This window comes from Parasteatoda tepidariorum, chromosome 6 (assembly GCF_982258835.1).
Source record: "Parasteatoda tepidariorum strain Cologne lab strain chromosome 6, Ptep-v5.0, whole genome shotgun sequence".
In the NCBI taxonomy this organism is placed as follows: Eukaryota; Metazoa; Arthropoda; class Arachnida; order Araneae; family Theridiidae; genus Parasteatoda; species Parasteatoda tepidariorum.
Genome location: NC_141760.1, coordinates 33,587,731 through 33,654,963, shown reverse-complemented (window position 1 = coordinate 33,654,963; position 67,233 = coordinate 33,587,731). Strand labels below are relative to the sequence as shown.

At 27.5% G+C, this 67,233-nt stretch overlaps 2 protein-coding genes across 4 annotated transcripts; one reads left to right on the top strand and one right to left on the bottom strand.

Moving 5' to 3' along the window:
- Positions 1–6,850: 6,850 nt before the first annotated feature.
- Positions 6,851–46,290, bottom strand: Nrx-IV (neurexin-4). 3 transcript variants are annotated; one of them, XM_087165625.1, is made up of 23 exons: positions 46,068–46,290; positions 44,346–44,438; positions 41,837–42,033; positions 37,691–37,832; positions 36,274–36,474; positions 36,010–36,179; positions 34,590–34,757; positions 32,581–32,739; positions 30,009–30,087; positions 29,794–29,931; positions 28,925–29,066; positions 26,747–26,853; positions 25,366–25,491; positions 23,824–24,027; positions 21,934–22,245; positions 19,996–20,166; positions 19,153–19,371; positions 16,726–16,962; positions 14,792–14,965; positions 12,600–12,733; positions 12,381–12,477; positions 11,052–11,315; positions 6,851–10,086 (listed from the first exon to the last, which is right to left on the bottom strand). In XM_087165625.1, the coding sequence occupies exons 1-23, from the start codon at positions 46,126–46,128 to the stop codon at positions 9,896–9,898; spliced, it is 3,786 nt and encodes a 1,261-aa protein (XP_087021751.1). In that variant the 5' UTR covers positions 46,129–46,290; the 3' UTR covers positions 6,851–9,895. The 3 variants fall into 3 exon arrangements, with proteins under 3 accessions (XP_087021751.1, XP_042898016.2, XP_042898017.1); XM_043042082.3 differs by lacking the exon at positions 41,837–42,033 and adding an exon at positions 40,982–41,178; XM_043042083.3 differs by lacking the exons at positions 41,837–42,033; positions 46,068–46,290.
- A 214-nt stretch (positions 46,291–46,504) lies between these two features.
- On the top strand, positions 46,505–58,844 carry LOC107445967 (thiamine pyrophosphokinase 1). The gene is made up of 8 exons (XM_087165624.1): positions 46,505–46,602; positions 46,961–47,066; positions 52,331–52,411; positions 52,859–53,007; positions 54,151–54,246; positions 55,487–55,633; positions 56,813–56,924; positions 57,740–58,844. Exons 2-8 carry the CDS (start codon positions 47,006–47,008, stop codon positions 57,856–57,858), a joined length of 765 nt encoding a protein of 254 aa, XP_087021750.1. The 5' UTR covers positions 46,505–46,602; positions 46,961–47,005; the 3' UTR covers positions 57,859–58,844.
- The last annotated feature ends 8,389 nt before the right edge of the window (positions 58,845–67,233 follow it).

The window sequence follows — 67,233 nt, the reverse complement described above, 5'->3', positions numbered from 1 at the left end:
CTGGTAAAAAGTTGCTAGTTACTGTCACACAATAAAATTTCTAACTCATCGCTCATAGTATAAATTGGTACTATCGGCTCATTTTTTAAGAAAATCACCGAGTTATATAAAATTCAGTTTAAAGGAAAAACACGAATTTTTACTCAAACATCATGAAACAAGGCAACACGCATTGCATTATACTTCACCCATTGGGCAACAAAACTTTTAATTCAGAAACATGTCTTTTTTTAAAATAAAAAAAACGTGAAGACTGCCAACTATATTATTTAATTTTAAAAAATTATTACGGAATAAGAAATTTATGTCCGCAGCAATATGTTACAACTTTATTTCAGTCTGAAATGCTGCCCGATAGTCCTGCAAAAACTTTGACCATCTCTTGTATTGGTCTTCGCGATTTTTAATCATCCTGTATCTATGCTAAGTCCGTGGCGTAAAATCATTAAAAAAATTTAAAAAAACAGAAGTATATTTATAAAGAAAAATAAATCTCTCTTACAAAATACCTTTCCTTAGAAATGATATGCAACTGTCCTATCATTCAAACAACTTTTCAAGACAATTGTCTTGAAGCTTTTCGAGAAGCTTTTTTGGAGAACTTCAGACAACCCTGCACTAGTAAAATAAATTCAGAGTCCGTATTACATTTTCTGCCAAGAAGCTTGTCCATCAATTTCTGACGTTGGAAGCAGTCAGAAATTGCATAGTGCAAAATCTGGACTGTAAGGGAAATGCGGTATGATTTTAACATTGTTCTTACTTTGATATTGCTGAACAGAAGTAGCGATATGCTTGCTAGCCATATGGTGATGTAATGTCCAATTCTCTACCAGTATATGACGCTTTCGTGATATGTGTTGTCACAAAATTTTCAAAACTGAGACATAATATTCCCCATTCATAGTAGCGTTTGAAAGCATAGCATGCCGATAGATTACACCTGTATAATCAACATTACCTTTTGCAGCAAATTTGGTTTCTCGAATTCTTTATTCGAAGACGAAGCATCAGTGTGTTTCCATACACTTGTGGCGGACTTGTTATGTGGATCAAAGCGATGCACTTAAATTTCATTATCTGTCATAATAGTCTATCAGAAAGTCAGATAATTTTTTAGCATCTGTTCCCTCTCACAACGTTGTTGAATTCTTGTTTGCATTTATTCTTTAAGGGGATCAGGGGGCGATCAAAAACAAACGTTGCGAAGCTCTAAATTGTCGCAGAAAATGCAAAATATCGGCGTTTAAGGAATGTTAGATGCTGTTGCTATGTCTTCACATGAGGTTCATCGATTTTTTTTGCAAGATTTCACACACAGTGTTAATATTTCAATCATTCACAACACTGTCTGAGCGGCACAGGCATGTGCCAATTCTGCTGATAAATGTCCTTTTTTTATAAATAGTAGACTCACTAAAACTTTTTGTCTTTATAAGTTTCTTCCTTTAACTTAACTCTTTATAGAACTGTTTTGCCCTTAACGATAGTAAAATTTTATGAAACGCGTTTCATTTTTTAACTCTGAATCACTCACCTCTATTTCTGAGAGGGGGGAAAAAAGAAGAAAAAAGAACGAAACAAAAACAGTTTTCTTAACAAGTACAAAACTAGGAAAATAAAACAGTCTGCTTCTTTAAGAATGTTTATAAACGTTCAGTTAATATTTTCTTAAAAATTGCCTGGATTATTTTTTTAAAGTTTCGTGGTGTTGCCATTATTTTAAAAAACAACTCTTAGTTTTCATGAAATGCCCTATGAATATGTACTGTCTTGTTATTTAACTATGAACAACGTCTCTTATTGATCTTTTCTTTTTTAGAAAATCAAAGCATGCAAAAAAAAACATGATTTCTAAACATAAAAGAAATATGAACAAGTCATTAGTATATAATTTTTCTAATAGAATTAGAACTTAATTTTAAAAAAATATTCCAAAAATAAAACACCCAAACAAGCTTCATTAGACTACATCCCTGTATTTTTATTTTTTAATCATGCCGATCATTAATTTTTGTCAAAAACAAGATTCGCTCGGTCTTTAATTTTCCCTTATCAGCTTCAAAAGCAAATAGTAGGTGCTGCCTTTTTTTTAGCATTAACGTTTCCTTTTTTAAAAAACAAAAAGTTCTTAAGATGGGCTTCATTACACTCGCACTTCTTTAAGCTATTTTGCCACTTTTCTTTTCCTCTTTCCTATTAATGTGTACAATTAGCTAATAAATTCAAAACAAGAAGTTCAATAAATAAAATAGGGTAAGCGTCATTTTAATAAAATAATCCTGAAGTTTAAAGTTTTCCAGTGTTGTAATTTTAATATGCTTATAATTATGCATAGTAATTTAAAATATACGAATTAAATTATTTCTCAATTTAAAAAATATTGTTCCATGCTGTAAATTCTAAAATTTTCTATGATTATATTAATTTCTTGTGCAACTACTTCTCGTTTAAAATATATTATAATTATTGCTTACAACTGTAACAAAATTTACAGTGATGAGGAAATAATTCTAACTTAATGATTACCCTCAGTGTTAAAGAAAAAGTAAAGAAATGTAAGAACGAAATTCTCCGTTAATTGTTAAATTTGGTTTGAACATGGAATAGGCACATTTTTTGCTATGTCCATTTTCTTAATCACGCATTTCGAGCTGTGCCTATTTTTTTAAACACGCGTTTTGAGCTATGTCCTTTTTCTTAAACACGTACTTCGAACTGCGTCAATTTTCTTATAGACGCATTTCGAGTTGTGTCCATTTTCATTCACTCGCACTTTGAGCTGTGTACATTTTCTTAACCATGCATTTCGGTGTCCAAAATATAAAGCACACAGACCAGATTTTTTACACAAAATATTGTGAAATAAATTTTTTATTTCAAATTTAAGTCTGTTCTGCTTGCTGTAAAAATATAAGCACAGATTAGATACTATTACTCAGTATCAGCCCTGAGGCTCTCGCTAATTCAGCCAGTACTGACTGAATATTCAGCTTGGCTTAGGCTTAGCTAACAGTGGTGAAAGGAAAGGGAAAAATCTACAAAAACTCGAAAACATAATTATTTTTTTTAACAAACTCTTTGCCAAATTTTTTTTAATTTTATTTCACATAAAGTAAGCAAATATTTTTTACAACTAGCTAGTTAAGATTTACTATTAGCAAACAAGCAAGTAAATAGCTTTTACAGTTACCATGCTAGTTAACACAGTCGTATAGTTTCAAAACCAAATAAAGATTTTTTTTATTTTTTTTTTATGATGCGAACTTGATAAATTGTCTCACTTTTAACGGCAGATTTATCCCTCATATTTCGAGCTTGAAATCAAATTTGTGATTTAGATGAGATTTAGTTTGAAATGATTTTTCTCTTCAACTTATGGAAAAACCAAATGCGTACACAAAAGACCTGATAATGCATCAATACGTTTTCAAATGCTGCAAAAATTAAAATATGCCACCTACCTTACGAATAGTTTTTATTCCACAACCAATTAAAATATTGCAAAGGAGCTAAAATATTGAAATCACCAACATGCTGCATGATTAATTATACATGCAGCATAGATACATCTTATTACCAACAAACCTCAAACGGAAACTATGATTGATCTATAAATGTATAAGAATTTCCCATGTGGATAGAATTTCCGGTAGACCTAAAAAAAAATAAATAATGTTTATTATTTAAATTGCATTTTTTATGTGGTTTTACCAAAATTTTTTAAGCTGTAATTTTTCATGATCAAAGAACCATGTTCTAAGGTAAGAAAAAAAAAATTCCTAATCCAGTTTGATTTTTGCTGAAAAACAACCTCCTATTTTCAAGCTAATATATTTCAGTGTAGGGGAGGAATCAGTATGGACAATTTTTACAAATTCGCAGCAAAAATCTTACTAATCATTATTTTGAAATTATCTAGTATATTTTTCATTAAAATTTGAAAGTTTATCTACAGTTTGAATGACACAAAAGCTAAGTGGGATATATACTTTAATAATAATCACAAAAATAAATGTTTTTGTTTAGACAAGCCTAATGTCATAAGGCTAGTCATTTTAAAACAAATTATTTAATCCATTTTTACTTATAAGAAAGGGAAGTAAAATAAAAATGTTTATTTCAGGAACTTGAGCAAATTATCTTAATCTTTATTATGATTAATGTTCAAAGCATATTAAAAACGTATATTCTAACTTCACTCATTTTATCAAGAGATTGTTCTAGAATATTTAAAGGGGTAGCGCGTAATCAATATTTCTGGGGGTACTGAATCGGAGATCAATCGTTCTCTGATACAGGTCAAAAATTACGATATGTGGATGAATGAATGGATGTATGAATGGGTCCGCCCTATAAACGGGTATGTGACTGAAGACGATTTCTTGGCAATAGATGGCGCCATTGAAAAACAAGAAACGCACACTCTGCATTAAATTTAGTCGGTTTCACCAAGCAGGCTTGCTATTGTGGCAAGTGACTTTAGAAACAACAACAACGCTTTACTTTTTCAATATCGATAATGTTAATGAAATATCGATTTAAAATGACTTGGTCAAAAAGACATAAGCAATATAAACAAATATATAACACCAAATAATAGCGGGGCAAAGCTTTTAAATGTAAGTAAAATTAAACAAAATTCGCCTACCTTAATTGTTATTACACTGGCACTTTAAATATTGCAAGAATATTAAATAAATAATCCCAAGAAACTGAAGCGGTAAGATATTACTAAATTAAAAACTTCATTCGCTTCAAAAATATACAAATCGGAAATAATATCTACTCATTCACATCTAGCAAATCTTGAAAATGTGTACCTCTTTTCGAGCGCTTGAAACATGTCGACTGTTATTTCCTATTTAGCGAATAAAGTTTACCGAAGCGAATCAAGTAGTATTTCCTTACTACTTTCGCGTCTGTAACTATGTATCAGGATACCTACAGTTTTTTGAAAAATTTAATAATTGTAACGAAAATGAGAAAAATTTCGATCAATAGAAAAGGAAACGGCGATTTATAAAGAAATTCTCGCGCACGCGCTATGATTCTCTAAAAGCATCAACGTCAGAGTTGTGGGTAACCATAACCCAATGATCTCTAGATTATATCCACCACTCTACGTTATTTAGTAAAATAAATCTAAGTGTACGAGAAATGGGCAGACCTCTAAACGTTAAAGTGGTTTCTCAAAAAAAAAAAAGGTAAGGTTAACTTAACACCACTAAAATACTCAAAGAAACCCTAATTATAGTCCCACACCTATGTGTCCAAACCAGTGATTCCCAAAGTGGTCTATATCGACCTCCAGGGATCAACGACAACCTGCAAGGGGTTCATGTCAAGCGAAAAGAAAATTGGGGGTCCATGAAATGAAAATGGGGGTCAACAATAGTGGATCTCATATAAGCAGGTCGTAACTTTAGTTTTGGCATTTCATGAATGGAATAATCAACAGACACTGATTGTACCTATTTACTTACATTATACTACCTTATAATATAAAGACATAACTCTATCTACATTCTACATAATTTATAAAAGTAGCTATGAAGTAAAAATTGTACTAAAATACAAGTTATTAGGATTATTTTCTGATTTGTGAAACTGAATTATTATAAACTAGCAGTTGCCTGCAGCTCCGCCCGAGTACGTTTTTATTTTCTCCTAGTGTAAGGCTTTATTTCGTAACAAAAAGTATTTTTCCGCTGTAAATTTGCTTCCACGGTAAATTAATTTGAATTAAATTAATGAACGCATAAAATTAACATGCGTTTTTTTCTTAAGTTTTTCACACTACACTTCACTACAGTTAGAAATTTAAATCTTTCACAGTGAGTAGCACTACACCAGGTGTCTAATAAGTTGATGAATTTATAAAAAATCAATATCAGGTAAGTATGGGGTCTACCCAAAACCGAAAAACATAGCAAGGGGTCTACGAGACAAAAAAGTTTAAGAATCATTGGTCTAAACTAACCCTGTGAAGTCATTTATTGGATTAAAATCATTAGTAGTTAGTAAAAAAAAGGGGGGAAATCAAAAGTGACTAAAAAAATCTGTAAAAAGCAGATCCATTCGCATTTTAACCAAAATGTAAGAAATAACGCTAATTTTTTTCTTAAACAATTTATAGTTTTCCACTGATACTGTAATTAAATTGTTATTTCGAATATAATCTGGACAATTTAATTAATTTCATTTCATTTTTTTTAAAATAAAGTAATTAAAATCAATTGTCAGAACCTATTGCTTTGAATAAATATTCAATATAAAAACCCCATTTGCAGCAACTATTTCATAAATATAGAACATGGAAAAAGTGAGTTGAAAACTAATATTACTATTGCAATAATAGTTAATTCTTAGAAATAGTATAAATTTTTGTCTCAATGGTATTTCAAACCAAGAGATATTTTTAAAAATTTGTCTCGATATGCCTTATTTAATTTAAGTTTTGCACGATTATTGGTACTCAACAATTTATTAACTATTGTTGTCAAATAACATGGTACTCTAGGAGTTTTATTTTTTACAATGAAACACAATTTTTAAGACGGCAGTTTTACAAACTTGAAGATATTCTCATTTCTTAAATCTTTCTCTTTTAAATTTCTTTAATGATTTTATTATTGAGCGAGATAAAATATATCCAACACAATAAAGACATAATCATACATCCTTCTCACTAAACAGTTTAAAATTGTTCAATATTTGAACATTAATTCCCAGAAATGTATAAAATGTAATTTCAACACATTTCTCAGAGGTCAACAGCCTTAATTGGGGAAAAACAAAAATGCTTTTAAAAGTAAGAAAGTAATATTTAAATTTAAAAAAAAAAACATTTTTATTGAATGATAATTTTATTTTGTATAAAACATATAAAATCTGTAAAGTAAAGGACATAGCAGGAACAATAAATAAGCCCTGATATTTATCATACAATGCATAAATCATTAAAATGCCAAAACATGTTAAAACTAATTATGTTTATTTAAAAAAATATTAAAATGGAATGCATTTTATTGTACATAATTTTGTAGATGATATAAAACCAAAAACATTATTTATCCATTTATAAAATTAAACAAAGGACTAGTAAACATTGTCATGGTGATATACATATATATGAATGAACACAAAATTTAATATTCCCATTATTGATTTCAAACATATTAATGATACAAGTAAGTATCACAATGGATTAAAAGAATTAAACAATGTAAACCTCAATGTAAATTCTTTTTGTATAAATGGTAAGGCTAACAAGGGCAGAAATTAAATCATTAGTTGCTAATTAACATAATAAATACAAACAATAAAATTGACTAAGATTATAGTCTCAGCACAAGAAGGAAAAAAAGCATACAAGATAAATTAATAAACACATATTTTGATTTAATGAATACACACAAACTTTAAAGAAATTGTTTAAGGTCCTTCAGCCAATGCATTTTGAATTCTCAATTAAAATTTTGTTTTCTATTTCTAGTGCAAAAATAATTTTTTAAGAAAAAAATATGATTTTTAAAATTGCTTGAAATTATCTTTTGTAAAAACATAGCTGAAAAGAAATTTATACAAAAGGGGGGGGGGGAGGGAAACTAATGGCATAATTTTGTATAGCTGCAAATTTTTTTCTCTTTGTTTTCAGCTGCAAATTTTTTTCCCCTTGTTTCCAGCAAAATATTAAAGTAAAAGTTGAGACTTAGTTTATATTACATTATACAAAAAAAAATTCATAATAATGTAGTGCGAAATAAACGTTAAGCTTTAAAAAAAATATCTAATTACATAGTTGTTGTATATTTTTCATAAGAAAAATCTTGAAAAAAATTCCTACTGGATTAAGCAGCAATTTCATGTTTCAATTCATTCTAAAGATATTACAAAATTAAATTTTTAAAAAAGAATTGAAGTTTAAATCAAATTTGAAACTATTTTTTGCATTTGTGTTTCATAATGCAGTGTGAGGGGCCTTCTTTGAAAAAAAAGGGTTTTAGGCAAAACATTTTTACAGAAAGCTGTTAATTACATAATAACAATAACAAATTAGAATATACAAAAGCACCAGATCTAGAAAGAATAAATGCATTTTTTTAAATGATGAAAAATCAATAAAAAACATATATCATAATTTAGAAAAAAATAAATATTAGCTTATAATAAAAAATTAGAAATAAAGTATTTCAAGGAAAAAACTCACCAAAATATCACAATAAATTAACCCAAATAATCCTTCCAAAAAAAAAAAAAGTAAAGGCAAAAATTTAAAAAACTAAACATATAGAAAAATGGACGTTGAATATGAAAATCAAAACTTCACAATTTAAATAAAACATTAATCTGTATATGATACTGAACCAACTACACCCAATTTAGTGTATAATACAAAACATAAATAAAAAAACTCAACATAAAATACATGCATAAAAATAACATGATCTTCAATTACATGTGCAAAAAAAATCAGATCAATCAATTAGGAGTATATACGACATTTTAATATTAAATTTAATGAAAAAACATAGAATGAATAAACTGAAAATCACATTTGTAGTTATCTGATAAAAGTTCAAAACTTTAAATGGAATAATTATAAGGAACATATAAATAATTGCATTAAAAATTATCTAGCATTCAAAAGTAATTGTAATATGAAAATTTGCTAAGAGTTAGAAAAAGTAATTACAAACAGTGTATTAACATGTGTAAACAGTGGCAAGATTGGAAGTAATGAAGATTTATTATTCCCAGTCATCTAAACTCTAGCCTCAAATGCTTTTTTAAATTCATACATAGAATGATATGTTTAAATATGATTGACAATCAAATGTTTCATATAAATGCAAAAATAAAAAAATATATTGCTCTAGGAAAACATAAAATCACCGGAAAATTTTAGAATTAAATTTTCATTCAAATTCATGATTGTTGATAATTATTAAAAATCTTTTTCTATTCTCATCTCCAGAATACTTTTTTCTCAATATTTAAATTTTCATCAAGTACTTTAGTTGACTAAATCACAATTTTCAATAAAATAAATTTTTAAAAAAAAATAATAAATTGGAAAAAACTTAGACTTCAAATGAAATCAAAAAGTATTTAACAAAATTTACTTTTAACTCCAACAGTTTCAATAATCATTTGAGTCAAAACACTCTAGTCATATCAATACTTTTCTTATTACTCAGCTATTCTTTTGTATAATTCAGATCTATATCCTTTGTGTCATTTATCTATACTTTATTTACACCATATAATCAAATATTTTATGGCAAAAACCAAATTTTAGATGGCACATATCACTGTTCTACATTTCTGCTTAGTAAAAATATGGACATTTTCAAATCACAAATTATTCCTGTATTTGATTTAAATGATGTAAATGAAAGAAAAAAACTTATACATTAAAGGTTAGAAACACAAATTTAGTTCAAAAATAAGAAAAATATTGCAATGAATTATTTATATTAAAATATTGCATTAAAAAAAAAGTAAATTACTAATGCAATTTAAAGTCACAGTAACTTTATATACTTTATAGTGAAGTGGAAATAAAACTTACAAAAAAGCTCAGATCATTTCAATAAAATGTATAACCTATACTCGATATGATTTGAACACAATATTCTATCATATTTAACAATGAAGCCTTGAAATGTTGTCCAAAAAGCGTTAGCCCGGAAGCATTGGCCAGAGACACATTTTTCAATTCAAGATATGAAGCAATAGTCTATAGTAAATGTTCTCTTTCAAATGAAATAGTCAAAATAAAATTTGTTGAGCAAGGCAACAATGCACCCCCCACAAAGGGCACGAAAACAACAGTTTTTAACGACAGTTTGTACTGCATTCTTTAACATCATAAATATTTTTATATTCATCATATAAACCATTCTTCTTTTTTGGGTACTCCGTGACCTGTTTTTCCCAGTCTTACTGCTGTATCAGCATCAGGAGCATCTTTAGCCCCTGTGTCTTCATGCGTCTTGTATTCACCTTTGTGACGAGACATGTAGCGTCCAATTAAGACTGCCATCAATATCAGAGCAATGAAAATTAATGCCAATACACCTGCAAGTAATTCAAAATATTTCACTATAATCAATGTTTTGCAAATGTTTATTTGCACTTTGATTGGGGAGAAAAATCAGAAAGAAAAATGAAAAATTACTAAATGTGTCAAATATAACTGACAAAACTCAAATAAAGAGCAAAAAAAAAACTTTTTAAATACTTTAGTTTTGACAACATAAAAACACTTTACAGAATAAATAATTTTCTATAGGATTAAAAAATTCGAACAATTAAAAAACTGCAGTTCTGAAAGAAAAATTAAAGATCTTAATAAAGTTTCTATGAATTTGAAAGTCTGTAATTAAAACCTTAAATCTGTAAATAGAAAAAAATCCAAACTTTATAAATAAAAATAAGTACCTTTAAAGAATTTTTTGAAAGGATCTTAAAACCAGTTTTAAAAATTAAAAACATTTTAGTCGGGTGTAATAACTGTCTTCTAAGTTTGAAAAAATGAGTGCAAACATTATAGAAACAACTTCTATATCAGATCAACAAAAATAAAGTGAAATCATAGAGAAAAACACAAGTCATTTTTAATTTTAAAAAAAATGTCTCAGCATACAATGTGTTACCCATGTTTCTATAATAATTATTTTATTTTGAAGTTAATTTTTACATAAAAAAAGTGCTTAAACTAATTGTATCATTAATAGATGATGCTAATTTGCATGTTTAAAGAATCTTTCATTTTTGATTGTTACTTGTCACAGTGTCAACTGCTGTCATTATTGCACAATTACTTATCTCAACAGGGTATCAAATATTTACTGAAAAATATTCTTCTTAAAAGAGCAATTAAATTATTTGAAGTTTAATTCATTGTTACATTTTTTTTTAAAAATCTAATTTCATGGATTTGCAAATAAAATAAGTAAGAAAAGAGAAAGCCAGTAAGCAAATGTTAGGTAAAAGAACAATAAAATAAATAAATAATAAAACTAAATTATCAAAGATATTACCTCCAAGTATAGCAGAATCATCTTCACCAGATCTATGAGCTTCGATGCGAACTCCCGGTGGCAAAGTGGGTGGTGGTCGAGTGGCTCTATATTCAGGTGGATGAGTAACAGGTTCAATGCCACAGTCATCCTCTCTAATATCAACAGGAACTGACCAAACATTTGCTCTGCGACTCTCTTGGAAAAGTCTCCTTAAAGGAAAATGATCATCAAACTGAACTCTTGAGATACAACCCACAAATCCTTCACCAGTACCCATGGACTCTGAAAAAAAAAAAAAAAGGTAAATAAAACAGCTGCGTTTATTAAAAAATTCCTTAAAGCAAAATACTTATTTTACTATCTAAAATGAAATTCAAACTACTCAAACTCAATGGCGTGACAGTCCACACAAGGCCAGGGCTCATCTCAGTTTTCTTGACCTTGGGCTTTGAGGTACAAGAGCAGATGTTAAGGTTGGGTGGTCAGATGAACGCGGAACCTCCAGTGTTTAGTCCTCAAGCATGCTTGGTACTTATTTTATCGACCCACTAAAAGGCTGATTCAACCTTGCCTGGCTTTCAATCAGCTTTTAAAAATAACTTAGATAATTTCAAATCAGGGTGCGTAGCTAAATTATTCAACAAAAAATAAGCACCTTTTAAGCACTTTTCAAGCAGTCAAAAGATATTTTTAAGCACTTTAAAAAAATATCATAATTGGGCAGGGTTGGAAAGTTTTTGACAATTGACGGTTTAATCTTGTTTCAATCATCATGTCAAAAAAAAATAACTTTTGCCATTGTTTTTGACAGTTGTTAAAAATCATGAAGTTTTGAACCATATAAAACGAATAGCGTTTTCATATGCTACAGACTGACAATACGCTGAAATAGATTGGGGTTGAATGAATTATGAAAACGTTGAATAGAAAAATGTGAACTGCGTCTTTTTGCAAAAATCACAGCTAAAATCAACATGGTAAAGGTAAAATCTCATTTTGAAAAAGGGAAAATTAAGCACTTTTTAAAAACACCCAATGAAAAAGCACCTTTAAGTGCTTTTAAAAATCGAAAATAAGCACCTTTTAAAAATGCTACGCACCCTGTAAATAGCAAAATAAGTTAAATAATTAGATCAAAAAAGTATTAAACTATTTAAACAATAACAATAATCTAACCGTATGGTAAAAAATACAACATCTAAACACTAAAAAAAGCTATTATTTTGGTTTTTGCAATTATTCAAATTTTTGGAATGAACTTAAAATAAAACAATTTAACATAACATGACAAGGAAAAGCTGTAATTTAATAATAAATTAGAATAAAGATTAAAAAAAAATTAATTACCATTCCGCCCTACATAAATACTTTTTAGACTATTGAACTGAGCATCAGCCTTTTCATCAATTTTAAAAGTGTGAACAATCGGTTCATAATTATCCACCTAAAAGAAAAATTATGAATGAATTACAATCAATACACATATAAGTACATTTTTAATGCACAACTTTTAAAAAAGTACACACTTTAACGAAAAATGTACACTTTCAATAGATGTATACTTACATAGATTGTTATTTTAGCTCCTTTATCTCCTCTTAGAAGTCTTATGTCATGATGCTGTCCTAAAGCAAAGTTCTCATTTTTTATAATGATTTCCTGCCTTTCAAATCCAAAATCGAATACTAATCGCAAATGGCCTAAAAGAACATTTAAAATCATTAAACTGAAAATTGTTTTAAACTTAAATATGTCTCATAACTATGAATGAGATTACTAAACTAATTAGATATTTAAAAAAAAAATAATAAATAAGACTTTGTTTATAAACATAGCTTTTGGGCATAACTTTTATTTTACTTTAAAATTTATATTGAATTCCTTTGAACAACTTATATATTTTATACAAACATAGAAGTTTATATAATTTGATAGTTATAACTTTAATATTATAACTTAATATTATTAACCTAATATTATTTGATATTTAAGGAACAATTTTTATTCTTTTTTTCTGTGTTGCAAGAGACGGATTTTTTGATATTTTAACATTGCTGATTTCAAATCTACAACCAATTCCTCTCTCCAAGATAGAGGTCTCCCCAAGATTTAATGAGATTTTTAGTCTATATTTTGCTGAAATGTACAACTTAAAAAACATCATATAACAGGGGGTTGCATAAATGTTGAGATAAATTGCTATGGGAGTTAGGGCACCTCATCAGGATTAAAACAGTATAGGAGCCCATGCCCAGAAATGTTGGCATACGCCACCAGGAGCGCTTCCCTATTATGAACTGTTTCTTCTTGTGTTTCTGAACAGGTCAAAATTGAGAAGCACTTCCAGCCACATATGACATTACTGGGCATGGGTTCCTATGTGCAGTTTTAATCCTAACTATCCTAGAAATTTATCACAACATTTACGTGATCTTGGGTATAATATAAGATTTTTAAACCTTTACATTTCAACAATAGATTAGACTAAAAATTTCATTTTTAAAAAAATTTGTTGCTTTAAGAGCAAAACTAATATCAGATTTGATATCCGCAAATCCGAACTAGGCAAGATCAAGCATTTGCATAAATACAACAAAAAACTTGTTCCCCAGTGTAATTCATAAAAAAGTTCAACATAAAAAAAATTTATTTAATACAGTTCAATGACCAATCAAAGCCAAGATGCCAATTATAAAGTAAAATAATGCATATTTAATTCCATTGTTTTCTGTTTAGTCATTCCTTCTTTTTGTTCAATAATGATTCAATAACGTTTACGATATTCCAGGGCTCAAAAAAAAACCCGTCCTCGGAGGTCAAAAATTCCCCGCAGACAACAAATTTTTCGAATCCCACGTCCGCGCGGACGGCCCTTTTCCCGTTAATGCTCGTGATACATTTTCAGTTTTTGCTATCTTACAAGAGTCTAGCTCCTCTCTTCTAAAATGACCCTCTAATCCAGAAAAACAGCAACATACTGCGTATGGTGGAATTGATGTTTTCTCTGTCTGGGAGTACTGCAGTGGTTGAAAGGGACTTTTCAGCAACGATCTTGCAAAAAGACACATTACGACAAAGACACATTACACTTGAACAAGAAGCGTTAAACGCAATTATGAACATATATACCTAAATGGAAAATTCCTTTCTGATTTCTGTGCAGAAACCTCTGTAAATCATTTGCTTGATTGTGGAACTGGCAAACGTCATATTTGATTAATTTAAAAAACACAGTACCCTCGGATAATATGACATTCCAGATAACTTGATCTTTGTCATTTAAATTATTTCATAAAAGAAATAATAGGTTACTATTAGTAACCTAGTATTTCTTTTACATAATCGTAGTATTTGTAATTCTAGTAACTACTAATTCATTGTGCAATTTATATAAATGTTTGTTATAAATAAGAGAAATTATATTTTATTTATTTAGAAGCTACGGGTTAGTTTCAAAGGAGGACGGGTACATTATTGGACAAGCCGTCCTCAGGGACGGGTAAAATTTCTGAGTTTTTCGAGCCCTGCGATATTCTATAAAACTATATTATTAGTCACACAAAATCGATCCAAAGATTAAATTATCATAAAACGTAGGGTGCCTGTGCATTAGGTCCCAGACACTGCTAGCCTAAGCAATATTCAGACCCTGGAATTCAAATTATGTATCTGCTTTTCTAGTATTCATTTTATAAGAAAGCAAAGAAATATACAATTTAATTTTCTACTTGGATTGTATAAAAAATATATATATTTACCACTTGTTGACATCATCAAATTAAGATATTCTCCACTAAACGAGGAAACACCAACAATCATTCCTGTTTTATCAGTTGTGGTGAAACCAACACGTATATATTCTTCCAAGGTGGAAATCCTATTGTCAAAATTGTATCGGATATAGTAATCTGAGCGTAAATTGACACCAATTTCTGAAATATAAAGAGTAAAGGTATAATATAATGAGAAAAAAGCTTCCAGGGAGTTATAAATTAGTTAATGAGAAAAAGATTACGAATTTAAATCAACAAAAATGTTCACAGCTATAATAAGTAAAGTGCAACAAATATATCATAGAACTTAAAATTATACAGATCATGTATCAGGTCAACATATCTCCTGTCCTGTATTAAGATTTTAAAAAATAAACTAGCGTACTAAGTTGCTATCAAAATTATCGATTCTCAATTAATAAAATTTATTGAACTTAATAAAACAAGATAAAAGTTAATATGTAGAAGGAAAAAAAAGAAAAGTAGAACAGATAAAATAATATATATTTCTTTATTTATTAAATATTTTAGTAAAAATTCAAACACAAATGTTTTAGGTTTAAAGAAAACTCCATACTAACTCAGTTAATAAAATAATTAGATTGCATTGTGATCTTTAGGTATCAAAGTCAGCTTCTGTTATATGTAAACACACAAAATAAAAGATGGTTGGAAACCTACATGCTGCTAAAAAGCTACTTAGACACACTTAAATTTGATTATTCACACATATAAGGTATTGGGGAAAAATATTAAGACATTACAGTGAAAATATGCAAATTTTATGACTAAATTTAAAACTAAATAGTTTTTTTTTAAAAAAGTTCAATTTACAAATTATGAAAAGAAATCAAAATATTAATGCAAAAATAAAAAAATTAAATAAGATTAAAAAGGTTAAAACATTCAAATGGAAAAATGCGCTTAGCAGCAAAGAAACCAAGAGGAATTAAACAAATGAGACATTGAAGAAAAATTAGTAAAAAATTGGAAAAATTCAATTTACAAAGCCATACAATTTTTATGGTTTCATAAAGATTATTAAGCTTGTTGCGTAAAACAAAAATTTCCGGCTATTTCTTAAAATTTGTTTTACAAGATCTAAGAGTAATGTCTGCGATATTTGTCTATCCAAACAATAAATAATAATTTTTGGCAAAAATAATAATAATGATAATCACATGATGGAATCAAGAAAAACATGATGGAACAAACGAAGAACAGACAGAACAAAGTATTTGTTAGCGGTTGTTTGTGTTCAAAGAAAGTTTGAACATTTTAGCTTGGTGTTTCATGTAAAAAGCAAACCAATCATTATACAGCACAAAATAAATCACTGTACCACTTCTTTGAGAAAAACACAAATCAAAGTGTTACATTTCTGTATGTGCTTTAATTTCAAACTCAAAATGTGAAAAGAATATCACATCTTCTAGAAAGCAACTTAATTTCGATTTAAAGTAAAATTTCATTCAGTAATAACAGATAAATAATTTCATTATATTTTCTCAAATAAAACTAACACAAGTTTTATAATTTATTAATAAAATCTTTTGTTTCAAATCTTTAAATCCATGAGTATGAATGACTCATTCTTTATATTTAAAATATTATTTGATTGAACTAGTGTCTCTCTATTATTTTATCATGAAAAAGTTTCTGTAATTATTTCAGTTTTGCAATTGATTATAATAACAAATTATAATTTTTAAACAAAACATTCTTTATTTTAATTTTAAAAAAAAACAGTTACTTTAATTTTAACTCAGTACATTTAGACAAATGATCACAAATATTTAGAAACACTTCTTATTTCCAATAATAGAATTCTGAGAAATAAATAAAATATAAAATTAAATTAAACCATTCTTATCCAAAATAATATTTATGCTCATGATTAAAATGAAATAAATATTTACCATCAGCACAGATAGGTCCTTTGAATCCAGTCCACTGGCAATCACAAATATAGCTTGAATAGCCTTCAATGCATGTTCCGTTGTTCAGACAAGGGCTACTTTGGCATTTACCAAAACATCCATTACCAATGCCATAACTATAATCGGATGCCATGCGCTGCAGATCAACAATAATGCCATTCAACATTAAGGCTCGTAAGCAACCAACGAAACCCTCCCTGTAGTCTACAGTGGCACCTTTATAAAAGATTTGCATCATTACAAACATTTATTTAAGAGTTACTAAAAACATAATTAAAAGTTACTAGAAACATTCAACTAATTTAACAGTATGATACTCATAAAATAGGAACTTAAAAATAATGTTAAATCATTAGAATGGAACAAACAGATACATTATTATTCTAATTACTATTATTATTATTTTTTTCAAAAACAAATTTTAAAACCAAATTCAATGTTTTTATTTTGTTTCATTAATTTTATACGGTAAGAATTGGTAGCACAACTAAGATCTACATGTTTAATCAATCGATAAGACTGGCAATTGATTAAGAGATTGATGACCATCAAGAGTGAGATGACCAATAAATTGGTGATTAATGATAAACTGCATTGTTAATGTTGCCTATCCCGGTGTTAAGTGCATCTGATAAGCCAATTCATATCTAGCTCTGCTATTCTGAATCAATCTGCTTTAACAAAAAATATCATTAGGAGCTATAGTACATCCAACAATTTTATGATTTAAAAACTTGAAACTGCTTTTAATCATATTTTTAGAAATAAATATTTAAAAAAAATTTTTTTAAGAATAATGAAAACAAAAGATTAATTTTTGTATGCAATTAACACTTTTTTTAAATCAAACTTTTCATAAAATAATATGTAATATTATCGCAATTAAATAATAAAATAATTTGAAATTTCTATCTTATAAGAGACAGCACTTAAACTAAATTATATAATGGACAGTTATGATACAAACATTGTTCCGAAAAAAATACAACTATAAATTCACATAAGTTAGGTAAAGAATTCAAAAATTTAAAAGCAATTAAAATTAATAATACTTCCAATGGAAAAACACGCTAAGCAGCAGTGAATCCGAATGGAATTAAAACAAAAGAGAGAAAGAAAACATGAAAAAAAAATGGATAAAACATGACAACCAAAGCTGATGTCTTCAGGGGGTACCAGCTCCGGAAGTCATAAAAGCAAAAACTTTTCTATCGAGAGAGCACAACAAAAGTCTAAAATTGCTCTCTCTGTACCCCAAAAGTTTTGCCATAGTCCAGGAAAAGAATATAATACAATATAAAATACATAAAGTAAATACAGAAGAATAAAAACAAGACAAATACATAAGAATATTATGAACAAAAGCTTGCTTAAAATAAAAATCCAATAACTAGATAACACAACTAAAATAAAATAAACATAAAAACAACACCCCCTAACCAGCACAGTAAGTATAAGGAGAAAAAGGGCAGAAGTTAAGAAAGTAGTGACATCATTAATAGAAAAGCTTCACTGGGGAAACATGACTTGGATTTTGCTTAAGGGGTCACAGTACCTTTGCAATAATTTTTTAAAATAAAGGTATAATCATTCATTTTGAGGATGCTTTACATGCTCATTTAAGTTATAATCAATAATTTATCTTCAAAAAATGATTAAACTGTTTAATTTTTTGTAAATTTTAAAAAAAGTTGAAAAAAGTCCAAATTTTTAAATCCCTAAGGCTTTTTTATTTTAACATATTTTCAAAAAAAGTTTTTTTCATAGTGCTTGCAATATTTATCTTAACAATTTTGTGCATTCATTTGTTGATATATCAATTAGAATATTTTTTATTGATTATTTGGTAAAAAAGTAGAAAAAAAAGAGTAAAAATTCCTAAAAGGTATATATAACATGCCGTAAAAATTGTAATACCTCATAAAATGCTTAATCCATGCACAGTTTAAATAAGTGTATTATACTCAAGTTAAAAAAGTTTACTTCAAAGCTTTATCTTAAATCGAAAAAAATCCTTAGGGATTTAATTAAGATTAAGACACAAAATTATCATCTATGCGAAAAAGCACTTTAAAGTCAGACTGCTGGGCAAGTTTCTGTATTAGAACAATTTAAAATCCTTCATAACTTTTTTAAAAATGTAGATAGAGAGATGAATTTTTTTCTGCACATTTGAAATACTTTGAAGTTTTATTATAAGCAATAAAAAAAAATTGGTATTTTTGTCATTTTTTGGGTACTGTGACCCCTTAATAAAATGAAAAAGGTAATAATTCTCAACCATTTTCTTAATTGCAAAATCAATATTACAAAAATTAAAAGGAAAACCATTATTTTTTTCATATTTTCTTTGTCTCTTTTGCTTCACGTAAGTTAGTTAACAAAATCCGAAGAGTTAGTACGTACCAATAACAAGCTTGCTAGTGAGATACAAAGCACGAACTGGTCCTGATCTTTCTTTTACTTCAGCACTCAAACTGCCATCTATAACAACACGCGCCTCTTTTCTATTACGCTCAACCAAGACCGAATGCCAATTATTGTCATTCAATTTATATGAAGTTTCAGCACTCACACCAAGTGGGCCATTGCCGCCTTGATACTGAAACTGTATTTGGTCTCCCTCTGTAAATAAATAAAATAATCATGAAATACAATAACTTATAAGAATAATGATATGAATAAATAATAATTTATCATGAAATATTATATGATATGAATAACATTATGAGAAATAATAACTTAATAATTAAACTAATTGCAAAACAATAAAAAGGCAATTTTAAAATTACAATTGATTTAGCAAAGTACAAGAACATATTAATTTGATTTAGATTAAGCATAGGCATTTATGATTTTTAAACAAAATTTCTAATGTTTTACAAAGAATATATATATATATATATATATATATATATATATATATATATATATATATATATATATATATATATATATATATATTTTAATTTTTAAAAAGCCATTTTGAATTGAAAATCAAAAACATTTATCAGAACAATATAATTGGAAAAATATTTGCATTTTAAAGAAATAAAAATTCTCTCGCTATATTCAAGTTAAGCTTAATCTTGAAATTGCAACAATTACACTAGGCCCAATTTAAATATTTATGTTTACATTTCTTGCTTGACTGCTTAATTCTAAAAATAAATAAATAAATAAAAATCAAGGCACATTCATCAAAATAACCACACAAAAAAGATAATATTTGATAAATACAATACACACCTATTAGCATTATTTTTATATAATCCGTTGGTCCTCTACTACTAACTAACACACCATTCTGAGCAGTTGTTTTGAATTGAAAATATATATCTCCGGAGTGCCCCATATCAAAAGTGGGAAGATCTATTGTGGCATCTTCATAATAAAATGTGACAGTGTTGTCAAATAGATCTAAAATATAAAATATGTGAGTTTTTGGTATGTTATAATGCAAAAAAAGAAAAGAGCTTTCATGAGTAGAAGAATATAAAAGTAAGTATTCAATTAGTATAAGAGTAAGCTAATGAATAATTTACAAAGATTCTTAAATGATCAAATCAAAATATATTAGAGAAAAAATCAAGGTCAATTCAATTTTATTTTAAAGGAAAGGCTACCACTTCATTAGATTTAGTCACAAGTTAGGCTAGCTAAAAACTAGTTTGTAAAGCTTTTTAAAGAAGCTCCATTTATTCGACAGTTCAAATAGTACAGTCTTAGTTTTTTCAATAATTGGTAAATTATAATGGTAAAATATTCCCTAAATAATACTGCAATAATCAATGAAAATTATGATTTTTATTTAATTTTTCCTACTTTTCAGTAACAAAAATCACACAAACAGGTGTTTTGTTCACTATTTTGAAAAAATTAATTCAATAAGTTATTAATTATCCACAAGTTATATGACTTCTAGCTTATTTGTTAATATTGTCAAAACTAAACTACATCACACCTTATCAAATCATTCAGAAAATAGTAACAAATTTACCGATTACCAGATATTTTAAAGATATAATAAATTTTAAAAAAAGTTTTTTTAAAGTATTCCTCTCCTACATGAAAATAAAGCAACAAAATAATTTACTAGTAAGTGTGATTTCAAAATACAGCATAAGTAATTAAAAAACGACCTAACTTGACTTAAGTTTGTTAACTGAAACAAAAATTAGTTCTGTGGAGAAATCGGGAGTTTTTTTCAGGGATAAGTTTGGTAAATAACTAAAAAAGCAGAAAATGAATATCTAAAAAAAGTTTATACAAATCACATTTTAAATAATTGAAATAATACCCGAAATTTAAGAAAGAAAAAAGTGTGCATGAAGTCAATATCCATGTAATATAATCCACGTTTTAAAAATAAAATATTGATGCAAGATTTTTTATAATTGTGTGAATAAGAATCTCAATTCTGGAATTGCTTGAATATGAATCCAGATGTAAGATTAAAGCATGTGATTATGAATAGTGATTCTTAATTTTACATCACGTGAATATGAATTGCAATGTGCAGTTTGAAATAGAGATTTGTGATTTAAATCGAGTGAATACCAATCATAAGTGTGATCTAAATTATATAAATATGAATCATGATGTGTGGTTTTAAAACATGAGAATACAAACTGTAGCGTATGCTTCTAAATCCAAATTACATAGGTAAGAGAAAAAGTTAAAAAAACAAATATTTCATTGAGGAATTCCAAAAAGTGGGATTTTCTATGAAAATGCAGAATTTATCTTTTTATTGATTTGAAGAAACAAAAGGAATTTCGCCAAAAAGGAGAAAAAACTCATCCCTGTATTTTGAACAAAGATGCACAACTTGGACTAAAAGTATAACAACAAAAAACTAGGCTTTAAAGTACAATTTAAAGAAAAACTAAAGTACAATGTTTAATAGCAGAGCAGAAAACAGGTATTAAGCCAAACTAGCACAATACCAGCCTTGGACCAAATTAGCACCACTAGGTAATGCTAAGGAGCAATTTTTAGCAATGCACACATCACTCCTGTCTTTTTAAAAGAAATATAAAATTTTAAATATGAGAAAAAAATAATTTATAAACTATTTTTTTAAAAATATAACAGCAGTTTTAATGTCATTATTAAATTTCCAAGTATGATTAGTCAGTTTTATTAAACAAATATGCATATTAATTAAAAGAAAAAATAACTTACTGTCGCCTTCACATTTTAGAGGCCCCAAAGAATATCGCCCTTTCTTGTCATCCATAGTAGTTCCTGTGTCACCAAATCGTAATTGCCTAACAGGCAAAAATTCTTTTTGAGTCAAATCACCTTCATCAACCAACCATTTATCTCTTTCAAGATTATCAGAATCACAGTTACACCACTTAGTTGGATCCTTGCACGTACCATATAAGCCGCAGTTACATTTTCTTGATCCTGGTAAAGAGCCACCCCAATAATCCATTTGACGGTTATTGCGACTAACCCACCAAGAAAAAGGTTCAAAAGGAGCTGGTTCAGCTAAAAACAAAACACAGGAAATGAGAAAAAAAACTTAAAAAAGAAGTGAGTTAATTCACAGCTTACAAAAAAAAATATCTTGCAGGAAGATATTAGTGCTAGAGAGTTTTGTCAAAGAAAGCCTAAAAAAATTCTGCCACAGGAATAAAATTTAAAGCTTTTTATGCAAGTAACCAGAAATCTTCTAACGATTCTCAGGCAGCATTAAACAGGGTTTTCACTTAATAAAAATAATAAAATTCCCTGTTTTTTCTAGGTATTTTAGGTGAATTTCAAAATTATACCAGACAATATTTTATCTATACAATGCAAATTTCATCAGAAAAAACATGATTTTTTTTTTTTACTATTGAACATAATATTTTGAAAGTAAAAAAAAAGACTTTAGCAGAGGATATCATAAAATTACTGAAATGTGGAATTTTTTCAACGAATAATTGAAATGTTAGAACTTTTTAACTAGAATTTCAATAGCTAATTAACTGTTACTGACAATTCTAATAATGGTTATTTTACAGGTATGCTGTAGGAATAATCCAAGTTTTTGTGAAAAAATGCAACTTTCCTTTGCAATTCCAGATTTTCCCTGACAGAGACAGCCTACGCCCGTAAAATTTTACATTCAGACCCACCCAAGCAAGGATTATTTAGAGCCTGAGATCAAGATATACATCCGATAAAAGTCGAATTTTGCAGTATAATCACTTGGGCCTTTGATGTTTAAAAAAAGGAAATTAGTCTTTAAAACTTTTTATTAAAATTAATGAATACATTTTACATTTCTTAAACTTAATAACTGTATCGAACATTTGATGGAAAGTAGTAAAAAGATTTATGAAAATTTTATGAGTCTAAACTCGAAACCTTTTTACAGTAAACGAGCCCAGCGTCCCATCTCTTGTAAACAAAGGCTGTTCTGAAGCTTTACAAAGTAGAACACAGTTTAAGAGTTAGAAATTGCTCCTTACAGTATTCTATAGAAAAAAGGGAGGAAAAATTTAACGAGAAAAGAAGAAAATCGGATGACAAACAAATATCTTGATAAATTTTTATCAATCCAAACACTTTAAAATAATATAGTCTTTCATAACTATAAATTTAAAATAATTTTTAATTAAAGCTGAATAATTTGTAAAAAATCAAACACAGTAATTTATATTTCAGTAGGTCATTCAAAACAAGATCAGAATAACATAATTGAGCTAATCTGATTATGCTTATAAATGCTTTAAAAATACTAGATTCATAAACTCAATGATTAAAAGTATTAAATGTTATTAATGCTTGACTTGTGGAACTGATTTAAAATTAGCATATATATAGGCTGAATAGACCATATGATATTTTAAATATTTAGAAATATAACATTCAGCAATGTTTCATAATTTATATTATAATGCTTATTACCTCATTACAAAAGCTTATTTATACATGTCATATTCACAGTATTGAATAAATTCTCCAAACATTTTAAAAATGTACATTAAAGTGAAAAACTAAAATATAAATTTGAGTGCAACAATTTCAAAATTAAACTAGCATAACAAATTAAACATTTTAAAAAGAAAAGGAAATTACCTGGCGAGCTAAAAAGACGAGTTTTGTAACATTCATAACGTAACTTTTGGTGACAGTTGTAAGATCGATTAACAAGTTGAACAATCTGTTCCATTTCAGCATTATAAATTATATTCTGAATATAGCTGCCAGGTTTATTAAATCCCTTTACATCGGTTGGTCTTTCATTCTTATGATGCAATATTGTGACAGCTGGACCTTCAACTATAAAATTAAAGTTTTGTTATGCTTTGCAAAAAATTTAGCTTTTATAAGAAACTGGGCATTCAAAGAAATAAAAACAAATAATCAATTCTTAAAGAAATTGTTAAAATATAAAATGTTAATTATTTGACAGTTTCGTGTAATTGGATATGAAGCTGTTAAATTCTTTGATTGTTTATAATTTAAAAGAACAGTTAAAACATATACAATCTTATTTTAATAGAACAGTTAAAATAACAATGTAGTATTACTCGAAACATTAATAGAGTAATGAAGTCTATGAACCTTAGAGTAAATCAACTATACTCATAAACTACATCACTAAAAAAGCAACCACTGAAAATAGTCAACACTATCTGCGTTAACAGTTTTTTATAAAATAAATAATAGCCTAAAATAAAAATTAGTGTCAAGCGATTATTTAGCATTCTAATTTATAAGTGAACAGTTGTTAACACAGATTGCAAAAAGAGTATTTTCCTCCATCAACAGTCTATCAAAAGTATGAACATGAAATTTTCTAAAGAATGACAGAAACAACGGAAAAAAAATATCAAAATAATATTAAAAGAGGACAAATGATTACAATGAAAACTTAAAGTTAATAAAATAGCAGAATGCATAGTTTAAAAAAAAAAAAAACTATATATATGACAGATGTGACTGCCACAAAATAATATTGAAAAAAATAATAAACTACTTATTGTGTCTATCCCCCCCCCCCGCCCCTATTAGTCAACAAATGTTATCGCTGAACTACTTACAGTAGACGATCTATATAACACCTAATCTGTAAACTTCAATCTTCCATATACCACATTAACTTCACTATCTCTAAAACAAACTAATTTTGATCTGTTTTTGCATCTGATTTTGATATATTCTAATGCCCTCACATTTTCATTTTTTCCCAGTAAATAATAAATACCTTAATGCATATTTTTGTGTTCTAAAATATTTTTATTTAAAAACTATTTCAAAACATTAATATAGATCTGCTCCTGATATATGTTGCCATACTTAATAGTTAAATTTAATGATATGTGAAATGAACTATACTATGCAATGCATAGTGCTTCAAGTTTTGCATTTTTAAAAACTTCTATAGTATTCACTTAAAAGTCATTTAGCCACGAATGCAGTATGTGCAAACTGTTTCAGGGAGATTTGTGATATACTTCAGATTAGCCTGGGCATTGATCTAAAATTTTTATCCGAAAACTTATCTAAGGTGTTCCTAAAACCCATTCTGACAAGGTTTTAAATACTAGCTCAATAATCATATTTTAGCATTAATAAATAAATGAATAATTTAATAGGTGAGGTTTAAATACTTACAAGGGAATTCACATGTTACAGGGAACGAACCCAAGGGTCCACTACCATCAATATCAATGTTTATACTCAGGTCCCTGGTCTTTGGATGTGTAAGTTTATAAGCTTCGCATGAAAGTGAATGAATAGCTAAAAGAGATAAACATTGTATAATTGAATTGAATGCATCGTTTAGTATCACAAAGTTGTACAAAAGTAAGTATAAGTAAATAAAATATCAGCATACAGTGAAACCTCCTGTTATGGACACCCCTGCAAAACAGACACCTCTCAATACAGATATATTTTTAAAACCCAAGTGATCTCCTATGAATAAACAATTATGTACATTCTCCGCAAGGCGGACACTCCCGTAACCGGACACGGACAGTCATTTTGGACCTGAAACGTTATATTTTCTATTTCTTCAAACCGGACTCTATTTTTTCAAAATTTGAAGAAAAAAAATTATTTCTGCTTTAAATTGCAAGGGGAAAAAATGCAACTTTTCGCTATTTTCAAAACACGTAAATTTTTTGCCTTGTCCATGACTAAAAATATTGTTAAGCTATTTCACTACTGAAGAATCAATCTTTCATCTGTCACCTTGCCTTATCGTTGTAAAGAAAGGAGAGAAAATGATACTGCTTTCCAGAAAAAATTCGGACAGCAGCATCCCTTGATCTTTTCATCTGGACCGCACAGGTTATGAGACCCCTCAAGTTGAAATTACTTAAATGCTCTCAATGCTTCTTTCCCATTGAAAATTTCTTTATTTTTCTTATCAATTTGAAGACTGTATTTAACACAGCTGGGATAAAAAAGAGAACAGAAATATAATCTTTGATGTGTTCATGTAAATAAAACACTTATTCAGACACTTGATAGCTGATCAATAGTGAATAATCAACTCCATAGGTCCTCATGACGTAAATGTGGAATCATGAGAGGTTTGCTTACTTTCAAGAAGGTATTAACCATGTTCCCTCTCAAATGATAGGTAGCTATAAGGGGATGTAAATCTAATAATTGAAACCGATTGAGGACTGAAAGCTCCTATTCAGTATCATATGTCTGACTTAACTATTGATGATAATAAGTAAATTATATTCATTTATCTGTAGCTACATCTAGAATTATGTATTTATATCAAACTTCTTTATATAATCTTTTTTATCTTTCTAAAGTTTAAATAAACATCCTGGTAGATAGTTATAGTAAACTATTTAATTATTTCTACATCTTTGTAAATATTCTAAAAACAATTAACAGTGTTAAACTTCATTATTAGGGAACCCTTCTCGTAAACGGACAACTCTCATAAACTGGCAATTTTTCGGTCCCATGAATGTCCGGTTTTACTATAAAAGTATATGCAAATAAAATATCGATGCATAATACTCACGAATGTGACAGACAGCTCCAGAATATCCTGTATTTTCACAAGCACACTTGAACTCTTCAGAATTTTGATGGCAGATGCCGCCATGCTCACATGGATTCGGATTACAACTGCATAAAAAAAAAATAGATAAAGAAAGATAGATAATGCAGAGAATGTTGAGCATGAATAAGTAAAGTTGACATTATAGAGATACACCAAAAAGACCAAAATGAAGGATACACTCTCATTAAATTTAAGTTTCAATCAAAATTTCTTTTTCTACATTTTATGTCACCCAAAATAATGATTCACTTTCTCAAATTATAAGAATTTTAATTCAAATTCCTTTAATGTCAATCACGAACTCGGTTTAGAGTGAATTTAGCTTACCCACACAGCAAATAAGTTTTTTTCAGTTATTCCATGAGGAAACATTGTACAACAGAAAAATTCAGTACAGATGAAGGGTTTGGAACAATGTGATGATAGGCCAGTTTTAAATTGGTCCGGAGTGCATTTTTCAGCAAAAAGAACGTTTTCCATGTTCTGCCCTGCATTATTTCCTTCAGTTATCAAACTACCATGCTGATAGTTACGGTGGGTTTGAATATAAGTTACTTTGGATAGTGCTGTGGAACTAGTAGATTCACTTAGTAAGGGTTGGGCAAGTTATGCTACTTCTTTAATTTTTCCCCATTAGAAATTATTTTACTTGTTTCCACAGCAGCACACAACCAAAGACTATCAATTGGGAGGAATTCTCATGTTAGATGGAAAGTAGGCAATAAGACGTTTGTGTGTATTGTGCAATTATCGAGTCAAAATTCTTAAAGCTTCTACAGTATCTATATGAAAGCAATGCTCAGGAACAATTTTATACAAAAATACCACTTTTGAAAGGAAAAAGAAAACGTGGCTTGTCATTATTTACCACAAGCAAAACCTGACAAATAATGACAGTTAAAGGATCTTGAGGTTAAAATCCAGTGCTTAACAAATTTTTTTATCGCTGTTCAAATAATATTAATATTTTTCTTTCTTATTGTGATAATAAACAGACACTAGCACACTGAAACAGAATTTTCTTAAAGAATATTTAAGAATTTTTCATTGTATATATTATACAAACAATAATAATAATATAATTATAAACTTTTGCATAATTCTATCAAATATTCTATTACTTTGTACAAATAATTTTATTTTTTAAACACTAAATACATTAACGAACTGAACATACCTAAGTAAAAATAACACAATTAAAAAAAAAAAACTGTGCTCTCATATTTAGCTTCCATTTAATTTTTAAATGCTATGTCCGTAAAATGCAAATGCTTTAAAGCCAATTTCTCTTACTAACTGTACAAAGGTATAAGGAAATTTATTTCTTCAGAAATTTTGATGAAAAGACACTCCAATCCTGTATATACATTTGAGGAGAAAATGAACAAACAAAAAAAAATTAGAAAAAAAAAAGAAAAAAAATTTTTGTTTTTGTTTTCCTTTTTAATTTTTTTTTATAAAAAAAAGGCTTAGGTTTTAAAAAGATTTATAATCTAATAAGTCAAAATAAAGTGTAAAAAAATTTATGACCAAAATACATGAAATAAATACACATGGGGCTGCAATAATTCTAAGTTGATCTAAAAGTTAAAAACCTAAAAATAATCTGAAAACTAATATGTCTAAAGATATAAAATAAAAAATAATAATAAAGCCTAAAAAGTCTTTTGATCAAAATTTTTGTGATGTCAGCCGACGTCACTCTACGTCATTATTAACAATTGAATGACGACACTCTTTAGTTAAGAAACAGCGGCGCTGCCTCACCGATTCAGAGATTATATAAAGACTTTATTAATTGATGTTTGTAGCTAATCTTCTGTTACCTAATTGCTAGCATGTTATTTTGTTACACATATGTGTTTTTGTTGGTTTATTAAATATACTTTTAAGTCATAATGCTTCTTTATTGGGATACCTTGTCAAAGATGCACACAGTTTAACAAAAATAAATTAAATTAAAACACTTGGGGCTGCAATAATTCTCACTTAAACTAAAAGTTAAAAATTTAATGATTATGAAATTATTCATTACCATTATAAAATTAATTATAAATATATATGTATACATAAATCAAACATTATTTCAATAAATAGAAAAAATCTAATGAAGTTTCGAATATAAAGAAGTATTACCGATCAGTCATTTGACAAGCATCAAAAACAACTCCTTCAGCTGAATAACGGTGACTAGGTAAAGACGTAACTCGTATATAATGACCTTCAATATGGATGTATCTCATACAACCGATAAAGCCACGATTCCCATAAACACCACCTGAAACAAATTTTCACATTTATAAATAATGAATTTTTATCTCAATAAAAACCTCATACATGATAATCTTTAAAACATATAAGGTTTTTAATATTAAAATTGGAAATTACTAAAAAAAAGCTCTATTAGAATTATAATAACAAATTTTAAAGCTTAAGCTAGTACTTTTATTTAAATAAACAAATATTTTATTTTTAAGAGGGAAATTTAAATGTTAAATTTAATTTAATTATAAAATCAGATTTTATAATATAATTTAAAACAAATTCCTTTTCCTACAACCTCCTTAAATTAAAAATTAATAATAAATAAAGTGTTTTCAGTCACTAAATTAACATTAAAATCATGTATAAAATGTTAAACCTGTATAAATGTATGACAATTAATTTAATTAAAAAATCAGATTTTATAATATAATTTAAAACAGTTTCCTTTTCCTACAAACTCTTTAAATTAAAAATTAATAATAAATAAAGTGTTTTCAGTCACTAAATTAACATTAAAATCATGTATAAAATGTTAAACCTGTATAAATGTATGACAATTAATTTAATTAAAAAATCAGATTTTATAATATAATTTAAAACAGTTTTAATTAGTGGGATTTTAATTAGTTTCACATGACAGGGAACACTTCGTTGTTTAAATGAATAAAATCATAAAAATTTATCATAAAGTTTGTTTTATAACAACAATAAGTAAAAAAAAATAGATTAAACAATAATACCTCCTATAAAATATTCATCGCCAGTGAGCATTGAAAACTGCCTAGTTGTTACACTTGGTTTATCATCTACATGTAATTCTATTCTGTTGGTTTGTAGAATAAGCATAACTCTATGCCACAATCCATCACTTAAAAATCCTATATTAAACATACAAATCAAAGGAATTAGAAAAAGAAAATGAGAAAAAATAAACCTCATTTGTATTTTTACTTACTCTCAGAGGCTTCTGTTACAACTTTAGGTGTATTTTCGCTCTGTAATTCTATCTTAATTTTACCTTTGTCAAGGAAAACCTAAGCAAAAAGTGAAAAATTAAATGAGAAGCAATTGCAATAAAGTTAAGCAATTGCTATTTAAGAATACAATGAAAATGACAACTTGATATCATTAGTAAGTTCCAAGTATACTAATAATGAGAATGAAATTGCACTTTAAATTGTACATCTAAATATAATTTGAATAACTTTGCACTATAAATTTAATATGAATAAGTTATTTCTAAACTAATTTTCTTTTTACCTATGCTAATTACAAATAACAACTGCTACAGATATTATTTACAAATCGCATTTTATTTATCATGAACATAAGACAGGAATATTAATTAGAGAAATAGCACTATAGTTTAATTTATATCACTATCATAACTTTTATTTATTAAACCGATATTAACGATAACCTCAATTTTTATAAACTTGATTACTTTTATACCATGAATTTGATATAAATCTTTAAACTTATATTCTGTTTACCTTCTGTTCTGATAATGATAAATAAAATATATTTTATAAGGGCAAAATATTTTCTAAAGAAGCTCTAAAAAGATCTAGAAAAAGTTTTGAAAACAATCAAACAGTTTTAAATTAAATTAGTATTTTAACATAAGCAGGGCTTAATTGATCAGGGGTTTTGATTAGTGTTAGTCCATGGTCAGGATATAAATTTCGCATTACCTTTATTTAAAAATACAAATCTATACTTTTAAGAATGGCTATTTTCTGTATTTTTTATTAGCACTATTAAATATTAAGGTTTTTCTTGTGCTAATGTTTTAAGAAATGTTTTGAAATAGGTGGCTTTCTCTTAATACAATTACACACTGAAGCAGTTATAACAAAATTTAGAGTCCATTAAAAAAAGCCTTGGGTTTCACTTTATCAGGTTTATTATTGTAACAAAAGACATATTCATTCAAAGCCATATTCATGTTTTATTACTTTATTTCAATATGTACTTATTAATATTATTTTACCTATTAGGTAATTTTCTACCAAGTTCTGAAAAAGCAGCAAGTAAGTGGTACTAAATTAGTTGCAGTGGAAAATTCAACACAATTTAGAAATGATTTAATTTCTACTACAGCAATTTCCGGTAGATAGGCCACGGCCTATATGTGTTTAAAAGTTTTTGTCTCGATGTGCAGCCTATACAAAAAATTCATTTGTCCCAAGCCATACATGATAATTTTTCAATCACGTTGGATTTATTCAAAAAGAGATGTTTTGTGCTAATGATAACAGGGGGTTAAAGGGAGAAAGAACAAAACATTTTATATCTCCCTTCCAAATTTCACATTCCGAAGAGGAGAGAGAAGTGTTTCACACTAAATTTATGTTGGGCTGTCGATGTCATAAATATTTTGGACATCATTGAATCCTTCCGCAAGTTCCGCCCCTCCTATGACTGCTGTGATCATTAACTTTCTTTTTAACACTTCATTTTCTTTTTAACTATTCATTTTCTTTTTAACTATTCATTTTCTTTACTGAAGGTTGAAGGTCACTGAAGAATCTACATTTCAAAGGCTGCGGTTACATTTGACCGTTACTATTGTAACTAGTGAATGTAATAGTTATTCTGCCTGGTTGCACCTGGAATAAGGTGACCTAGCGTGGGAAGGGGGGCCGTATGTATTTTAACATATTACACTGCTCTCTTTAAACTCTTTAGTTCGTTCCCCCTACTTGTTCTACAGAATTCCATTCATACATTTCCTTCTCTTTCTTTAATCTTACCGCTAGGCACTTTAGCATGAAAGATGTTCTTTCCTTGATGTCAGATGATGAAGATGACATAGAAAATGAGCTAGATAATGATTTACAATGTTTGTTTTGTTCTGACAGTGAAGAATACAATTGTGATGGTTTTGAATAAATATATGATCAGAAATATTTGAAAAGTAAATTTAAAAAATGGTGATTTATTTTGATTTTGTGATCAGTTTATTTTTTATCGAGCACACTTTCTCAACTTACGATTTTGATTGGTTATACATGATTCTTCTGTAAGTAAGTATCATTCTCAATTTTTTCTTTCTATAATAAAAGTATATATAAAAAAAGATTTATCAATAACTGTTTTCTAAGTATAGAGTTTATGTTTTAAAGATTATTATTTTTTAAGTGTATTTTCATGTATGTGATATTTTATAAAAATCGATGATCGATCGAGGAAAAAAAACGAAAGTGGGGCCTTTAAGATGAAAATTGAAATTTTTAGCGATATTTTCCGTGGGTGTGGCCTGTACGGCGACGCGGCGTGTCCACCGGAAATTATTGTACATTTTATTCATAAAAAAATAATTACACCAAACCAAAAAAAAAATAAATAAACACTTTATTTTAATGGAAATTAGGACAAAAGAAGTTGATGACAACAAAGAAGCAGTTTTCTCCAAATACCTAAAAATAATTCAACTAAAAAAAAAAAGAATTGAAAAAACAGCATACTCTTTCTTTTCCTTTCTTTTTTCTTAACCTTAAAATTTAAAAAATAAGGAGTTTTACCTTAACAAATCCTTCTTGAGAAAATTTATTATACAGCAGCAATCCATCATCCGTAAATGTGCGAAAGTCAAATGAGCAATTCATTATGGACTGCTTATACCCAGACAGCTTTAAGTGGGCCTCAGATGTTAGGAATGTAACAGGAATTACTTGCTCATACTAAAAAGTACATAAAAATCAAAATAAGAAATCTCAAAAAAATAAATATGATTTATATTGCAGACAGATTCCTTCTTGATGAAAAATTTATTTTCAAAAAAACTAATTCTTAACCAAATACATAAACCTACACAATGTTAAGTGTACCTCAGAAATATGAAAGTAACATTCTAGTTTATTTTAAGAAAAAAGTTTTCAAAAGTCACTCATTTGCAAAACATATAAAACTTTGAAAAATATACAGTGTAAGATCAAAATATCAGATTTCTAAAATCTGGAAGCTTAAGAAAACTGGACAACTTTTTCAACTTGCAACTAAAATAAAATAAGCTAAATTTTAACTAGAGGTGTGATTAATCATACAAATTTGAGGGAGGAAACAGAAATTCGCATCTTATTGATTTTAAAAACAAGACAGAAATATGTAGCAATGGCTGTTAAGAAAGGTATGGTCAAAGTCACATGGATACACGACGAAATCCCTAAAAACAGAGTGAGTCAAAAAGTGATTACTGAAATGCATAGTCAAATTACTATTATTATTATTACAAATTAAAATTCTTGTGATGCATTACTATCACACGAATAGTATCAGGATTTTAAAAACCATGTAAAAGTACATAGCATTAACTGCCAAAAAAAATTTATTGACAAAACCAGCCAAATTTATACTTGATTCATTACGAATCTAACCTTCCAAAGGGAGATGAATAAAAAATAAGGGGTCGTAATACAACTGAAAATATTGAAGTTTTAAAAACATAAATAACACCACACGAATTTACTCTGGAATTGGCACCTTAAAAAAAATTATTAAATGCTCAGATACAGAATTTTAACTTTATGTTGCAATATTAACATTAATACCAGGTTTTTATGAAACCATGTAGAAATCTTTTATAATAACCCTCGAAAAAGCGAGTGACAAAACTGTGTGAATTTACAACTGAATTGTCATGAATTGAGCCCATTAAAAAAGAGATTAATGAATGGCACAATCCCTCATCGTAATCTCCCATTAAAATATTGAGATTTCAAAATTATGTGATAATCCATAAATGACTGCTGAAAAAAAATTACTAAAAAAACTATGAGGATTTACAATGGCATCAAACATCTTTCATTTATTTTTTTATTTATACCTGTATTTCCAATATCTGTATAGATACAAATTATTGAGAACATAGTGTAGTAATGTAAAAAAAAATTTACTTCTACCTCTAACCTTATAGTATTAAGGATACTTAAGATTCTAGAAGTGAATTGTAAAAAAAACTTTGCTATACAATAAAAAATTATTTAACCATGTCCACCAGTGTAGCATAAAAGTAGTACTCTCCCCCCCCCTTTTTTTATAATACAGTATTTAAAGAGCAATATCAATATAAAGATACATTAACATTAAGCTATAAGAAATTGTAACAGTTTAATATAATAAACAAGAACATAAGTAAAACTTTTAAGTCAGTTGGACATTTAAAGTGTAATATCTATAAAGCAATGTGCTTTATGAATAGAAATTTTTATGGTCAGCAGTGAATATACCTAGTTATTCATAAAAGATAAATATTTAATCAACTAAAAGGTTTGATCTTTTACACCATATTACAAGAATAAATACTAAATTTTAACATGTTAAATGCTTTTTTTTAAAAAATAATAACAATAAATGTGTATGTAACTTTTTTTACAGGTTGTTATCATGATGCCTATATAGTAACAAATATTTGATCTTTAGATGCTACTGTATCAATGATATAAAATTAAATATAAATTAGAAACGTGATTACAAAGAATAAAAATAATGCTAAAATCAAATATGATTACAGTTAAACAAAGTAAAATCTTACCAGACATGTATAAGTTAAGTCTCCATACTGCTGATAGTCTCTTTTTTTCTCTTTTAATTCAGATATAAAATTGGTATTGTTAAAAAATAAGTTCTCTATACATCCAGTAAAATTATCATGAACCATTATTCCATCATTATTGAAGTTAGAAATACCTCCAACATTAATCTATAAACAAATAATATGCAGAATAAAATATTAAATTTTTATTAATTCGGAATAAAATCATTAAAAACAAGATAAATATAAAACAACAGACATTCTTTAGACAAAAGAATCCGTAAATTGAAGCTGGATATTTTGGATAAATAATTCACCTTTTATTTCTCACATTTCATTTTTTTATATTAATTTGAAGTTGACACAAAATCAGTCAGAAAAATGCTGAAATTTGAAATTTCTAAAATTAAATTACTTCTTTAAAAAAAAAGTAAGTTAGGTCAATAAAGAATCATAATGGAAAGAATGGAAACCCATGAAAAAATTAGGAACTTTGAAGAGGAATAATTTGATTCTAAATATGAAAAAATTTGACTTATATTTGATAAAAGTTTGGTTTCAAAAATTTATGTCCTCAAAATGGATAAGTATCATTCTAAATCAGAAAAAAATATTTCTTTCTTTTCATGCATAAAATATTTTTTTCATTCAGTGCATAATATTATACATATTTCTTTTTACAAAACTAAGAATTAGAAAAAATATGAGGAATTATAGCATAAATTAAATACAAAATTTGATGATTTGAATCAAAATTATTCAAATTAAGACATCAAATTAAATAGTTAATACATTTTCCTAAAATATTCTTACCATTACTGTTTTTTTTATTTTTTTTATGGAATTTTAAGTCAAAGTATAATGTTTTTAGATATACAATTCTGTTAAGAACATCAAGAAAATAAGACCATGAGTATTACCTTAAAAACAAAATTGAAACTATAAAAAAATGACTAAGGTCAATTTTTGTGCTATAAGGTTTTGTTAGTGATTAAATAACATTCAGTAAGATTTTTATTAAAATTGATGTAAATGATTAAAAAAAGATTTCTCCTCTTCTATAAATTTTCTCCCTTTTTTTTTTAATGATGAAGATAAGCATTTTTCTTGCTCCATTTAATGTTAGGAAAAAAAAAATGTCAAATCATTCATATAAAATTACAAGATAGTAATATAAATAAGTAAGAATTCATTTCAGATGCACATTTTTTTTCCTTTAAAAAATGACAAGATTCTTCCAGAGAATTAACAATCGAAAAAAGGACTTTATATTGCATACAGAAATATAATAATAGAAAATAAAGATTATTTTAAGAAAACGATAAAAATAATTCAAATGCATATTATATTTCTAAAAAATTATATCTAGAGCGAACATCCTGCACAGTTTTTATTTTTAAACTATTTGTTTGCAACTTACTTCTCTTTTTATGTTCAACTGTAAGAAATCGCCTCTAATTTTGGCTGGAACTACAACTCTGTCGACAGTAAATGTAATATCACGATTTGAACGCATGATGGAAACATCATGCCACATGTTATCATCTAATAAGCTGCCAACTGAGACACTAGTGATTAAGCCTTCTCCTCCTAGAGAAACCACATAATTTTTAACATTGTGCAACAAATTTTATTAGTTGAGACCGTGTTATTTTACATAAATAAATTTTATCCAACTTCATACCTAAATCAATATTCAAAAGAAGCTTATTGTGAAGTAGTTGAAGCGCAACGAAATCACCTTGGCTTCCTCTACTGTACAAGATAAGTCCATCTGCATGATTTGTACGAAATCGGAAGCGCATCATTTCTGATTCACTGGCAATAGGATAATAAAGCTCTTTGGTGAAATAACTTTTTCCATCAAAGTTTACTGATTCACTAACTAGAATAAATATATAACATAAATTATAATTATCCTTTAACAGCAACTATTAACTATCTAAATTAATTCATTGTTCTTAAATAAATTACACACAGAATTCAAAAATGTCTATCTCTCAATCTAATGCAGAAGGAGGAAAAACTATTATATATATATACACATACACATACAAACACACACACACACATATATATATATATACATATATATATATATATATATATATACATATATATATATTAAAGTTATGGAATTTGTATGCTCAAATTGAAATGAAACTCGAGTAAAACATTCTATTTTCAGTGATTTTTTAATTTCATTTTTGTTCAATATCACACTAAACTAGAACTACAACAATATATTTTTTTCAAATCACAACATAACAGGAACAAATATTTTAATACAAATAAAACATATTAGATTTTTTTTACATAAGGCATGAAAAATTTAATACATTTTTAAAGAATGGATTTTTAAAAAATATATATAGAATTTAAATACTTATTCAAGATGAACAAAATAAAGATTTTATAATCCAATCGTAATTTCAATATTTTGTTTAGGTAACTAATTAGAAAATATAACTCTCATTTGGAAAGAAAACTATTAATATTTTAAAAATTTAAGCATTTTAAAACATGTTAAAGTTTTAAAAGCTAGCAGAATCAATATAGATAATATATAAAAATTAAAAAAAGAGAGAAACTATACAAACTGATATTTTTTTCTCAATCAATGAGAAATCCTAAATTAATTATAAATATAATAAGATTTAGTAAAGCTGGAGGTAGCAAAATAATGAAGAAAACAAGATCACTTGCATTTCCAACATCAAAATTGTGACAGGTGAATATCATTTTTATTTTCTTTAATAGAACAGAACAAGACTAGCTTTTGCTTGAGAAGATTGAAATTTATTTTGAATACATTTTAAATAAGGCTTAATAAATATGTTTTTTTAATTAGCTATTATGCTTTACAAATGCATTAAATCATATTTTTTATCTCAGACCGCTTTATCAGAGAGCTTAGACTCAGACTGCTTGGTTGTTAACTGACATATACTATTAAATTTTACCAAAATAGAGAGCATATTTTAGCTAATTTTCAACTATAACCATGAAATACCATAAAATACGATCCATAAAATAAAATATGAAAACAATAAAATATAAAAAAACAGAAACATAATTTTAATCGACTTTTATTATCTTACCATAGTCGCAGCCATAAAGTTCAACTCGCATAGAAATTCTGTCTCTCCATCTTGTAGGATTAATTCTTATCCACTGGGCAATTATTGGCATGTCAAACTTATTCAATTTAATTGTATCGCCATCTACATTCCCAGTAAACAGCTAACAAAAAATAAATAAATAATCAGCATATAGATCAGGGGTTTCCAACTTACATGTGGCCGGTGGCCGCAATTAAAAACACCAGTCAAATGGCGGGCCGCAACTTTATCTAAATTTTATATAGGACTCTTTTATGTTTGAAGGAACATTAAATATTACTGTCAGATTTTTATCAAATTTTTTTTTAACTTTAAAAAAGCAAAATAACAAGCATTACAAATAATGCTTGTTACATATCATTTTGAATCTTCTCTTAATCAGAAACTTAGTGACAAGATATTGTTTCTTTTAAATTTAATTCAGTGATGAATTAACATTTTGTTCGACTTATTAGGAATTATAGCAACAATAAAAAAAAAAATTTAGAGCATCTGAGACAAAAAAAATATTTCTTTTCCGCTCATGTGATATTCAATTCAAAGAATTTAAATTAAACATGATATTCATTCCCTCTCTTATGCGTTTTAAAATTTACAAATGTTAATAATTTTATCCAAAATGAGCAGTTTCAAAAAGTCAAATGAGAATTTCTTCGAGAAAATTTCTGATATGCCCATGCTGAATTATGTTCACGACATAAAAAAGAGCAACATACACGATTATTTTTGTATTTGAATAAATATTTTCTTGGGTGCAAAACCCGAGAAATAAATTTTTTCGCATCGTTGGTTTGTTAAATTTCACAGAAACAAAGAAATTAGGTTTTCTTAAACGAAAGAAAAGTATTTTAAACCCATATAGATTTTTTACGGAAATCGTCCGAAAAAAACCGACAACTAATATATTTTAGTTCGCGGGGCACAAAAAAAGGCTTTGCGGGCCAGAGTTGGTTACCATTGATATAGATATTGAAAAATAAAATACTATTGATTGCACGATATACAACTATTAGAAACTTCAAGCTAAAATAAACAGACATATTGGGTACAATGCAACTTGTCATGAAATTTAGTTTAAGACTGATAAAATAAATATCTAAGTTTTGAAATCTAAGTTTTTAATAAAAATCAAAGTTTTGAAGATAATTCAAGCAAGTAAATATTTGATTAACATTCAAAGAATTTAAGTCAATTGTATGTTTCAAAAATAAATGAATATGTATCTTACAATAAAAATATTATAAATGAGCAATTATGAAGCAAATTGTAACATTAAAGTTTTAACTGGTTAAAAGCTTTGATATTATTTAGATTTTAAAAACTACTTAAACAGATACTTCAACCAATCATTTGAATAGCAATTCAGTACATTAAGAAGATTTAAACTCTTAAATTTGAAGGATTTTAACAATTACTTGACCTTAATAACTGTAATTTTTAAAAAATTTCTAAAATAATGTAAAGCAATAATACACAATAAAGAAAATTGCAACATAATGCATAGCTAATCAAAATGCTTTTTTTATTACTGTTTTTTATGCCACTTATAACATTTAGTTCAAATAGCACTAAAAATTAAATTAAATTTGTTGAACTTAAAACTTGAATTTAATAGAAAATTACACGAGTAAAAAGTGTTAACCCATATTTTATTTTACTTTGAAATAAACAAATTAATATTTTTTTTAAATATATTTTCTTTTACATACTTCAAACTAGAAAATTTATTGCAAAATTTTTGTTGTTTAGCAATTGCAAAATATTACTCGAAAAGAATGAAAATTCTCATTCATTTTAATTATTTAGAGAAGGAAGGAAAAGAAGAAGTTTTATAAGACATGGGTTATTCCTTTTACCCTTAACGTTTTTATAATTATACAAACACATATTGATTAATATTCCTTCACAAATGAAGGGAAGGAATTAAATACAAAAAAGTGTAATAACTACTATAAAAAAAAAGGTTTGGAAAAGAACAAAAGCATATAAGAACTTTAACACAATGAAAATATTTCACTAAGTGAATATAAGAAGTTATTGGTCCATGCCATATTAGATATTATAAAATGAAAACTACATCAGGAAGTGCAAAAATGTATAGAAATGGATATTTTTAAACCAACAAAAAGAAATTGGCAATGCAAAACAATAAAAATAAAAACAGAAAAGAAACAACACTAAAATGCAACAACAATAAAGAAAATAAAGACCATAAACTAGTACTAACAACTAAAATTAATCTATAATACGCATACTTAATTATTAAGACTTCCATTAAAAAAACAATAACTTTCATAAATTAAAAATTATTGAGAAGCAACTATGATTCTATCCTCTATTACTTTTATGCATTTAGTAAAGTAGAAGGTCAGCAAATTCCAGAAAAATATAACAGTGAAACAAGAAAATAAGCTGTGGAGAAGCATGATAACAGCAGTATAATTTATGATTGGGATCAAAAAATCAATATACAATCGATAAAAAACTTTCATATTAGTCTAATGAAACTGATATCTGTAAAAATTGAATGAAGCTGAAAAAGTTTTTTTTTCCTTTTGCTTTTTCCTTTATTGTTGATATTCAATATTTATCTGTTTTGAAGTTTTTTATTTATACATTTATTTGAATTTTTTAGAATATATTTAAATTTGTATCGATCCTCTTAAAACAAAAACATTAGAAACTATAGTTGTGTAATACATCACAAAATAGGAATATTATTTGCGACAATGATATTTTGATACATATTATCACATTATATCATATATACTATGTTTTGTAATGTATATTGAGATAATTATCAAGATTGAAAATTCTGCAATAACAATTGACAATAATAATTAATAACAACAATAAATGAAAAAATAATAATGTGATCTAGCAAAATTTAAATAATTGTGATTCACTATGATATATCAATATTTCCGGCAATGCATTGCAATATTTTGATTTCAGTATTGCTGTCACTAACAGAAACATACTTTACTGTTTAAATCTGACCAGTTATGTTAGCAATAGACTGGATATATGAATTAGTTACTTTTTGTAGAACTTCCAATGCTGCTTCATATTACAAAATAACATTTGAATTAACTTTCATATCCTCCACAAAAAAAGCATAAATTTCATGCAAATATTGAATACTAAATCAAGTGCAGAAAATTATGAAATAAAAATCAGAAAAGCAGGATAGGAAAAAAACTCAAAAGAAACAAAGGAACAAAACAGAAAATGTAAGAATCATTAAAGACTTCAAAAGAATATTCAGACCTGAATTTCTCCATCAGAAGAAATATAAGTTCTCCATGAATCTCCATCATTACTAAACTGTACACAATATTCTGACACAAATTCATTAGAAAAAGCATGTCCTTGTGTAGAAATTCGGTGAATAATTTTTCTACTTCGAAATTTAAAAGTTAAGTATTGAAAATAATCATTATAACCTGCAGTCCATGAGTACAGACCTAAGAAAAAGTTAATTTTCAAAATTTAAAAATTCATAAAAAAGTCAAATTTAGGGAACATTTTATTAATAATCAGTAGTTCCATCAAGATTAGCCTTAAATGAATTAAAAAAAGAAATTGCATCAGTCTCAGATGTTATTCTCACACTGAAAAAGCAGTACCAATATACTTATCAAAACATTTTTCATAAAAAAGTTTAAAAAATGAAAACTCTGAGGTCACCTTAATAAAAGCTTAAATAAACAACCTGTAAAATAAATAATATTAATTTATTAGACATATCATTTATACATCACAAAGAAAAAAATTTATTTTAAAAAATGAAAGCAATTTCAGAAAAAAAAGAAAGAAACCCATAGAAAAAGATTGATTTTCTGCATGACATCTTTAGGCGGAATAATTACAAGAAACTTACAATTTACAAGCATCTAGAAGAAGTAAGAAATGTTAAAACGAATTAAACCTCTTAAGTCAGAAGTAAGAAAATTTAAAAGTATTTAAAATAAATACCAGTGGTTACTAGAGGGAAGAGAAACCCAGAGGAGGAGAAACGAAAAATAGCGATTTTAGAAACTAGAGGACAAGCATTGCTTAGAAAAGTATAATGTCAATAAGACATATTTTAAAAGGACTATTTTGCTTGTTTCTTTTCTTTACCCTAGTATGGCCCTCCCGATCTTTATATTCTGAGTAATCCAGATACTTATTGCCATATTCAATTCTGTATTCTTGCACAAACTCTGAGGTATAAGGTCGGCCCTGAGTAGCAATCGCTGTAATGTTGCGTTTATCACGCAAGTCAATTATAAGATACTGGCTAAAATCAGCAGACTTAGCAGTCCATGCACCGTTTCCTAAAAAGATTAATTCAATTTATCATAAAAATATTTTCGTAAATAATATTTTACTGAATGCTTTAAATTATTATTTTTTAACAGAGTCAGGCATAAAATTTTCTTGTAATGTACTTAATTACACATTAAAATGAAACGAAAATAATAAGATAATGATTTAAATTGGCAGATTTAGCAGCCTATGTATCACTTTTTATAGTAATTAATTCACTAACTATAAAGCAAATTTATAAATACTTACTTCACATACTATTTCATACATATATATATATAGACACAAACAACTATACATAGAGTTCTTCCAAGGAATAAAAAAGGGCAGGGCATTTCCCCTCAGAAAACAGCACTTGGAGTTTTGAAAGAGTAATCTTTAAACACCTCAAAAATTCATTAAAATGCAATATTAAAATTTATTTAAATGTAATATTATGTAATAACTGCATTTTATCTTCAACAATTTTTAAACTACCCTTGTATACAAATTTATGTGCATAGATTAAAAAGTAAATCTTTCTCATTATCAAACAAAATAAGAGAAAAATTTGTAGTTTATAAAAATAATTAAAGGCATGCCAAAAAATAATCTCTGTGCATAATCTTTTTTATAAAAAGTAACCTAAGAAAAAATGATTAATTAATAAACAATTTGAAAGCTTTTTTCTATAATTCAAACTAAAACTTATGAGAAAGTGAACATTTAAAGGTGCTTTAAAAAAAAAGTATTTATTTAAAAAATAGCTTTAAAATTTAAAATCATTCTTAAAAAAAATTACTAATACCACCCCCCCCCCCAAAAAAAAAAATGCTTATAAAAATTCAACTAGTTGAGAATAATCCTAACAAAGTATGTAATAGTAATCAGAATTACACCTATAAACACTTATAATTTTATCAGTACATAATTATTATTTAAACAGTGAATTTCATTTTTATTGTGTTGAAATTTTATTTAAAATGGAATATAAATTAAAATTTAGTATTTTTAAGTACACATATAACAATCTACAAATATAAACTCATATTTCAGTTTGTAGTGAGATGTAGTGTAGAGCAGTATCATTTAATTTAGAATTTAAAAAAACAAAACAAAGAATGCAAACTAAAACTGAAACTACTGACTGGAGAAAAAAAAATTTTTTTTTGCACATTAGAATATGTTAAATAACAATATTTACAAAATTTCAAATCAGAACCACGTAAAATTAACCTCTTAACTTAAAAGCCACAGCCAATATAATTGATAATTAAGTCACAGTAATACAATAGCAACGAAACTACATTAATAGAAAACACAAAAAATACCATAACATGTTTAAATGTGGGTTTTTTAATTTAAATATTTATTTATTAATCAAAGTAACAGTAGGTATGCTAAAGCTAGGAGAAAAAAATAATAACATGAATAAAGAACAAATGAAAATACAGAAATAGACATATTGTAGTTTCAGTTCTATAAACAAGAATTCTCCTCAGTGTCTAAACTCCAAATGTTTTCCACCTCTCTATAATATTTCATAGTTTTTTTTTTTTGCTTGATGTAGTCTATATAGCTCAAAGTATACCCTATTCATTTGTCGATAACAGTAGGTATTCTTTTAAAAACTGAATCAAATGGAACTTTCTGAATAACCTTAACATTTGAGCTCAATACACTTAAAAAACAATAAGTTTAAACACATATTTTTTTCGGCAGTAAGTTTTCACAGCAATTTTCTCCGCTCAAAGCTTAAGTCCTGTTCATAAATTTATATCAAGTTAATTTACGAATAATTTATTTATTTACATACATAAAAAAGAACAGGATAGGAATCTTCTTTAAAGCTAGATTTAAATAAAAAAGAGAAGAGTTTTTTCAAATATTCCAAGAGAAGAAAAATGACAATCTGTGTTGAAATAAGTAGAAAAGTTTTAAACGATTTAGAAAATACTCCACAGAAATGGTTTTTAGAAAACCCTCTTTAACAAATATTTAGATTTAGTTTAAAGAAATCACAATCAATAATCAACAATATTTATAAAATTGCTATTTCATTCGTCTAACAAAGCTAAACCAGTCAGTCAAAAATATGCATGTGCTTGAAAATGCCTCATTCGAAGTAGCATAATTAACACTAATTTAATACTGTAAATACTGACATGTTTTTAAAAATAAACAATCATATAGACCTTTAAGAAATGCTTTACAATAAATAGAAATTCCATTATTAGAACATAATAAAAATAATTAACTTGAAATTCAAACATAAATAATAAGCATTTGCATTGATAAATAAACAAACCAGTATACATTCATCAAAAAATCAAATACTAACCATTTAATCTTCCTTTATCTGGTCCACGATCACTTGACATAGAAGTTGATGAATAAATTTTGGACTTTTCTAAGAGTGGTTCATTGCAATCATCTGAAATTAATTTATGCCATTATATTTTAATTGATTTGCAAGACTATAAATAAATAAAAATAATTACTGAGTACATCTTACTTGAAGTAATATAAGTTAAAAGTAACACAAAATACATAGATTCCATGAATCAAGATTTTCTCAATAACATCCATTATTTATTGTACTCTGTATTACATAAGTAGAGTTAATTCCAACTTTATAAAAATGGATTGGATTTAAATAGCATCTATGAGTTTTTAGAGGATAGTGTTAACAGCCATACTGTAAGGGTTCACAACTTTTTCACAGAAGGAATACATGAAAATGTCTGGCTTTAGAGGAGCTGCAACTTAAAATGAATTAATTTGGTATTTTCTAGCTCAATTTAATTATATAATATAATTATTATATTACATAATTTAATTATATTATATAATTTAAATGTCTTAAAAATCAAGAGAAAAAATATAGCAAATTTAATGCATAACATTTTTTTAAAAAACATTTAAAGTTTTGTGCCCTTTTCCTCTAAGAAAACTAAATTTTATTTTTTCTTTGAAAATATTAATGTTGCCACTTTCTTAAATAATTTTTAAATAAATCCTTGAACAACATTTTTTTTAACATAGTTTGGTAAAAGAAATTTAATTTTTAAAAAAATTGTACTTAAACGTTTTATATCTTTTGTCATCTACATTTTTGGATTCCAATCATATAAAGCAATATATTTTTATTATTTTCTAAGTTTTATTTATTTAGAATGATCTAACGTAGGGTTTTTAATTTAATTTTTAGTCACAAGGCCAGGGGCTACATTTAGACTAGGATTATGTAATGCAGTTTTTGCAAATAACATTTTTTTAGCAAATGTTTTGGAGGCATATGCATTTCGGTACCTGCCCGACTTAAGTACAACCACCAGGGGGCAAAAGGGATTTTAAATTTTTACAGCTTAAGAAAAATATGTTGAGATTAGTCTGGGGGTTACTACGAGTTACACTCCTCGACTTGTATATGTCTTTTTCTGTTACTTTTTTTAAGTGCTGCTACGCAAGCAAATCTACACAATGCTGTTTCATTAAAGCTTTTTTCACTATAATGTCTTTAAATTACCTTCACAGTTAAAACACACAGTTTGATAATGGTTTGTCATTCAAATAAATTATTTTATAGATCCCTTCAAAGAAAAATAACTGTCATCACTAATATCAAAAACAAGGAATTAATTTAAAACTAAGGTCACTCGTTTAATCACGAGGATTCGAGCTAAAGAAATGTTACTACTATAACAACTATACATATCTATAATAACTCAATTTAAAATTTGGTACTGAGTCTAGTTATTTTATGAGTAATAAAAATCAAACAAAACTTCTTTTCTGTTAATAATAACAACAATTTATTAGCTCATTAACCGAAATGACAGAAAGAGATAAATAACTTTGAGATCATAGTTAAGGGAGAAATAGTAAAACATTATTTCTACTATCTTCGTAAACTATTTTACAAGAATAATATGAAAGATAAATATATATAATTCAAAACTATATATAAAATATAATTTATCATATTTTATAAGAAAAGAAACAATTATTATTACAATAAAAGAGGCATCTTAATGCAATTAAAATTTTTACGTCTACCTACCGTATGCTTTTATTTGAAGAATATGAAACAGAATAAAACTAAATAATACTAATTTCTCCATTTTCAATAAATATCTACGTTATCAAACATAATTAATAATTTTATACATCTTAATTCTAATTAATTATAACTGAATTAGCGATTTCAAATAATTGATCGCGTAAATCACAAAACTCAAAACATGTTTACATCCAATGGAACACACCCAAAACAGGATGACGATAAACGGTTAAAAATTCCGTCAAGGCTATGAGGCTAAATATTTTTGAATATAAAATTTATTTATTCATAAATAGGAGGAAGCTTTCAAAAAAGGTTAAATATAAATACGGATGTTTTTTCCCTCACAAACAGAAGGTATAATTGATATTAAAAATAAGATTTTTTATAAAAATAAAAATGAGAAAAATGTTAGCTGTAACCAACTTGAGCAGACGGCTTGCGGCCTATGGGGGAAGAAACAGAAAGAAAACATAGCAGATTAAGTTTGAATAATTGACTCGTGTTTTTGCCGGTTTATTTATCATCTCAACAGGTACTTCTAAATTAAATTGAAAATGTACCCTTAAGTTTGAGCAGTAAAACTCTAAAATTTTAAATTTACTGAAATAAACCTTAAGTATTTATAATAATATACTATAAAGGATCTGTGAAATATTTGTTAACAATGAGCAAATATTTGTTTCGCATTTTATTTTGTGAAATTTTCACACAATACTTCTATTATGCTCATAATCACTTTATTTTTAAGTACAATTTAGATTATTAAAGTTAAAATTTTCATTCGTATAATGATATTTTAGTTGTAGTTCAAAATGTTGTTTTTCAAGCTGTAGCAATTATAGGCTTTATTCTGTGTTGTATGTAATGTATGTATGTTTCATTTTATGCAGTTGCAAAAATCTATGATTTGAAATTGTGAATAAAACTAATCTAGCATGGAAAGTAAATCTGAATCCAGTATTAAAGAATGGTTTCCTCACCACATAATATCTAAAGGTTTATTTTTTTCCTTATTCATTCCGCAATTAATTTCTTTTAAAGAAACTATTGTTTTTTATTATTATATTGAAGAACTTTGTCTCTATTATATTTGCTTTGATAAACAAATATATGATATTTCTGTTATATAAAGCAGTTTTCATTGTAACTTTTTTGTGGTCGTAAATAAATATCTTGTCATAAATAAAATGGAGAGATTTCCGTATTGTGATCTGTGGCAGAGTAATCGCCAAGTCTGGGCAACTTCCGGACAGTAGTCCGCGAGAAACTAAAAATAGAATCACAAAAAGGAACCAACTCGAAAGGTATAAATAGCAATATCTAGGAAAGGTATAACCCAAGCAAATATCTGCAGGTTTTTTTTTTAAAAAAATTTGCAAGTTAAAAATTTATTTGGCACCTTGCCGATTGTAATTAGCCTGACAGATCAGGATACAGAAATATGCCCGATAGAATAATTAATATTTTTTAATCTATTCTGTGAAGTTTCTCACGGGCCATTGCCAAGTCATAGCAATTATTCTGCCACAGATCACGATACGGAAATCACCCCCTTTGTTGCATTAAAACTCTAATTTATTAAAAAAATATATCGTATATAATTTTTTTTCTCTTACATAAATGTGATTATAATACGCAAAAAAAATTATTATTCAACTAATTTAATCTAATCAATAATTTAATATCTTATTGGGATCAAAATTCTCAGAGCAGAATTCTCTGCAACATTTCACATGCTTTCAATATTAGTCTGTGGAGAGTCATAGGAAAATTAAGTACATTAGTATGTGTCTTGATTTTCAAATAGATTAAAAACTTTTAAGTTGAGAAACTATATGGAACTGAAAACTACATTGAAGAACATAGTTGTAAAAGAAAGTGTGGGGGAAATTTAAAAAAAAAATGAAGAATTTTAAGAAAGGGGAAAATATAATACAGTAGAGAACCAATTATCCGGGATGCTCGGGACCATCGCTATCCCGGATATCTGAATTTCCCGGTTTTCCGGATCGACCAAAAAGTGTCGTTAATCGATGTTTTATCGAACCCGAAGTACAAGGAAAAAGTGTAATGCATAAAGTAAGAGAAAAAAGAAAGATAATCCTAACTTTAAAAAGAAGAAAAAAAGGTAGAAATATAACATTTAAAAGAACAAAAAAATTTGCAAGTTCAGACAAGAAAATCAAGTTTAAAAAATACAAAATTCTCATATTTATTTTTTAAAAATAATTACAATTCCTAAATTAAATAATATAAACAAAACCAATGATTAAATAACGCAATATATTTCATACCTAATTATACGGGGGAAACGATAAAATAAAAGGAAAACTTATTAATTTAAATAAAAACACTTGAAAATTATCGAACCGAAACGATAGTTAAAAAAGGCACTAGCATAAATATTAAAACCCGAAACAAGGCAAAATCAACGGAATTCAAAAAAATTAAAAAAAAAAAACCTAATGATTAAATTTATGAATAAAAAGAATTAATTTATTGAGTGCGAAATTTATCGCGAAAAGAAGAAAAATCAAGCGTAGTGGAATCAGAAAAACAAAACTGCAATCTGCTTCATAAAATAATCCTATGTTTAAAATAATAAACAATTCTCCTTTTATTTTATTTTTTTGTTGATAAAAACAAGATTTTTAATTACAGTAAATGTGATTCCACACCAAGAAAAACTTGTAATTGATACCGCACTTCCAAAGAATAAGAATTTATTCAAAAGAAAAAGATTTTATTTTTATTAGTCGATGTCAAATAAATATATTTTTCTCTTTTCTTTTTCTGTTCACTGATATGCATGCAGTGCATTTCCCCCACCCCCCTCGTAAATCAAGCAGAAAACGAAATCAGCATGCCACACCCTTGAGTTTGATTGACGGTCTAAAGGAAAAAATAAAACATTCCTCCGTTCCCTGCCTTCAAGGTCACGGAGGAAATGACGTTTCTCTGGGTAAACGGGGGAAAAAATCTTCCCCTTCCTTACATTTTCCTCTACTCAACTTCAAGGATGAGTCCAATTTCCGCTTTTTTCGTTCTAGTTTAAAATCGTTCTAGTTTAAAATGGCGGGAAATTCGAGCAAAATTTTTCCCGGTTTTCTGGTTTCCTGGTTATCTGGATACCGGATAAATGGTTCTCTACTGTAGTACATTCCTATACACCTAAAAAAAAAGGGAAGGAGGGGGGGTCAACGCTTGAGAGCATATCCCATCATTGCGATAACAAATATAGAAATCACCAAAAAAATATCTTTCTCGTATAAATTAACTGGCATGATTACTGTTTCTAGTTTAAAGATAAGAGAAATATATATTTTCTGATAGTTGTTACTCCTGTTTAAGAACAATTTAAATTATTTTGTTCTTTCTTTGAATCCCTAATAATATTTTACAAAAATTTAATGCAAAATTTATGAAAATAGTAATATGTTGTATTGTTTTGTTTATAGGAATTAAATGATTTATTGGTGTTGTGTTGTAGAAAAAGTTAACTGTAAACTTCCCTTAGAGTTAAGACTTAAATATTTATCTGCATCTCATTCAATAATCAAACAAAACTAGTCTCCATACATAGATAAGAACTAGGATTTTCTTCATATACAAGCAATTAGTACTTATTAAGTCTTACATAACTGGATAAACCTTTTCCCATCTACAAAGATTGAAGCAAATGTGTACACTAAATTTAAAGTAATTAAGAATCTCTAATTCAACATCTGTCAGGTATTGCGGCCAATCACCAATTTTTTGTTCCTTGTGATCTGTTTGGTGTTGAATTACCGTTTGGCAAGATTGTATTGCGCCAGCCATCTTTCATCATAATGTAAAGTGACCACATTTTTATTGAGACAAAGTGGGACAAATGGGATGAAATGGGAATTACAATTTAGTCAAACTTTCAACACGCACAATATATATATATATATATATAAATACGAATAAATGTTTGCAATAATATTTTCAACATCAACTGGAAGTAAGTCAGATGCTGTTTGAATAGTTAGGTATAGAATGTGCGCTGCACAACCTACTCCAATATTTTTTTGCTTCAAATGTTCGTTAAGTTTCGTAAAAACGTTATTGATGCCTCTTCTAGTTTTTCCACCAAAATTTATGTTAGTGTTATCCGCACAAAGGGCAATAATTTTATTGTTCAAATTATTCTTTTTTAAAATAGTACTTATTAAATCAAAAGTTATTTGTGAAGTTTCATCAGGCAATGAAACAAAATCTAATATTCTAATTTTAATTCCTCTTTCTAGATCAAAAAATCTAACACCTGTGGGAAATAATTTTAATTCTTTGTGGTTGGAAGCATCAGTATATATGGATATAAATGCGCATTTTTCTAGTTCTTTCTGCAATTGTGAAAACGAATATGGTGAAAAAACATTACAAATAATTGCTTCGGGTTTTGTCCTTGCACATGCATATTTTTTGTCGTATAATGTTTTGATCACTTGCGACGTACAATCCATTGATCTGAAACTTTAATTGTGGTGTATGGTGCGGAAAGCAAATAGCCCCTCCGCTAATGCTAGCTGTTTTTCCGTGTTGCTAAAGCTAGCACTGCGAAAAACTGTTCCATTTTAGATGAGGATGCGGCATTATTAAAAAATCTTTTGTGCCTCTTTGTCGCTAGATGTTTAGTAATATAGTTTTTTCCACCATGTGAGACCGAAAATTCAGCATTGCGTTTATCACACCGTACCATATAGTCTATTTTGGTACTTTTAATAAATGGAAATTCTCTGCTTAGCTCTTCATTAAATTTGCATCCTCTTTTTTTTACCCATCTTTTATGTTGTGGGTAAATACTAGAAATAAATAAAAAAATTACTACGAAGGCTGAAGAAGAGTATTAAATTTTACCTTATTGACCGTTACTTTGTGGCGACTATTGCTCAACCTTTGTCAATCAAGTAATGAGTCAAACCGAACGTCAAATTGAAAACAACAAACCGCTCTGTGTAACGGCAGTCCGCACTTATCTGAATTCCGAGACGTAAAGACAACGATCACACACCACCGAGTAAATCTAACTTGGCACATTGCCTAATTTAGTTCACTCTACACGCATTTTATGTGTTTTTCATTTCTTTATATTCACCATAATACTTAATAAATAATAGGAATATATTTTACCGTACATTTAAAATAAGAAATGTAGATATTTTCTAAAAAGCGGGGTCCCGCAGTGGACTGATCGTTAAGGCACGGTTCCCAGCAGATCACCGAAGTCAAGCATCACTGGCTGCGGTCAGTGTGCGGGTGGGTGACCACTTGGATCAGCCTGCATATGGACCCAGAGTGTGTGGTATTGGTCCTCGTTAAACTGTTCTACCGTAAAGTGCTCGACTTCGCGTGCAGGTTGTCGGGCTACCAAAGCAGGGGTGGCATCCCCTCTGCAGAGGATCAAAATTGTGATGGCATGTCTTCGGATCATCCTCAGGGATGTTTCCCAGACCATCGCCAATAGCCCATTGTGCAGCTCTTGTGTGATGTAAATGAACAACAACTAAAAAGCAGGACATTTTTAAAAATCGGCGGGACAGTCCACCAAAAATCGGGACGTGTCACTTTATCATAATGTAACTTTTTGAACTACTCACTCTTGTTCTTGTTTATTGAATTGTTAAGAGCGTATGGTTGCTCTCTAATGCAAGTTCATGCGTGAACTAATTAATTACATTTGTTAAATAAATATTTGTTAATTATTATACAGTCCACGTTATTACCTTCAATTTTAACTATTGAGCTATCACAGGACCGTACAGTTGGTCCGTCGAGCCGGAGCTTTTTTTTCTTTCTTTTTTTTGGTTTGAGAGAGAGACTGGAAAAAGTGGGTTTTTAAATCTCTCCTCCCTATACAAAATTGATGTGTTCCAGAAATTTGTAAAATAGTACACTAACTAAAATTTAATCAAGGCAGAAAGTTTTGAAATACCTACTTTCAGCTTTGTATATTTTTTATATAATTTTTATTTACATGACAATCAAGGATGAGAAAGAAAGATCAAAGGATGATAATTATTAATTAATGTTTACTTAATTCCAATGAAGGTAATTATATTCAAACCGTGGAAACGTTGGAAGCTACTGAAGCAAATGTCCTGGTTCTTTAATAATTCTTTTGCGGACTTTCAAACTGTAAATTTTGTGAGTTTTACTCTATCAAAATAGTATACTTTAAGGATTTGTAAAAATATGTATTTTGATATTTTTATTCAAGAATTTTATTTATTTATTAGGAGAACCTATCGCTTTACTCATCCTAAACCAACCACTTGATGAAGAAAACGTAGAATATTTACAGTCTATTTGGAATTCGGGTAATCATCTGTGCTCCATAAATTATTAAATAGTTAAACATTATGACTTGTAACCTAAGAAATTTACCAGTTACAGCTTGTGCGTCATTAAGTGATGTTAAATTGATTTTTTTATCTATTTCATTTATATCATATATGTTATAATTTTATAAGAAATATATATATATCAAGCATTTCTTTAAAAGTCATTTATGTGATAAAATCTCTAATTTTCTCACACTGATTGAAAGAAACTTAAGTTCTCAGTCTTTTTTTTTATGAAAAAAACTAAAAATACTGGTTAATATTTCATTTGTTTTACTCATATTTTTTTTTCTTAACAGCTTATTTTTTAAAACATATTTTATCAGTACATCATTTTAATAATAAAATCCTTGTGCATACATTTAGAAAATGTATTACTTTATAACTTCTAATTTATTTAACTCTGTTTTGATTTAATTTCAGCTGCATTCCGTGTAGCTGTTGATGGTGGAGCTAATGAGTTAAAGGATAGTTCTAAGAATCATATTAATCAAACAGAACTTATACCAGACTTGATTTGTGGAGATTTTGACTCAGCTTTACCAGAAATATTAGATTATTACAGGGAAAAGGTATACTGGCTAGAATACAATATCCTGATATATACAATTCCATTTTAGTGCGATATTATTTTCTTAAGTGATTTTTAAATTTTCTTTAAAAGCACTAAGTTATATTATTTCTATAAATTTCTCTGTATGCCTGAGAATCAATTTAACAAACAAATTTTAGTTGTGAGTCAGAACAGAAAATTCGACGAATCTTGTTAGGAATTTAATAACTTATTTTATTAGTTACATAGTGTTTTTTACATCCTTAAACAAATCCTTATAGGACAAAGATTTGAAGTTTCTAATAATAAAACCATAAACTTCACTTTTGTCTAAAATTATATTCATCATCTTTCCATATATAAGTATCATTTTCATAAATTATTGTGAAATTTGCTAATAGTGCTGCATACTGATGTAACCAACTGTTAATGTGATAGTAAAGAGCAATTAAGATGTATTCCATTTGTATAGGAAATTTTTATTTAAATGTTATGTTTTAATTTATCTTCATTAACTATTTTAATCTTAATGTACCTATCTGTAGTTACCTTGACCTACCTACATGCTTGTATTATAGTAAATGTTTATTTAACTATTGTAATCTAAAAATCTAATGCAAAATGCTAAGAAATTTTTATTTTATGAAATTGTCTTATTAAATGTGAAAAACTAAATACAGAAAGCTTATGTGGATTTACTCAGCTTTACCAGAAATATTACAAGTAAATTAGTTTCACACTACAAATCCATGAAACATATTTCACTTTCAAAGTGCTCTGGTTTAGATTTTAGTTCAAAAATATGTTTAGCAAAAATATCTGTTATGAGGATTTATTTTTCTTTATCAATGAATGATCAAATAAAATAAAGCTTCATAACTCTTGTAGTGGTGACTTGAAGTAATGATTCTTAATATCATAATGGTGTAACTTAAAGTGGATGCTCATTTGAGTAGTTTGTAGAAATAATAAAAGCGAAACAAAAGCTCTCTTTTTTTGTAGAAATTTATCCTGTTGATAACTCATTTTAATATTTCACATGATCTAAGTTTAATTTCAGAATTATTTGTTTATTATTTCAGAATCAATTATTGCTTTTAAATCAAATTTAAGAAAATTTTTAGTCATTTGTTTTAATTAATTTATGTTTGGAATTTTTCAGAATGTGGCCGTTATTCATACCCCAGATCAAGATGAAACAGATTTCACTAAGGCTCTTAGACTGACCGTTGAAATCATTAAGGATAGAGGTTTACAGGTGCTTATTTTTATTTATTATTTTAGATGTAATGTTTTTTTAAATGTTTAAATAATGAATTTTAATATTATAATTATGACTGTGCAATAAAATCCTGGTTTTCAGATTGTATATGGTTTTACAATCTTTATTATTTTGCTTTTGAATTATCTTTATTATGTGGCTAATCTTTGTTAAAGTAAAAACAAAAAATATCTTTTATTTCAAGTTTTAGTACAATTACTTTTTCTAAAAAGCTAGTTACTTCAGAAAAAATAACATTCGTAAATCTAATTACGTATGACCCTTTATTTCATAAGTCATTAAGATAAGTTTATCAACAGCATAAATTTTTCACTAAAATGCTACCTTTTTTTGTAATATGGAGCTTGCGGAAATTGTAAGTTGTTCCAGTATCTTAAGAACAAAACATTTTCTATTTCTCAAAAAAATAACTGAATTGATAGCTTGGTTTACTAATGAGGTATATCCAGATTCACAAATTGTAGTTAAGTCAAATGAAATTTAAAATCACCCTAAATTTACTTTGCTCCTCCCCACACAGGAGGGGACTAGTTTTGCATTCTAGCCAAGTCCGTTTTCTAATCAAAGCAACTATATTATCAACAGTTAGATAATACAATTAAATTTTTGTTTTACGAATTATTTTCACCCTGTTATTGTGCGAAGTTCCTTCATTTGTCATCCAAAAAATAAATGGTGCCTATTTATATGATCAAATACAAATAATATTAAAATTTATGTGTTATGTTGAGCTGAGTACTGTAAAGTTAAGTCAAAATCTTGATGCTGATTTTTTTGCTGAAAATTACTTCAATTTAAATTAATGGTTTTAAGGAAATTCATTAATTTTTCTGAAGTTTTGATAGTTTAATTATCCTTTTTTTATTTAACTTAAATTACCCTTTATTTTAGGTTTACACACTTTCAAACATTTCTCCTAAGTTTAATTGCAAGTGTACTTTTCAAATTACAGAAATTAGTACTATTTTATTTTCAACTTTTTGTTTCAAATATCGCCCTTAAAACACAATTTGTTTTAAAAAATCATTGCTGTTCAAAATATAAGTAAATGTTTGTTATACAGTGAACTATCTATTCTATGTTTCTCTTCCTTTATAAAGTTTTTTTTTGTGTGTGATACATATCTTTTTTTAAAAGAAATATATTTTTTTAGTTAAGAATTTTAAACTTGGATTGCAACTTTTATTGCTATGTTTAAACTCCATTTTTATTGCAGGTATCTTCGATTGTTGCCTTAGTAAGAAATGGTGACAGGCTTGACCACATTTTAGGAAATTTAAATACCTTGTACTTGGCTTTAAAGTTTACAACTTTGCCTGTAATGATCTTAGGACATGGTTCTATAACATGGCTTCTTTCAACTGTAAGTGTAATCTAATTATATCACATGAAATATTATAATCCTTTAGTATGTTTTGATAAATGTAATTCTCAAAAAAAAATTATAAAATGGATTCAATTACAAAAATAACTTTTTGATCATTTAGGACAATTTCATGGTTGGAACAGCTGCGCAAATTGTGCCAAACTGCTCCAAAGCGCAGTTTTATCCCCAAATCGCTCCGAGCTGCTCTAAAACTCTACTTGTATTCATTAAGCAGAAATTGCAACTATAGCATAATTTGGCACCAAATTTGCGTACAAAAACCAGTTTTCGCATCATATTAAAAACAGAAATATAAAAATATATTTAGAAAAGATTGAAAAAACTATCGATAAACGCTGTGGTCTTATAATAGAATTGGGGTAAATAGAGTACATGAAAAAGCAGTACCTGAAATTCGAATATGCATTGTTTCTGAATTACGCTTCGTAATGACGTTGTATTTAATATATCGGAATTAGAAGAACAAGTTTAGAGCTATCATAAAATGACATGAAATTACATAGGAATAAATCTTGTCAAATAGTCACTTTCAAATAAATTGTTAGTTGTTGCAACCAAAATTCTTTTGTTATAATAGCATATGATTGATTTAAAACATCAGAATATTAAAAACTATGTGGAAATGGCTAAAAAAACGATAGGAAAACTTTGTGGATTTACAATAGAATTGCTATGAATCGAATGTGTTAAAATATGATATCTCAAATAGAAAATTCCTGTGTTTTAACAAAATCATATTAAAAATGTTTCAATTTGAAAAAACATGTGAAAATGTCCAAAATACTGTAAGTAACTCCTGAAAAAATAATGTAGATTTATGATGAAATCGGCTAGCTCAATGCAGTTAAAATTTTTGACATGGAGTAAGAAAGCAGTTTAAGAGAAACTTCGTCAAGTTTGATAGCTGACTTGATCTTTTGCTACTGCAATCTGAAACTGATTTGAAGCCACTTATCATTACTCTTTAACTACATTAGAGTGAGGAATTCTAGTAAAAATGAAACTCAGATCTGTAAATCATAAAAAATAAAAGCAAAAGCAAAATTTTGTCACAATTTTCTTCTAAAAAAATACCTATGTGTGTTTATTTTTCCTTTAAAGTGACTTTAATTAATTTAAAACTATTATAATAATAGTTTTTATCAAACTTTACAGGGATCTCATAAAATACATATTACGGATGAAATGATGAGCTCGCATGTTGGATTGGTACCTTTAGGTAAAGAATGTACTAATGTTTCAACAACAGGACTGAAATGGAATTTGAGTATGTATTAAATGTGAATTTTTAGTGCATAAATGTTAGCTATTGGGGAGATTTCTGTATCGATATTTACTAATTTTTACCACCAACTGGGCAGTAGGGCATGATAAATTAAAAGGAACATCTCACATAGAAATATAACGAAATGTAAAGATATGTGGAGATATGACAAAAAGGTATGTCACATAGCCTCTCAGAAAAAACTTTTAGCGACTTGGTAATGGTAGTTGGCTCAGACATGTATCAATAGGGAAATATTTCCTAGATGTGTTAAGATTAACAGTTTTCCTGAATTTCTTTATAAACTTTTTTAGTTATTTAAAACCCGCAGAAAAACATACAAATACAAATTTAATATAAATATATGTTATTAAATAATTTATATAAATTTATGCATATGCGTAATAAATTTGCCTAGAATTATCTTGTAAAATATTTATTCAATAGATAATTACGTAGTATATATTTTTTATACTTGGCTTAAATGCTTTAATATCAGGTTGGGTAAAAAATTCAATTTTAATCTGTTACTTGAAATGAGCAGGCTATATAAAAAGAAAATGTTACCTAGTACTTTGAACCAGCTGGATAAAATATTCAAGTTTTGATAGATACCCTGATCTGATACATCTTTAGTTTTAACCTTTGGACATGAATCTTAACATGTCAAAGCCAATTATAATGCTGCATCTGTGGTATCAACCTCAGGCTTTATAATGGCTTGCACGATAAAAATACGAGAGAATTTATTTTTTTTTCTAATCTGACCATTAGTTATTTTTATATTACTCTTTTGAAGTAAATTTCAATATTTTCAGCCCAAGACAAAATGAATTTTGGAGGATTGATAAGTACATGCAACTTGTTCGATAGTAATGTTGTTACAGTTTCCACTGACACACCTTTGATTTGGACAATGGAAGTGAAACTCAAGTAGTTTTAATAAAATTCATCTAAAATTATGATTTTTTGTTAAATGCTCTGTGATACATTGGTTTTTTCTTTAACATAAAAAGTTTAAAATTTTTATATGATGGTACATAAATATTTTATGAAATGTTAGTAAAATAATTTTATCAATTGGTTATCAAGGAAACTCTAAGGTCATAGATATATACTTGTTATAGAATTTATACTATGCTTAATTATGTATTATTAGTAAGCCATAGAGTACTTTACATTAATCTTTTATTTTTAGTTGAAAATTTTATTTCAAATTTGTATTTGTCATAATTTGTTAACCTGTGATTATTATTATTTTTTTTTTAGATAATTTATTTTTTTAGTACATTAGGTTTTAAGTTATAGGTGTTTACTGATTATAGTATTTATTCTAGACTGTTAATTATGTATTATTTTTAAGTTAATGTACTTTGTACTGGTCTTTCATTTTTAGTTGCAAATTTTATTTCAAAATTGTGTTTTTTTTTTTTTTTTTTTTTTTTTAATGAAGCTTCTTTTTACAGGCTCTGGAAAATTTTAAATTCTGTTTTTAGTTATTCATCTGATACCTAAATTTTAGCTCATTCAAATAGTTTGAACCATTTAGATTTGGTTAAACATATGGACTAAGATTTTGTAAAAAGGTTTTTATAATTTCATGTCATTATTTTTACTAAATGTAAGAAAAAGGGGAAGATTGTTTTACAAAATATTCTAAGTATCTTATTATTAGTTTCTTTTTTCTCCGACTTTTATCAATTTATACTTTCTTTTTTTTACAATCTAAATATCTACCTCTTTTTATTAATATTTTTAGAAAATATTTAGATAAATGTTTTTTTCTATGATAATCAAGTTTCAAATGTGACTTAATAATTGTTGTTACTGTCTATTTTGTTTTACTGAAATTTCTAAAATTTTTTATATTGTGATTGATTTGTACTTATTTAAAAATAAATAAACTCTAATATTACTATGCAATCTTATAATGTTCACTTCAGTCTCGAACAATGTCCTATTTGAAATGTGTCTTAGTATTTGGCAAAATTAACAATTGCAAAGAATACATTAACCGTCCAAGCGTTGAGTCCCTGTGTAAAATTGTACAGAAATTTCCCTGCTATGCACTGCTCTGCCATTAGATAACAGGATAGGAACCAGTTTTTTGATGCAGGAAAGCTTTCAGCTAAAAGTTTAGAAAAAGCCGGAACTAACATTTAGAGGGTTAAAACAGAAATAATTGCTAGGTGATTTTGTGATATTTAATATCAATTTAAAAAATTTAAATAAACTTTACAGGCTTTACTCAGTTATAATCTGTTCAAACATTTTCGATTAGTTAACAATTATAATTTAATGAAAAATTTCTGTGCTGTTCCATTACCTTCATCAATTGTAACAAGTAAATCGGTTCTTGGCTTCAGCATGACATTATTATTAATTGCTTTCATGATATAAAATAAAACCTTTTTTTAAAAAATGAATAATAATTTAGAATATGCACATTGTTTTCTGAGGAAGTAGCACAAACCATTTTGGCAAACTTGTAGGAGAGATATCCGTACCGTGATCCGGGGCAGAATAATCGTCAAGTCTGGGCAACGGCTCGCGAGAAACTAAAAACAAAACATCACTGATGGAGACCAACTAGAAAGGTATATGTAGCTCATAGTCGCCCCGGGCAAACCTCTCAATTTTTTAAAAAATTTTCCTCTTTAAAATCAGTTTGGCGCCTTGACAATTGTAGTTTTGCATGGCAGTTAACGATACGGAAATATCCTCAACTTGTAAATATATTCTGTTATTTTTTCTGTAGAATTTATATCTAAGTACGTTTTAATTATCTATTTTTTTTTAAATTTATTAATTAGTTTTTCAAAATTGTTTACATTGCTCAAAGTATGTGCTAAAAAAACTGTTTTAACGAAATGTTACCATAGTTTAAAAGTATCATAAAATAAACACATAATTACTTCTTCCTTTTATTAATATAGATATTAGTGCGATTTGCATTCGCGTTTTATTTACATGAAATATATCATGTATTTGATATCACATTTCTTCTGCCCGTTTTCGTCAATTACGGAATTTCAGTTACTGAAATAGAGAGTTTGTTTTATTAAAAAAATGTGATTCCAAGAGAACGTTAAGAAATATAGCTTGATTTATTGGTGATTAACCACATAAAAGAAATATATATATATATATATATATATATATATATATATATATATATATATATATATATATATATATATATACGAGGGTTGTAAATTAAATAGTGGCAACTTAACCTTAAAACTCACAGAAGGGCGGGCATGCACAAATAGGGTATGGGTGCGGTGAGGTGGCTCTGTTGTCGATGTGTTGAGTGCAAAAAACAGGCGATTTGCTTAGGAGGGTAGTTGTTGTGTGGCGTTAAAGTGAGGAGTTTCGTTTCCATCGCTCTAAAGCATGTTTTCAAAAGATGATCAGCGGTCGTGGCTTAAAATTGAGATTGCCTGTGGCAAAAATGCAACAGAATGCTATCGAGGATTAGTGGAAGCCTGTAGCGCAAATGATTTACCGTATAGGACAGTAGCACGATGGGTTCAAGCATCTCGTCTTTTTTCGTCATTAAGCCTCTTGACAACATGCTTTAGAGCGATGGAAGCGAAACTCCTCACTTTAACGCCACACGACAACTACCCTTCTAAGCAAATCTACTGTTTTTTGCACTCTACACATCGTCAACAGAGCCACCTCACCGCACCCATACCCTATTTGCGCATGCCCGCCCTTCTGTGAGTTTCAAGGTTAAGTTGCCACTATTTAATTTACAACCCTCGTATATATTACATAGAAATTTCTTTTATGAATTATTACTCATCAATTATTTAATTTAGCTGTTTTAAAACTGATATTTGAAGGATTAATTTAAATATCTTAATTGGACTTTAAGTTTTTTTTAAAAGAAATTTGTTGTATTATAATGATTTCTATATTTCATTTAATCCATTTTTATGATTGTCATGAGTGAGCGAATATCTCATAATATATTTTGTTGATATCAATTTCTATATTCTGAAAAAGTATTAGAAGCTTAATAAATAGTATTAAATATGTAATAGCACTTTAATTTAAATGATTTACCCTGAGTACTTGAAACTGTAATTTGCTTTATAAATGTATACTTTATACATGATGTAATTTTGATTTTTATTTAAAGTTTTCGCCCAATAAATTTTAAACTTGAGACTGATATGTATAAATTATTTATGTTAAGGAAATTTTCATCAAAAAAGTCATGACTCAGAAATTCATGAACATTCATATTATTTTTCAAGTATTTTGTAAATGTCGAAAATGCTTAATATTTTTAACGCATCCAGTTCTTTACCGTCCAAATGATTCGTTATGATGAAGGCGCTTGTTAAACATATTTAATTTAGATACTAACTAACTCATTTATGCAAAATGTCTCTTTTGGTGATGTTTGATTTCATATACTTTAACATCAGTATTTTTTACTTCATTGTAAATAAGAATTGTAATTGTGATATCGAAGTTAAAAATACTTTTGAAACACTAGGTGGTACATTGCAAAAACTACCTTTGTAATTTCCAAAATGTTTCATTATACTGCAAAACACAAATTACAATATTTTTCCTTTTGTAAATTTGGCTTCATTTCTTTTCTTGTTGAGTAAATTTGATTGGTATTACTAAAAATTTAATTTTTTGTGATTAATAGACATCTGAAATAAATTTCATTGATCTACCTTAATTTTTTAATTATCACTCAATGGTACAATTAAATAAATTTGTTTTCTAAACTTTTGAAGTATACTTTGAACTCTATTATGTGTTGGTATTCTAATAACCTTTACCTGTTGTAACCTTCTTTTTCCTAATTCCTGAAGAAAATTCGAAAATTTTCCTGAAAGAGATTATTTTTGACAAATTGTATGCAAATCTTTGGTTTTTAACTTTTTAACAATAGACACTGAGCTGGATTCGGGTAATACACTGCTCACTTTTCCTGCATTGTTTTTTAAACTTTTTGAACCATGGTAGGGAAATTTTTGCACCAGTTGAATAAAATTGCAAAGCAGTTAAAGTGTTACTTGTTATTAAATTAATGTTAATTGCAATTAACATAATTTCTACACTAAATTCTGAACAAACAAACTCTAAATTCTGAACACTAATTTCTAACAAACACCAAATTCTGAAGATAGTTATGAACTTTTGTTAAAAAGTCATAATTTTTATTGTTATTGTTGCGTCATAATTTTTACTTCTCTTAAGCTCCACTTTTGCATTAAAATTAGTGAAATAACTTGTTTCTGTTAGCACTATGACTAATTAGAACATCCTGTTCCTGATGATGTTAATTATAATTTTTTATTATAAGTGTTAATGTAAATAAACTATGGAAATGAACTATTCATGCATTTGTTTTTTAAATATTAAAAACAACTTTCATGTTGTTGAGCTGTTTCTTGAATTGTAGCTCTTATTTCATAATGTGTACTTATGCCAAATTAGTGAGAATATATTTTTGTAGAATGCGTAAAAAGGAAAATAAAGTTGATATTTCAGATATTTTTCTTTTTGTTGTTCCATTTTTAACAAATATTATTTTTGAAACTCTAATAATATATTTCTCTTCAAAATTTTGATTCCCTTTAAAGGTGGAGTTTAGTTATCTTTTCCTATTTAATTATTTCTTGAAAATTGATAAAATTGTTTCAAAATCGTTATATGTATAAAATTTTACTTAATCTGAAATCAGTGAAATAATCAAAAGAAATAAAAACGACAAAGCAATAAAAATTTTATTCCAAAATTAAAGTTTAATGTCCAAGTAAATAAATTTTAAAAGAATCTTAGTAATATTTGAAATTTTCAATCTGTGTGAAATTAAAAAAAATATTTAAAGATTATTATTTTCTTAGGTTCTGTTTCACCCTATTTAAGATAATTAACTTAAATATTTTTAGAATAGCAGGTTAGCAAAAAGTTTTTTTTATAAATTTTCTTTTTTTAGTTTGAAAACTAAGTATAATGTAACAAACCTTGTCCAATTTCTTAGAGAATTTTAATTTGATCTTTGAGAATTTTTAATAGATCTTTAAGAGCCGTGGTGGTTCAGAGGATAGATCCTTTTCCTTCCAAATGAAGTCAACCATGTATGAATTTTACCGATGACTGGACGATATCAATTCCACACCTGGCTCGCACCGACCGCAATGAAAGCGTATAATATTTTCAGAGTAGGCTGATTATGGATTAGAGTCCCCTTGCCGTTAGGTTAATCGTGGTTTATTTTCATGGTCTTTTTCTCCATGTATCGCAAATGCGGGTTTGTTTCATCAAAAAGTCCTCTACAAAAGCAAATTTATCCCAATATACTTGATTCAGGAGTTATTCCTTGCCTTCTGGATTGGGTTATAAAATAAAATAAAAAAAATAGGCCTCTGAATAAGATGAATAGGATATCCTGCTAGATTGAAATATATGTATGTATTATGTTTTTATGTAGAAAAATTGAGAATTCAGGAGCATGATGATAAGCTCTTTATTGCATATGGTAGTATAGGTACTTTATTTACGTTGCACTAGAGCTGCACATTGAGCTATTGACCATGGTCTGGGAAGCATCCCTGAGGATGATCTGAAAGCATGCCATCACAATTTTGTGGGGCCACTTCCCCAATTTAAACATAGATCTGAAGGGGAAGGAAATTTTCTCGATCCGGATTCCTGTACCCATGGTACTGCTCAGCAACCGACCATGGGACTTTCGATTCCACAGATTTTACGAGCACGTACATCGCATGTACTCGGTGGGTCTTAACGGAGTCGAGGATTGAACCCCGATCCTTCCGGACAGAAGTCCGATCTCTAACCACTGATGGGCTTTTGTCTCAGAAAGGCGGCAAAATTTGAAGGAAATTTTTTCGAGCTATTTTATCAGGATGGCAGGTGTCATACAAAATTGGATTGTATAAAAATTCCAATGGTTTATGAAAGCTTTCGCCGACTATTTGATTTTATTGTTTTGCAAGCTAAATTCTTAGGCACAAGCGCGACTAAAAGTATTGAGATCCTCGTCCTATATTTCTAGGATTATAAGAGTACTTCAAGTATGCGCGAGTTTCTAAAGTAGTACACGTAGCTTTCTTAACATTCGCATGCACGACTACGGCAATCGCAAACACTGTGAATGCTCCCTGAAAACGTCCCAGAAAGCATGTAACCTTACGACAACCTTGTGTTTTAACTTTATTTTCATTGTCACGAAAAGGTTTGCAGTAAAAACCTTTTTTCAATGACGTAAAAATATTGCAATTTCCTACCTTTCCTCCTTAAAGGAAAAGTAAATGATTTTTAAATCTTTTTTAAAAAATATTGTTATTTGGGTTAAAAAACAAGCAAATTGTAAACCCTATTTTTTGCATTTTTGCTTGCTGTCATGATTAGATTAGCAGAAATATTAAGCGAAAACCTTTTTCAAAGGAAACGAAATAAAGCAAATATTAACCATTTCAGTGAAAATATTAATAAATAATTAGAAAATATTTTGCAAAGGACCTCATTTAAGAGAAAGCAAATAACCGAGCATAAGACCATGTTTTTGGATTGTTTTTTATGGTCTGCGAAAGTACAATACGAAAAATTTCTTTCTTACATACGAAAGGTTTCTCGACACAAGTATAAGTAATAGTTCTTTTTTAGAAACTTTTCATTCAAACAATCTCATTAAAAAATAAATAAAATTTAAAAAAAAATTTAATCTGGAGTTTAAAATTGACTCTTCAATATTTTTTTACAAATTTTACTTTTTTCTCGAATTTGGCTTTAGGGGTCCCATGCTTTACGGTTCCTTTAAAATGTCTGGCCTTCTCTCGTTCATTTTACCTCATTGCAAACCTAGTTATGGTATAGCAATAAAATATCCGCGAAGAGAAATTTTATTTAAAATATTTATATACAGAAAAAATTCGCCCAACTGCCTATTGTGAGCTAGAGGGTCATCGATATTAAGGCTCTACGATTTATGACTAACGAGGAGTGATGGTGAAAATAAAATCAGCATTGTGCACCTACCGCCTTTATTTCCCTGACAAGCTGGTACCCGCTCTAAAACTGGGTGGATTCAAAACCTAGACCCACAGTTTCTTTCATCATATCTTTGGAGTGAATTTAAGAACATTTTGTTCACAGAACTCGATGTGTGCAAAATAAAAGACAGACCACGCTGAATAGATTTTGATCTAATGATTGAATTTTTACGTTTTATAACTCAATCTTCATTTTTCGAAGGGGTAATCTCATTAATTAGTGCAGGCGATTATTTAAGTTACGAAATTAAACACAAAAATGTGTTTTCCCTGAATACCTTTCATACCTGAAACATACCTTTTTTCCGACGGATTCAGATTTTGAACCCCCAAAATATAGGGGGTAGCCACAATCTGGGGAATATTGTCCCTATAGTTTGATCATGAGGGTGATCCAAAGTTTGGATGCCTCTATCTTAATTTTATATTTTGCATATTTCGCCATATATAGAGACCTTTTTAAGCGAGTTAAAATAATTTTGAACATAATTTTAAAATTCGTTTATCCAAAGATAATTGCATGCAGAAAATAAACTTTGGTAGATATTTACTACTTTTTATTACGTTATTAAATAAATGCCGGAAATTTTTGAATTATAAGGCATACAACTTTTTATACAATTTTTATGTATGTAATTTTACATGGCAAAACACAAAATCGAGCTAAATCTATCGAATTGTTCCTGTATATATTTAAAATTCGATTTCTCATAAACTATTCAACCGATTATGCTCAAATTTTGCATTGTGTCAGGTGAAATTACATATTTTAAAAGGATGTAAAAATTTTATACCTCTTAACTTAAATTTTGACACTGCTGTAAAAGATTTTCTCGAAAAAGTTTATAAGTAAGCAGGTATGTAAATGTTCAACCATTCCTGAAATTTTGCAGCAGTTTTTTCGTGTCAAGAATTTTTTCTATACATTATCGGCAAAACACTGTTGAAAATAAAAATTTAAAATAAAAAAAGAATGTAAAAGGGACTAATATAAAGAAAAATAAGTCTTTCTAAAGGGGGGGGGGGGCTAAAAGTCTGTTTAATTAAAATTTAATTAAGTCGTTCAAAAAATCGGAAGATATTATTTTAAATCTATTCTCTTTCTTTTAACGTCTTATTTGAATTATCAAACAAATATACGTCTAAAATACATAAAATTAAAATGGAAAAGCAATAAATAAAATTTTAAGTGAGCTCTTTTAAAAACTAGAAAAACTTCCATTAACCTTATTGTACCGAAACTTTGAGGCAATGCTTAATGTTCAAACTTCAATATCCTTATTCAATTAAAAATAGTAAATAAAAGAAAATGAAATAAAAGAAAATGAAAAAAAATAATCTCACTAAATTTAACTGTTGAAAATTATTGCAAACCCCTGATTCTTCTCACTCTCAAAATGCTGTCTTAAAAACTGTTGCTTACGTCATGCGCAAATTTGCACTAATATTACGGCTACTGATCATTTACAATCTTGGAGTTTACTTGCTTGATTTAAGTTTAAAATTGAAGTTTCTTAATGATATTCTGTTTTATTCTTCCAAGTTTAAGATGTTTCCCTTTAGTTGATATAAAAAGTAGGTATACTGTTTAATTGCATTTCATTTGCCTTATTAAGTATTTAATTTACACATTGTTATTTGTTTTTTTAAGATTATCAATAATTAATATTAACTTAAGAATTTAAAACTTAAATTTATGCTTGGAACGGCCTTACCCAAAGGATATTAAATGGTTATTATGCTCCCTTCTTAATTTCAGTAAGTTTCAAGTAAACACTGAAACTATAATTTAAATTTAATTATCAATACTTTCATTTATTACTGTTATTACTATTTTACCTTAATTTTTTATTTTATTTATGAGTTGCCGATAGATTTAAGTAAATAGCATTTACAATACATTTATAGTTATTATAAAAAATGGAAATTAGCACTAACGTTAGTTAGATTTACATTAATACCAAAATATAGCCCAGCAAATAAAAATAATATTTCAGAAATTGAAGATTTATCCACATTAAAAAGTTTTATGAGGTTCCAGACTACTTATCAGGATTTTAAAATAGAAACTGTGTATTACTATAATTTGAATCTGATTTTTTCCAAACGTAGCATTTATAATATTTTCTTAACCTACTTTCGAGTGTATCCATAGCTAGAAGATTGTATTTGTAATTTCGGTAACTTTCCGATTAGCTTAAGCACTTTTAATTTCAAGACAGGATAATACATGTTTTATTCGTTTTCTAATCACCATAAGT

Bases quoted from the DNA above. Each gene is read 5' to 3' on its own strand.
- Nrx-IV (XM_087165625.1), bottom strand. From the start codon at position 46,128: ATGGAGAAATTAGTATTATTTAGTTTTATTCTGTTTCATATTCTTCAA. The intron at 36,180-36,273 runs GTATGAAGTTGG...TGGTTTCTCTAG, and splicing joins TCTTTTGAATATTGATTTAG to GAGGAGAAGGCTTAATCACT. The intron at 29,932-30,008 runs GTAAGTAAAAAT...TGTTTAATATAG, and splicing joins TGTAACAGAAGCCTCTGAGA to GATTTTTAAGTGATGGATTG.
- LOC107445967 (XM_087165624.1), top strand. From the start codon at position 47,006: ATGGAAAGTAAATCTGAATCCAGTATTAAAGAATGGTTTCCTCACCAC. The intron at 52,412-52,858 runs GTAATCATCTGT...ATTTAATTTCAG, and splicing joins ACAGTCTATTTGGAATTCGG to CTGCATTCCGTGTAGCTGTT. The intron at 53,008-54,150 runs GTATACTGGCTA...GGAATTTTTCAG, and splicing joins TAGATTATTACAGGGAAAAG to AATGTGGCCGTTATTCATAC.